Genomic DNA, 64,257 nt, shown 5'->3' on the forward strand with positions numbered 1-64,257 from the left:
GAACAAACAATACGTATAGAACTACACATTTCGTTATAAAAGGTTGAAGGAAAAACATTATATGGGTTTATTGTCCACTGTTAGTTGGAGCAAAGAAAGTGGGAAGCGAATGTTATTTAGAATTTCCCAGGTTTACCAACTATGTTCTTTAAAGATTTATTACAAATTAAGGACAAGGGCATGGGAACAGGTGTACGTGTTTGTAAGGAAACAAAAAAAACACTAAACTAAAATACGGTCACAAATCCAGTTGTGTATCAGTTTGGTAAAATTAAGACCTAGGCCTAAAGTGCTTAGTGTATTTAATTACTACGACACTATAGTTAGTTTAATTTCATATATATAGTTATTAAATAATAAAATAAATCATTCATAGATCGAAGGAGACTTAATAATGCTACTGAAATCACTTTGTTCTACTTTTTCTAGAACATTTAGATCTAATCATACAAATGAGCTCACTTATGAAATTTAAATTAACACACATGCGTAGTAGCGAAACAGTATCTATGGTTACACAGAACAATCAGCTTAAAGAAACACGCACTAAATGGATAAAGGTATACAAGTTTGAAAAGTTTCATAACAGTAGAATTGTTACATTTATCTTACATTGCAATATAAACAACAAAAACGTAGCACAAGCAGAAATCTCAAATGTGAAAACACAAAATTCTAAATTGCCAATCTAGTGTAAAAAATAAAAGCAAATGAAAAAATATGTAGATATGCAAAATGCTCTAACGATTTCTATTGTTGGACGGGTTCTTTGTGTATTATTCTGTGTAAAAATAATAAGCCTGTTCCATTTAATAAGTAATGTATTTCTTTGATTATAAGTATTACTATTTTAATTGATACAGAACGTACACAGTTTTACGAACTGATGTTAGGCTTAACTCCACAAAAACACTAAGCAGTCACTTAACTGCCGAATCCCATTTGACACCAAACATTATCCCCCTTTCAACCATAAGGGCATTATAATGTGACGGTCAATCCCACTATTCGTTAGTAAAAGAGTAACCCAAGAGTTAGCGGTGGATGGTGATGACTAGCTGCCTTCCCTCTAATCTTCCAATGCTAAATTAGGGACGGCTAGCGCAGATTGCCCTCGTGTAGCTTTGCGCGAAATTTAAAAACAAACAAACAGTTAACTACTACTTTTCTCTTACGTATGGTACTTCTTGTAGTCTGGTGCTTTGTTGAAAGAAAAACTCGATAACAACATACAAAACTACTGTAACGAAACAAACAAATGGACTAACAGTGTTACCTCAAGAATCAGATCAACAGTGTAATACATGTGCTAATCATAATTCACACTTAAATCGTGTTTCACGTTGTTCTAATAATTTACTGCACTTTCAAGAAAGTTTTAATCATAAACATATGCGTTTTTCACGTGACAGTGAGACCTTTCCCTAGCGAAACACAATACAAACGGAATAAGTATGTATGGAAAAAGCAGTAACAGGCTTTTGATGTTTCCTAAATGAAATAACCGTTGGGTTCTAAGTAAAAAAACTATTAAAATACATTTTAGACAAAAGCAGTAAGGCATGTAAGATTTTAAAATTAAGTTATGGAGTACAGTTTAAGAAACAAGCAGATAAAAATAATTTTTTTAAATTTATAAATTCAGTTTAGTATGAAGTAAAATACTTTAAAGAAAATAACAACAAACAGATATTGGTGTTGTTGATCCCTCATCTGTACTTCCGTTTCCGTTTTGATGTGAACTTTTAAATCACCTTGTCCATCCATTTAGATATTTTTTTATTAACGGAATTTTCGTGGTTAGATGTTCTTTTTCACCTTAAAGCAACGTTTCGGATTCTAAGGTGGGTCCTTTTTCAGATCTGTTGAAGGAGGAATTAAAGAAAAGTTTTGAGTTCTTTGTAGGGTCCATCTTCAGGATTATTGAAAGTGAAAGAAAGAAAACGTTTCGGGTTATATGCTGGGTGAATCTTCGAATCTACTGAAGATGGAAAGAAAGAAAACGTTTCGGTTTCTATGCAGGGCCATTCTTCAGGTCTATTGAACAGTGGAAGAAAACAAAACACGTTTCGAGTTCTCTGTTGAGTTCTTTTTAGGTCTATTGAATAATAAAAAACAAGCATTTCTGGTTCTATGCTAAGTCCGTTGTCAGAACTATTGAAAAGTTAAAGAAAGAAAACATATGGAGTTCAATGCTAGATCCTTCATATGTTGAAGGGGAAAGTAAGAAAACGTTTCGGGTTTTCTGTTTGGTCCTTTTTCAGGTCTGTTAAAGGGGGAAAAAAAAATAAAAGCAGGAGAAGGCTATAAACAGAATCAGAGGCGTAGCCAGAAATGGCCATTGTGGGTTAGTTTGAGTGCTTGATGCAAGCGCCGCAGGCGCGAAGCCATGCTAGGGGGGTTAGGGGGCATGCCCCCCGGGAAATTTTTTAATAAAAATATAAAAAAAAGCCTGAATTATGCATTCTGAGACCACCTTTTTGGCAAATTTCAGAATGGAACACTGAGATGTTTATCTTATATTTTTAATCATGAATAAATATATAGGCCTATATATATAATATGTAACTTAAAGTTATCAGGCCCAGCAAAGTAGGCCTACAGTCCTGTCGTCAACATATAAAATATAGAGTCATCAGGAGAGTGCAAAATATATGTATAGTGTCTACAATCTGTATTCAACTGTCATGGACAGTGTATGTTAAGATTCTCTGGATTTCATGAATTAACTTCACAAATAAACAGTGGGTGGCACCGTGGCAGGCTGGCAGCACCATGTTACTAACCTAGTGCCATTGGCTCCATCTATAGTGAATCATTCACTACAGATGGCGCCAATGGTACTGTGAACGTGACGTTGACCAACAGAAGTTGCGATAAACAATTAATTATTCACTATGTCAAGCCTGAAAAAGCAAAAGACACTGCATGGGTTCTTTAAACCCATTCACGAGGCTGGACCTGATCAATCTGCTGCAGCCAATCAGGTTGAATCAGAATTGTCAACTGAGTTGTCAGAGTCATCATCGTGGCCTTCTACCAGTGCTGCTACTATCACCTCAGGTCCAGTCTGGGACATTGGAAATTACATTTCTGATGATGTCAGCATTGGTAAACAGATAAGTCGACTTCTCATTATATTAATTTTGTTTTAAAAATCATGCAAACACTCTGATGAGTTTTAGACTGAATATTCATTGCTGCTAGTGATTGTAGGCCTACAGCTACAGGATGTTAGGCAAGCTCTATGAAGTACAGCTCTAAGCCTTTTTCTTCGAGGTTATTGTACTCTCATAACAAACTTTCCTATGTGCAAAATAACTTAATGTCTTTCTGTCTCTTTTAGATAAACGCTGAAACCAAAAAATGCTTCCTTGAGAATGCCTGGAAGCCAGGGAGTGATTATGTTTTCCCCCAGTGTGGTCCAAGAAAGCTGCATTTTCGGCATCGTTGGCTTTCACATTGGAGATGGCTACTCTACAGTCAACATGCAAAGGGTACTTTCTGCAAGTACTGCTGTATTTTTGTTCCTGATGGTGCTGGTGTTGGAAGCCAGAAATTGGGACAACTAGTGAAATTTCCATACACAAACTGGAAGAAGGCTGTTGAAGACTTCAAGGCGAATTAATTGAAACAGCACTACCAAGACAGCAAAGAAAAAGCTAACAATTTTCTACAGGTCGTAAAAACAAGTTTATCTCTGCACTTGCAGCTTGATGCAACTTACAAGCAAGAAATTGAACAGAACTGGCAATATTCAATGCCTATTATTGATACTGTATTGCTGCGTGGGAGACAGGGTTTAGCTTTGAGGGGAAAATATGATTCTGGTCCAATGTTTGTAAGTGAAACTGATGAGGAGCCCATCAATAATGATGGGAATTTTCGGGCAATTTTGCGCTACAGGACAAAGGGTGATGCCAAGCTTTCAGCAAGCCTTAGGAGTACAAAGAGAAATGCTACGTATCTGAGTCCTCAAATTCAAAATGAAATCATCAATGCCTGTAATACTCATGTTCTTGATGCTTTGGTCAACAGGGTTAATGCTGCAAAGTGTTTCTCAATATTAGCTGATGAAACAACAGATATTTCAGGCATTGAACAGTTTTCGCTGTGTGTTAGATATTTGCATGCCAATGACAACTCTATTGCAATGAGAGAAGAGTTTTTGCAATTTATACCTGTTTATGATGTGACAGGCAGAAACTTGGCTGATGTTATCATAACCAATCTGACAAAATATGGTATTGACATAGCTTACCTGCGAGGACAAAGGTACGACGGTGCTGCCTCTATGAGTGGGAAATTCAATGGTGTCCAGAGACACATAACTGATAAATTCCCACTTGCACCCTAAGTACACTGCAGTACCTATTCCCTAAACTTGGCAATTATTGATGCTTGTAAAGAAGTTCCTGTGCGAAATTGCATGGGAGTAATTTCTAGCATTGAAAACTTTCTCAATTCATCCAAACGAAAGCACGTTTTGGCTCTTTCGGTGGAGAATAAAGCACCTGAATCGAAAAAAAAAAAAGTTTGAAAAGTCTCTCCCCACCCGGTGGATTGAGAGGCATGACTCAGTCATTGTCTTTCTAGAATTAATCCATGCAGTTGCAGATGCCCTTGAGACCATATCAGGTTAGCAAGACAGAGATTCTGCCACGCAAGCCAATCAATTGTTGTGTTCTATAACACAGCCAGAATTCATCATCACTCTACTTATCATTGCTAAATTGTTTTCCTCTAGTTTACCTCTGTGCAACTTACTGCAGCAACAGAACATTGATTTAGGTGCTGCGATGCATCACGCAGAAATAGTGGAAGATTTAATCCGTTCACTCTGTGGGGCTCAAACTCTATGTAGTGAGCTTCAAATTAACATCATAATGCCAAGACAGGCTAAAAGACAGATGTACCGTGCTAACCCACAAACCACTAGCCCTGAGGAGTACTTTCGTATTGTTGTATTTGTACCATCTGTTGATCACTTTCTTTCACAAATATGTGACCGTCTGTCCAGTCACAAAACTCTTCTTATAAACTTCATGTGTCTACTACCATCAGGATCTACCACAGAATGGTCAGAACCTACAGCACAACAATGTGACCAAATTAAAGAGTTGGTCAATGTATACAAGGCTGACATTGACAGCACTTCACTAGCTGCAGTAGGTGAACTTAGGGTTTGGTACGAATCACTTGCGAACAGCAGACCAAAACATGTCATAGATGCATATACAATGTGCAATGCAGAAATGTTCCCAGTCATTTCTAGACTGTTGAAAGTATTTGCCACGCTGCCTGTGTCAACGAGCTCAGTGGAGCGTTCGTTTTCAACTCTCAGAAGACTCAAAACGTATTTGAGAAATACCACCACTGAAGATTGATTGAATGGCCTGGCCTCATTATACATTCACCGTGATATTAAAGTTGAACCAAACTGTGTTGTAGATGTCCTGGCAAGAACGAACAGGCGTTTAAGCCTTTAATAGATATTCGATTGTATTTCTCTAGTTCTGACAAAATTTGCTGTATTAAAAGTGTTCAATTTGACCATTTGTTGTGTGTGAAATTATCTGCCATGCAATCGCGGATCTTTATGAAACTTCACAGTTGGCAACTGAGCTTTTCTAAAAAGTTTGGGTCCATGGGGGGTTTTAACCACCAACCCCCCTTGGCTACGCCCCTGAACAAAACTATCTGTTTGAATAGCTTGAAATAAACAGCAAATAGAATTCACACATAACCGTCCTTACGTAACTTAAATTATACTACTAAAAACCAGGGTTCAAATACCTGAAACCATTTTTCATCACGTGATTATAAGTGTCTTACCGGTACAGCAGGTAAAACTTGGAACGCTTCCTAAATCCAAATTTAGTTGAGAATGGAAGAGATTCTTTCTGAGTATTTGAGTGAGATAATACATTTTACACAACAGTTAAATATTAACAAAGTAAACACCATACAAATATACACGAAAGTGTCGAAATGTAGCATTTCTTAAAGTGGTATGCATACGAAGGATTGTTTGTTTGTTTCTAAATTTCGCACAAAGTTACATGAGTGCTATCTGCGCTAGCTGTCCCTATTTAGCAGTGTAAGACTAGAGGGAATGCAGCTTGTCATCACCACCCACCGCCAATTCTAGAGTTACTCTTTTATCGACGAATAATGTAACTGATTGTAATATTATAACGCCCTGACGACTGAAAGGCAAGCATGTTTGGTATAAAGAAGATTCGAATCTTCGACCCTCAGATTACGAGTCGAGCGTTCCCTAACCACCCGGGCAGAATGTGTAGTTAAAGAAACACCATGCAACATGATAATCCTCAGACAATGACTGAACTACATTCCCTAGATTAAAAGTTCTCAAACATTCTCAATACAAGGATCCCAATGTCGACTAAGTCCCCAACACCACACAATGAGCCCACAGATACTGAATGCCTTACTTTCATTATAAACAACATATTTAGAAAATTAATCATTAATTAATATAGTACTGTGTATTAGCTACGCCTTCTTTGGGGTGGGAAGGGGATCTGTGGATTACAATTTAGAAACCGCTGTATTAGATTATATTGATAACAAAAATTGCCACCCCTTGAAACTAGTGGATTCGTCCGTCCTGTTGGATCGCTGAAAGCAAACAGATACACTAGTTTATTTATTTAGTTTTTTGTTTCGTTTCTCCCAGTCCATACCTATTCCTGAACCTGCGGAGCCAACACGTACTAAAACAGTTTAAACAATAGTCGCTGTCGGTAACCTAGCAACTGTACGTCACAAGATCAAACAAACAGCCAGTATTAAGCAAGAAGGTCTATAGAGCCCATGTCTGACTCAGATAATCATTGGGGTATTGTCTAACTTGTGGACTCGTGCATAGTTGCTGTAGTTAGCGCGTAAGTGTATGCGGTGAAACAACTACGACTGAACGTGCCGAGAACGTAGAGAAAGCACTCCTGTTCATTGATTTGTGGAAAGTCCTATCAATTCTGTTCAAAATTAGCAATGATTTAGTAAGTTATATTGTTTATAAATATATAAAATTTTCATAAAAGTTTACTCAGCAAAAGGGAAAGTGTTTAAAACTGGGAATAGCAGTGTATAGCCCCCCTCCATTTTTAAGCATTAGCATTAGATAAAAACTTGACAATTACGTATATAATTTTTAATGTAAGCACATGTGTTCGTTAGCGCTTCTTCTTCCCAGGTGTTTATCTTCTCCGCAAATCAACAAGGTTTTGGGAAGAGCCCCCCTTCACACTAAAGCCCGTGTGTTTGTATCACAAGAGCATACAGTTTGTCGAAAGAGAAGTAGACAAGGTTTATAATTGAATTGGAAGCTCAAACAAATGTCTAGCTGTATTTAGAATTAAGAAAAAACAGTATTGTTTCAGATGAAATATTTCATTTACTCAAAGATGCTTTCTTATCACACATTAGTATTCTAACAGTGATGAACACATGTGGTTAATATGTAATACTGCAGCATAATAAGGGCGTTGGTAAGTTCACTTACACCAGTTTTCTAGTATTAAGACTATAGTGCGTCTACTATACTTTATCTCCAGCAAAAACGATTAATACTTAGAGAAACGTTATGTATGAAACAATAGGTTATACCATTAATATTATTATAATAAATGTATAAAGCGATAGATAATAATATAAATTTAGCACATACAACAATAGATATTACTACTAAAATTGGACGTATAAAACAATGAACTGTATTATTAACAATAGTGTTATAAATCTGTATAATAATGGATTATACTAATAATGCCATTTTTGTTTAGAGTTGACTTACTGATAAAATATATATTATTATAATTTACATACATTTTCTGAACCTGTTTCTAAACTAATCCTACTTGCTCTGAAAGCTGTAAGTTGTAATAAAATATATTAATACAATTATAAATGTATAGAATAATTTATACTTGTGCACCACAGTATATTTGATTAGTGAGAATATTACGAAAGTGGAAATGAAAAGTGTTTTTATTAAGATAACTTAGCAACATACTAGTGGATCAAGGGGGTGAGGCAGTTTCGGCTAATCCTACAAGCGTTGAGTCGATTGTTATACGTTTGTACGATTACACTCTTATTTCTGACAGACGGAGATATGTATGATACGTACTCCTGTAACACTTTCAAGTGTTTCTCGCGTACGTCGGGCAAAAGTTCACCAGTCTCCGCTCAAGACAACGAACTGTAACTAAGTAACGTAGGCGAGGGCAGGATTTAGCAGTTTGTAGACCAGCTGTTTCTTTGTTGTTAAGCGCAAAACTACAAAATGAGCTATCTCGAGTCCATCTAGAGTACTAAAATGCGAGTTTTAGCGTATTAACCTTCAGACTTGTAGCTGATCCACCGGAGATGTCCCCTATGTCTTTTTTATTATTTTTTTATGGGGGATTATAATTTAACACATAGCTTTAAGAAAAAAGCTGTATCAGTGAATTATAAGTACACTTTATTTGTTTCTTATTAAGAGTAAAGTGAGCTATCTGTAATTTTCTACAGCCACGGGGATCGAACCTCAAACTTACAAGTTCACTACTTAATTAAAGGGCGTCTATAAATTACTTAACTTTCCCTATACATTATAAATATATATTTCTTCTCTACGACCTCAGGACTGACTTAATATGTTTTTAATTTTCTGGTATTAAATGTATTATTTTTAATACTCCCTGATGTTTTTGAGCCACACAAAAACCAGGTTTTGATACCCGTGGTGGGCAGAGTACAGCTAATCCATTCTGTAACTTTGTGTTTAACTTCAACGGAACAAACAAATAGTATCTGAATATAATTATTCATACATGCGCATAACATTGGGTTAGTTTCATATCAAAAGTTCTTGCATTACCCAGACAGAGAGATATGTTATATCATATAATAACATCTGTTGCAGATTACAGCTCGACCCCACGACGCACGTAGCTCGTTAAGTAACCTTGCGCTAAAACAAAAAGAACGTCGTGTTTTATTATGATTTAAGATATATCCATAGCTCTTTAATAGGCAACAACATCAAACTTAAAGAAACATTTAAAAAGTTTAAAACTAATAGTGTCATATTAACACTTTTTTTTTTTTGAGAATTGAGTCTGTTCTTGAATTATTCAAGCTACGACGGATCATGCCAGAAATTCCTTTGGATGTAACTCAAGTCTTGCGCTGGGCTACCATAGCAGGTTTCTAAGTTTAGGTGCGTAACTGTACATAGTGTATTTATATCGTGAAAGTACCAACTTCATAAAAATTTCATCGAACTAATAGATGAAAGCAAACAAAGGACAGTGGGAATAAAGAGAGAGATAGAAAGGGAAAAAAATCACACTTTAACTCTACTAGTGCCCTTAAACATTTGATTTCACTTTGTAGCAGTGTTGAATTTAGCTGGGTAAAATTCCCCCCCCCCCCGACGTAAACGTCTGGATTCAACACGTGCAGGAGACACAATTGAAAACATTTTCTGTGATATAAATACATCTTCCTAGCAACACGATCAGAAAAAACGTGCACGTGGGAAAATAAACATCAGAAGCCAACGAGGAAAGTGTCCATCATATTTACTGTGAAACATGATAAAACAGACGAAACGTTCGAGAATCCATTTGGAAAATTTATATAAAGGCTAAGTATATTCGTATGTCTCGTGTTTCTACAAATATATCTGTGATCTTTCAGACGGTGTGGTCGCTCAGTTTTCAATATGAGATGGCGAAAGTTTATATATATATATATATGCGCTAAAATTTGAGGTTCCATCCCTGCAATATACACAAAAACAGTAAGTAGTTTACTGTACTTAACCAACTCAAAATGTGCTTCGGTTTTTGAGATTATCTAATTATGTGCCTATGTTTAAAAAAAAAAACAACAAAAACGTTATATTATTTGTAAACGTCACAAACTTCTAAAGCATTAGAAAATAATAGGCCTAAAATTTATGATAACTATCACGTAACACTGTTGTCCCCACATTCCTTTTAACTTGCTCATTTCATCTGATTCAAAATCAAGATGCTTAAAAATAGAACTTCAGACCTACCGTTTCTTTCCCACAATCCATTGCCCAAAAGGCCTTTTCGCCAATACAAGGACTCGTCAGTTGGGCTGAATGACAACGAGAAAGAAAAATTTCCTCTGTAATGCCACTTATTTAGGTAGTATGCTACCTTGAAGTTACGATTTAGACAGAGAATCATTAGAAACCCCAAGGCTTATTAATTAATTAAACGGCAAACGTTTAAGAGGAAATGTCGCGTGATATTATCACAAATATCAAGCCAATTAATTGTCTGTTATTGTTTGCCGATCAACATTGATTACACCAGTCGACAAGTATATTAATGAGATAACAGGCGTTATTGAGAATATCCGTTATCTTGTAAAACAGTGTTATAAGTGTGATCGTTTTGTTGTGTGTTATCTCACCTCTTTCTTTCGTGACCCTACACGAGTTGTTATCTAAAATTAACTTATTAACAATGTCTGGGGATGTTACAAAGTAAATACAGAGACAGCAAACGAGTAAAAATAGTATTAACATGTCTTATCTGACACATTTGGTTGTGTATGAAGTGTCTTAGTGGTTAGGATGTTAAACAATAGATCGAAGGGCCCAGGGTTCGAGTCGCGATGCCACTGAACACGCTGTACTTTTCTGGCCGTTAGCTACTAGTATTACATATATTTATCATTACTTGTGGCGGCGGGCTTTATTGGCTGGTTGCTCCATTACAAAATAACTGTACGAAAGCTGTGTACAGTCAGGTTTTGAGCGAATGGAAAGAAATCTGGATATTAAAACAAAACAATCTCTTTGTTTTGTGAAAACGGTAGTTTGAGCTAAACGCTCGAATCAAAATTGTTTATAGAATTTATGTAGTTTTCATAAGCTGTTAGTTTCATATTTATCTCAGTGAGAAAAAATCGAACTCGTGTGTGAAATTGGTACAGTTAGATGAAAACAAACATGCGTTCTCTTTCTCTCTAACATAATTGTTTGATTTTTTTCCGGGTAACACTATTTTTTCAGACTTCCAGGATTAGACTAGGTGATTATATAGTGCAGTTTTGAAACAACAATACTCCTTAATATATAAAAAAACAATAATATATATATAAATTACACTGATTTTACTAAATAATCTGTGAGTTCAATTAATCGGAACTGTGGAGATTAAAAAAAATCAATGATAAAATATGGAAATATGAGACTACGTAACTCCTGAACTGTAAAGGTTAATTAACTGATCGTGTCTGTCCTGCCATTTTGCAATACGTATCTCTTTTATACGACAAGGATGGTACGTGACGCGCACGAGACAAGTAAAATAGTATTAACTTGTAATTAAAAATTATAGATCTATAGCATAGGCCTGATGCTAAGGCCTAAAAATGACGTCACGAATATTTGTAATGGTGAGCAGTGACATTTTGAAAAACATAGAACATGTCGGATTTAAGAAACAAACTACTACTTGCGTGTCGATTAGACGTAACAGTTTTAAAAAACGATTTTAGCACAAGTTATTGAACTTCCTTCTGTGTCATCCATATTTTAAACGCATGAAGTTTGAATATCTGTCGAGTTGACAATATTTGATTCAGAGTTCATTGCATTTGCAGTTTGAATAATAAGTTTTATAAAACATTATTTCTAAATTATCATTTGTACAGGGTGCCCGAAAAGTGAACCATATGTGATTTATGATGCTGTCGGATTAATTCGAATGTTGAACTCATTTAGAATTACCAAGGACAGCACGTGGAATACATTCTTTAAAATTCGTTGAAGTGCCTGTTATTCCAGACTTATATAAAATTGATCAAATGACCACCACTGTATTATAATAATATTGTTTGTTTATTTATTGTACAGCACAAAACTTTGTTTGTTTTAGAGCAAAGTCACATTGGGCTATCTACTGTTTCCATTGCGGGGCATTGAACTTTCGGATTTTAGCGTTGTAAGTCCGTAAACTAACCGTTGTCCCACCAGGAAACAGCATAAAACTTCACAATGGGCTATTTGTATTCTGCTCATCGCGGGTATCAAAACCGATTTTTAGCGTTATAAGCCCACTGACTTATCGTTGAACTTTATAAGGGTATTATAATAGTAAAAAAATTATCGAATATTTATTAAGCTCCCCTTAGGTATTTGTGAAATAAATATACACCAAAATTGAATATAACTGAGATACTGTTCTTGCGGAAGCGAAATGATAAGTTAAGCACAACTCTATACAACGGGCTATATGCTGGAGGGCAAATGAAATGTATTTGAATTTATTTGTGTTCTGAATTTCGCGTAAGGCTACACGAGGGCTATCTGCGCTAGCCGTCCTTAATTTAGCAGTAAAAGACTAGAGGAAAGGCAGCTAATAATCACCACCCACCGCCAACTCTTGGGTTACTCTTTTACCAACGAATGATGGGATTGATCGTATCTTTATAACGCCCACAGGGCAGAAAGGACGAGCATGTTTGATGTAACGGGGATTCGAACCCGCGACCCTCAGATTACGAGTAGAGCGCCTAATATTGTCAGAAATTTCTGACACATCAGACATGGTTAAATGCAGCAAAAGCAAATCTTAAAATTTACAGATAATACCAAAGTCAACACTCACCACAGCTTTCAGAGTATCAAAAACCTCAAACTTAACATTTTAACATAATTATGCAAGTTTACTTCCACTAAAATATAGATTGCTCGTTCTGCTACTTTAATAAAAATTCATTCAAAAATGATTTGTTAACCGAAATATATCGTTACACCATACAGGATGTTGATAGGGCTAACTTTTATCCTCATTAAATATCTACGTTAAGTTGTTTTTTGTGATTAAGAACAAAACTACACAATGGGCTATCTGTGCTCTGCCGATGATGGGTATCGAAACCCGGTATATAGCATTGTAAGACCACAGACATACCACTGTGCCACTGGGGGCGTTCTATGTTAAGAGTAAGTCCACCTACACTATATGTCAAAACTTACCACCAATATTCAGGTATCACTGATGTATTTAAAAAAGGGTATTCTCCCCGTTGCGCCAAACATGCTCGCCCTTTCAGCCGTGGGGGCGTTATAACGTGACGGTCAATCCCACTATTCGTTGGTAAAAGAGAAGCCCAAGAGTTGGTGGTGGGTGGTGATGACTAGCTTACACTAATCTTACACTACTAAATTAGGGACGGCTAGCACAGATAGCCCTCAAGTAGCTTTGTGCGAAATTCAAAAAACAAACAAACAAACAAAAGGGTATTCATGTATAAATACGCGTTGGTGAATATATATTGAGAACAAATGTGATTTAATATTGTAGATGTTTGTGACCATACATAACCGAAGGAAGTGCAGTACCTTGGTATGAACTGTTTGTTAGTGAGTGAGACCAAAAAATGAAAATATTTAATGTTACACTAAATTCTACTAGTATTCTATTCAAGAACGTGACCCTAAAAAAGCGAAAATAAATTATTGTTTTGTGTCGTGGAATACCATCAGTAGCATTTGTAAGTTTTTAATCAATTGTTAAGGAGAGAGGAAGAGGTGGATAATGTATCTGATTCACATGAAGATTTTTTTTTGCATTGTCATGTTTTTAATATTTATTTTAAACAATTATTTTTTTATAATTTATGACTGATTATTTATTTATAATAAATTTTAATACCAATCACGAGAACTGGCGAACAAGAAATCTAGTCTTGTTGCCGGATCGTGTTGAACTATGGTGTTAACACGAGAAAAGTAAACTGGTATTTTAAGAACTTGCAAGTGAAACCAAAGTAGAAAATTGTCTTGAACGATTAAAATAATGTTTTGTTTTTAAAAGTTTCTGAACTGTATTATTATTTGTTGAAAATTTTTGTATTAAAATTACCTGTCTTACGATTTTGGAGAGGTCATTGTAAGCGTGAAGTGTCGTTTGGTGGAAAAAATTGAAATAAGTTAAGTATTAGAGTTGTTTGATGAAATTTTATGGAATCAGTTTCTTGGATTTAGAATTAGTTTTGATTAAGATTTAGATAACATATATTCCAGTAAGTTAAGTTTTTGTGAATCTTACAGTCTCTTCAGTGAGTCAATCACGATGTTATCAAAAGAGCAACTTGATAATGTAGCCTAACAACTGTGTAGTTAGGCCTAAGTTCTGTTTCAGAGAAACAACTCTGTAGCTTAAAAGCTACGTAGTTAGGCCTAAGTTCGGTTGCAAATTACTGACTGCGTAGCCTAAAACTTCTCTATTTCTCAGGAAAAAAAATTATGATGACTTTACATCCTAATTCTTTTAAACCTTGCTCTTTCATGTTGAATATTTTTATAACTGCTTGTTAACATGGTTCCTGAGAAGAAACTTAACATAGATGTCCACCCAGATGTACTTTTAAGTATAAAGGTAGTTTATGTTATAGCTAGTTACTAAAATAAATTGTCTCAAGATTAAAATAATATGAATATTTAAATGAAACATATTTAAATAGTGCCATCATAAATCTTCCATTTAAAGTGTTTAGTCCACAAACATTACACACTTAACATTACATTTCAGGCCGAGGTTTTCTTTATATTTAATATTCGGTTTCATACTTTGCAGATAAGAGAGATACTGGCGATAGTAATTAATGACCTGTTTAACATCATTTGCCATTTGGGCAAGGAAAAGTTGTGTTCAAACACTGAAATTTAGGAGTTGTTACAAATATCACTTGAAAAAAATAGTAGTATCTTACGTTTTAACTTTTAATAAAATGCAATAACTTATTATAAACTATGTACCTGAGAACTTGAAGTGAAATGTTCGCTGCAAATGCATGGTTGTTTAGTTAGTCTTTCTACATATAAGAATCATACACTTCATAAAAGGTTTTATTAATAGAAAACTAAAACATTTAGTAGTGGTACTAATATTTAAACTACGGTTCTAGTGAGATAGGTGGTGATTTTAAGCTTTATTGTTTCCAAATAATATGAGTTGTCTCTAAACAGAGCAAAGGTGTCACTGGTATCTCTGTATGATTACAAGTATATCGAAGATTACAACGTTAATAGAACACTGTTTTTTCCCCAATAGTACCAATTCTACAGTTTCTGAACTAACTGGTTAGGCCTACCATATACAGGGTGTTCGGAAAATCACTGTGCAGTTTTGTCTGTTAATAAATATATAAGTGCACAGTGACTTTCGGAGCACCCTGTACTTTTTGTAGCAGTTCTTATAAGGTATAGGCTTGCATTACACTTTTTTGTTAGTTTTATTAATTTATAGCAATACTTAAATCGTAAGACTAGTGATAACTTACTAATAATACATAGAATCCTTACGATTAATGTTGATTGTTAAATATTTAAACAACAAAGTTATCAGAATTTACATAGCCCTGAAAAATATTCGAAGTATCTACTTTTTTATTTTTTCAGTAACTTTTGAAGATCCAATTATACAACAATTATGTTGCATTTTTCTGCCCTTACACCTCCGACAAAATGGCGCTCGGTTGTCACGGCCCGTGAATCACAGTGACTATCCACAGTTTATAATATACAGATCATTGACTGGAAGTTAAATACATGGTGCGCCCAGTGGCGCAGCGGTATGTTTGCGAAGTTTAAACGCTAGGAACCAGGTTTCGGTACCCGTGGTGGGAAGGGCACAGATAGCCCGTTGTGTTGCTTTGTGCTGAGCTTCAAACAGACAAAGAATAACGGTGGAAATATACAAATAAAAAATCATGACAATTAAACCAATATATGAAAGTTAAATTATAAAACTTATAGATTCAGAAAATCGAAACTTTAAATAAAAATTAAAGAATGTGGTTGAATTAAAAATGTAAAAAATGGTGTTACTAACTTTACCTGCACCTTGCTCTCCCGTTGAGACTACCGACAGTTGCTCAGACTAGTCGCATAGTAACTATAGTTACAGTATATCAGAACAATGTTCTAACAAAAAATTACAATAACATAGAAACCACGTTGTCGAGCGCAGCATTAACGGGAGGGGGACACTTGCCTCTTACCTCTGGAGTCCATCAATGAGTCCTCAATTTTTGGTTGAAATACATATATATTAGTTTGTTATAACGTAAAAAAAAAAAACTGAACAAAAGTAAATTAAACAAAAAACGGTGCACTGATTGAAAATATTCCAGGGTGTAAGTTATAATATGGAATTATAAAATGTACCCTGGGTTCTGGAGGTGACTACGGAACTGGGACCCACATTGCGGTGGGGATACACCGTCTATCAGTCTGGCATAAGAAATAAAAGAGTAGTAATATTTCCATATCTATTAAAAATTATCTACTAACTAGGATTACTTTAGAAATCGTGATAATTAGTTATATTAATTTATAAATCATATGTAAACTAGTTATAGGACTTAGAAATCATGTAGGAATTAGAGTTACCTTAGCGTAGAGACTCTATAGAGTTATAGATACGTAAAATCCATGTGTAAGTTTTAGTTATGGTAATCATGTAGTGACAACAGCTGTTTAACTTTTAATCGTCAAGAACATATCGAATGGATAACAATGGTGAACAGTCTACTGGTGGCTCCACTCCGAACGAAAGTACATTCAAGGAATTTCTCGAATGTGGTCGTACTGGCCGAAGAAATGCTGTGCCGGACATCAAAGATGAAAGTACTGCCTTACTTTCGAAAGAGTTTGACAAGCTGTCTTGTGTTGGTAAGCTGCTTTATAAGTTATTTACCAAAGATTTTGGTGTGAACGCTTTTTTATAAGATGGCGAGTAATAATAATTATAATTGTAATAAACGTAAGAGCTAGGCATGTTACATTTTTAACATTACATTCGTTATCCAATACTTATCTGGTCACAGTATAAATAGCCAGTTGTGTAGTATTGTGTTAAAAATATAATAGGCTTAACGGTAATGTTTCATTACGAGTATAATGAAACATTACCAAAACAGTAGCATCACAACTATATTCAGTTAAGTTTGTTTGTATTGAATTTCGCGCAAAGCTACACGAAAGCTATTTGCACTAGCCGTTCCTAATTTAGCAGTGAAAGACCAGAGGGAAGGTAGCTAGTCATCACCATTCACCGCTAACTCTTGGGCTACTCTTTTACCAACAAATAGTGGGATTGACCATCACATTAAACGCCCCCACGGCTGAAAGGGCGAGCATGTTTGGTGTGACGGAGGTTCGAACCCGCGATCCTCAGATTACAAGTAGAGTGCCTTGTCCACCTAGCCATGCTGGGCCTCTTTACATAAGTTGGTTTATTTCTGTTTGCACTATTACTGTGATTCACTTATATTTTCATATAATTCGTTATTAATTCTTATTTACTGGATGGCTTAACGTTTTACTTAATACAATATTTAATTTAATTTTTTTCACGAAAAGTCTGTCTGTGCGTGCTTCCTAATAACTAACGAATCGTTAGGGCCCGCTGGTGAGTGTTATGGAATTTTAGCATTCGGATCTGGCTCTCCCGTGTCACCTCCTGGGATATGGCCTCTCTGTGCATGTAACGGTTACGTCACCTGGTATGTATTTATAAATGCACGGGAAGGATAAACAACTGCGAACAGTTAGCTATGAATATCAAACACATATTTTATAACGTTGTTTACGAATATTTGAAATATAAGGTACGTGGTCAGCACCAACTGTTTTCTCTGGTGACAAACTCATAAAAGTACAATTCGATAAAAGACATATTATTCATTTACTTCAACGCGTGCAGATTTTAAATGTAATCGAGTGAGGTTTAACACGATGTTTTCACCTTTAATAACAATAAAAAACAAACGAGGTCCGACAGAAATTAAACACTAGCTGAATTTATTTTATTATTGATTTGAAAAGATAACTGTTTATAGCGATTTGAAAGCAAATTTCTTAAAACACGATCATTTCTACGTTTACTTGTATTTCGTTTCTAAGCGATTTACAAAGTATCAAAGCCGTTGAACTAATTTAAAGGTGTTTTCTGTTACACAGACGATAGCGACAAGAGTGTCAGAGATAAGGCCGCATCAGATAATCCTTCAAAGTCTTAGTGAGTGTGAATTATTGAAATGAAAGACAGCTGAAGAATGAACTTTTATACGTGTGATAGGCCTAGCGGTAAAGCCGCTATTTTAATATGCTTGTAAATATCTCAGCTCCGAGGGAGTTAGTTCGACCTCGTTCCCATAACAACAAGAATCTCAACTAATACGAGAAGTTCCCAATTTCTCACAGCTTGGCTCAAGAAAGGAAAAGTGTTTTGTTTTCACCTATACAGTTATCAAATAAGTTAATATTCTATCGATAGGTTAGTAACAAATCTTAGAAAAATACCAGTGTACGTGATAATATATACTTACATTGATAAATTTACAATCTATGTTCATCGATCAACTTCACATCGATTTTCTTAAATAGGTTTATTTTAAAATAAATAGATTTCGTCAAGGCACACCGGCTTTAATAATTATATCATCTACGAAGACAGAACCAAAAAAATGTGTATTGTAAATAAAATCAGTTAGTGCTAACTAATTGTAGAACAATTAGTCTGATTTATAATATACATTTTTTATTGTTTATTTCCAAGTCTTTTGTTGCTAAGCTTTCTTTTAAAAACGTGTTCGAAATGAATGAATGAAATCAACAATACTATTGTATCTCTGTTACGTGGAAAAAAAAACTTAACTAAATTTTGCTGTTGTAAAAAAATTTATATTTATGTGTATTATCCATGTTACGACTTTTATTAACGACAGGTGTGGCTGTAGTAGTCTGAATATAAACAACTTAACGGATTACGTTAACCTGAATCAAAGCCTTCAAAGCCTTTGGTAATAAAAATTAAAACGACAGTAAATCATATTAAGTTTATTTATTTATATTAATTATCTTAGATATTATTAAATCACCGAATAACATAACTTGCGAACGTTGTCTGTACTGATAGACAGAATAACTTGGAACGTATATGAGTATCAAATTTTTTTACGGCTACTTGTTAAATATCGTTAAATGTTATGATATTTTAACATCCTTCTGAAAACTGAAATTGTAATTTAAAATTATAGTCGAATTATTTAGGCGCCAAGTAACGTGTTTTAATAAACTTGTGATAAATGCACTAAACAGTGTTTTAAACATAAAGAACGCTGAAACTTGTAATTTTCTGTTATTAGTGTTAACAATTTCTTTAATTGATAATAAATAAATAGAAATATGACAGAACGAATACCTACTTACAAGTTCATGTTACTTGCTTAACGTTACTGTTTTTCATGTGTCTAACAATGTCAGTTTTTTTTCCGTTTCGTTTTATATAAAAATAATAAATACGTGCATTTGAACTTGTGTTTCAAACATTTTTTTCATAGCCAGGTACACTTACGCAGTAGTAAATTCAAAACCGAAACAATTTATTTTCAAACCTTTAGTTTTCTGTAATATGTACGAAAAGCAAAGTATTAACATGAATGACATTAGGCACTAATACCATTAAAATTACAGACCCATCCACCTCAGTGGTGGGCAGAGCCCATATAGCCTTATTCTTAATAACAAATAAAATAAAGCTGCGATTTTTTTCTACTTTGTCTTTAAAGCATGACTCACGTCTTTGTAACTGCATTTTTTTCACTTTCTGTTAATTTTCCAGTGAATGCTATTATAAAATAATTTAGTGTTCCTTTATATTTCCTTATGTTGTTGTTACAGTAAAAATTTAAAACGTTTCCATTTTAATAATATTTTGGATCGTAGACTGCAAAATTATACTTAGTAAAATTAAAATCCAAGGTTCATGATTTTGTTTTTGAATTTCGCGCAATGCTACACGAGGGATATCTGCTCTAGCCATCCCTAACTTAACAGTGAAAGACTAGAATAAAGTAGCTAGTAATTACCACCCAGTGCTAAATCTTGGGCTACACTTTTGCCAATGAATGATGAGATTAGCTGTCACTTTATAACGTTGCTTGGTTAAAGAGCGATCATGTTTGTTGTGACGGGAATTCGAACCCACCACCCTCAGATTGCGAGTCGAGCACTCCCTAACCACTTGACCCTCCTCTTGGATTTTTATTTTAAAATGTCCTGTTTCTTTTCTTTCCCATTCTTCCGTTCCCATCCACCACTAGTATGTGTATTTGTTTTTCCGTATAGCAAACCCACATCGGGCTATCTGCTGTCCACCGAGGGGAATCAAACCCCTGATTTTTTAGCGTTGTAAATCCGAAAACTAACCGTTTTCCCAGCGTGGGACCCCCATTAGAGAACTACCCACAAGACAAACTTCCCTTTATCCAACCAGGTGTATCGAGTCGTTCCTTTGGCAACAACAACAAAACACTTCTGCCTTAGTCAGCCAAGTTGACATTTTGTACTAGGCCTATCACTCCTCCATTATGGTTTCTCTGGTCAGGTAATATATTCAGCGCCTGATAAGTGAAAATGGGGTTTCTCGGGGTAATTTTGTTTACTCCCACGGCAAATTTTCCAGGCGTAGGATTCATTAACCCCCGTCTCCCTGAAGAACCATAAGTCCAATAGAGGCCATTTGTTTGCTAGTTTAGTTTTTTACCCTAAACAAGAGAAGACAATACAATCCAGCAAGCAGTAATAACCTTTTTCCGACACTATATATTTGCCATCAAAATGCCACTACCATTCGCTATATTCCTAATCACAAACCGCCACTAAAGTCCCACTTCTTTACCACGTGTTGGGCGATGAGGAATAACTGTTTCTGAGCTCCCCCGGGAGATGTAAATCGATATATCTGCAAAAATGATGCCCCCCCCCGCCAATCAATAGCATTTCTATCTTTTGTTTGAACAAAATGTTTCCAAAAATCAATTGGAATTTTCACACAATTACTGGGAAAAGGCGTGGCCAAGGGGTTAGCGTGTCGGGCTTCGGGGTGAAGGGTCCAAAACATGATGATGATGGTGCAAGATCCACACTTTTAGCTATGATAAAGTAGCAGTTAGTTCCACCATTCTGTCCATGAATAAGATATATTTGGCGATAAGAAATGTTGTTTAATGAACATCCTACTAGTTAATTGTTCATAATTATTAATTTTTATTTGGCAGTGTTTACGTACGTCACCCCTTTAACCTGTGCCAATGTCAGGACTTTTTGTTTTGAAAGGAGGCATATTTATGATACGAGAAAAAAAAATCAGTAAAGAATGCGAAAATAAAAAAAAAATTAAACTTCTCGAAGGGGTGAGAACAAATGACAGTAGTTTCCGTACCTTCTTGCCCTGGCTACGTCTGTATCTCTCTACTGAACACTCCAGTCTTACCCGTAAACATCGTATTTTGTGGAGAGAATTGAATAGATGTGTTCCAGACATTAATTTTAAGCTACGAATGTTGACATCGCGTGATCGGAGAAGGTATTTCGTGGCATTTTTCTTGAATTTACTATTTCTGGTTAATTATGCTTTACTTGAAAGCGTTTTTAACATGTTTTTTTTTTATTTATCCGTAATTTTTAAAAATTAAGTAGTTTGCGAGATATCCTTTAATATTTGTGTCACACTCACTACCCAGAATATATTTCGTTCATTAGCAGATTAAACTGATATTATAAACACATGCAGCACAAAAAACCTATCGGATATCTTTTTTTTTTTTTTGTTTTAAAAATGTCACAAATAAGTGAAAGAATCATAGCGTTTATTAAATAAACACCAATCATCAACTCATTTTAAACTGAGATACATGGCTGGGTACTCTCGTCAACAACGAACAAAACACTCGTAGTGTTCTTCCCTTTTCATTTCTGTATATTGAGTAAATATAGTAATATGATTGTTTCATCACACTGTTGTTCGGAAATTAACATAATTTGGACAGGGTTGTATTTTGGGTGTATGCCAGTTTTTTGTGCCCCGCAGATAAAACGAAACGTTCTGAAATTACAGAAAGTGTTAGTTAAAAATAATGAATATCGTTACCACAGTCCAGTTTTACAAGTTTGTGTAAATATGATTTCAACTGTATTCATGTGTTACACACACAAAAAAAAACGTAGAAAAATGTACTTACTGCATAATTTACAGTAACAGATTACGTTACAAAATAAGCGAGATATAAATAACTGATAAATCAAAGAACTTTGAAATTACTTGTACATTTAAATTATGTGCTTACAACGTCAGCGCTAGGTGTCCACTACAAATAAAATAAAAAAAGTGTATTAGTTTACTGGGTACAATAACGATTACAATTGAGAACGTTAGTAGACTATGCTTGGCAATTTGCCAGGAAAAATGTTCCCTGTCACGAAATGAATCTCTTTCTAATATTTTAACAAAACACCTACTAGATATATAGCAATAGCTGTTATTACAAGTGTAACATTTTTCTTGTTCTCACAGTAGGTTGTTTTATCACGATTTTATCTGAATATCAGGAGTGTTTGAGATCTTTTTAAGACGGGTAATGCATCTGCCTGTCGAATAACTCGAAATATATTACGAATCCTGGCGGTCGAAAATTACATTTTTTGTAAGATTACAGTAAATTATTCGGCCACTTATTTTTTATACTCCTTAAAGATTTGTAAGTTACTTTTACTGAATACATCATTTGGAAGTTTTCAACAAAATATGACCACTGATACAGTTTTATAAATGTAGGAAAAAAATGTCAACATAAGAAAAACGAGTAATTTGCAAAACTTTATTTTCGAATTCACAAACATGAAATTCACTTGTATATGGCAACACGTGGAATAATAAAACATTAAATCATTAATATCGTACATACAAAACCTAAATAATACATAGAAAATATCCAGTGAACAGAGCTGCTAAATAAAATTACTAGCATTTTTATCTCGACTTCAAGTAATACGTACCCGACAGCTGCAGCCCTAAATATGTAACTTCTTACTATGATTAACCAATCTTAAGCTTCTTTGATTACCAGGTTACACATAGCTACGTAAAATATTTCGTTTATAACGTTACGTCTAAACACACCAGGAAACTAAAGCCACATCTAGTACAAAGAAATAAAAGATAGTTTCAAAAGACGTTGTGTTAATGTTCGCACTAAAATGCATTGTTTCTTTATTATACTTTTGTTCATTTGTCCTTCTGAATAGAAATATGGATTATTGTAACATAACTCCGACTGATAAAAATATAACGAAGATGTTATTTGACTATAAACATATCTGGTGTATAGAAGATACGTATAAAATATTGATTATTTATTGACTAGAAAGAAAAGCGACACCTCTCACAAATCCTGAGTACTAAAGGGAGGTAATCATAGCTTTTTGTTTGTTGTCAAGAAAAACATAACCATTTAAACATATTTTCTAATGTCATTATAAATATCTCTAAGGTTTTATGAGAAACAGTTACTGTACACATAAACTTTTAAAAAGAAAAAGAAGTTAAAATCTAAAATCACACGCCAGCGCCACCTATTAACTAAGAAAGTAATTACTAAAAATCACAAAGAAACTTTTTTAGTTCCTGCAGTTTGTGAGATCAACAGGGCATGAAGTAAAAAACACAAAAGTTAAAATTTATTAGAAATAATTTTTCAATCTGGCCATTGAAATTATAGTATTTCTTCAGTTCTTATATGGCATTATTAAGTTATAGCTGCTGCAAACACACAAAAATGAAATACATTTTTTTTAAAGTAATACTATTAAAGCAATTATAATGGAACCTAATTTTTTTTCATTCCTTAGATTAATATACATCATAAAAGAGGTAAACTGTTATATTTGTGTCCTATTCATTAGGAATATCAAGTTTGGCAATGTCACATATATGTAACATTAACAAATTATAAAATCAACTCACCTGTAAAAACTGTTAAACCACAAATTCCTAACATTTTACATCTAGACTCAGAACCACAACACTTAAACCTGAAAACAATAAGCCCTTAATCACAAATTAAGTGAAAAAAAATAAAAAATACATAACTCAGACTTCAAAATCAAACTTATCACTCATACCTTCCCAACCTGTACATGCCACTAATATTTCACTTTTCAGGGTATCTTGGACACAGACAGCAATTCTACCATGATGAAGTAATACTAATTTCTTATGACTAATGCAAAATTAAAAGATGAAGTAATAATAACAAAGAAAGCTTTATTTGTTCTGACTAGTTCTCTGTCACTAACTTGTTTATTTTCCATATCAGTAACACAATCTCTACTTTAACCATCCCTAATTCTGGTAGCTACTGTATAGCACTCACTGGATGATGGAATTTGATCATCACTCTTATAATGCACCCAAGACCATGGAATAATTATCTGTTTCTTCTCAAATCAACAGGAAACAACCAAAGGACTTTAGGATCCACAGCACAGGAAGATAATCACTAGGTCACGCTTGGCCCAAAAAAAAACAAACCCTGTGAATGAATTAAAAGTTTTGTTCGAATGCAAGGTATACTCGTAACTGGCTTTTGTTACGATTTTGTAAAATTTTATACAAGCAGAAAGGTGAATGGTGTAGATAGAATCACAAGGGACTATCATCAAAAGGATTCCACACACATAGTAACAGCAACATAAAGAGTTTGTTGACACAGTCTGTCTTCTATGATACATCTACTGTAGATATTATTCAAACAAATCAATCCTTTAACAGGACAAAGAGAACTCAGTGAAGGTGAATAAATAAAGGACAAAACGTTCTTTAAGTAACATGTTCTCCACCAGGGAGTTGATTCAGTATGAGCATTACCTTGTTACACTACAGCGCAATCATAACTGTTCACCAGCTAAATACAGCCAGTTCTTCTCGGCTACATAATTACTAAATGTCTTTCACTATTTATTAAAACACTAGATAAAGTTCTGTCAGTTTTACTGTTATAAAAAAAGAATATAGCAAGCTAATCAGTTGTGATTAAAAAATCTTTTCTAAGTATAAATTCTGCATCAAGCCATTCAAAATCAAATAAAATCTTTGAAATATTGAGAATATCACAGACAAGACCTATAAAATAGGTCAAGAAACAAATAACCGAAGACAGAATTACACACGTGGCAAATGAGAAAGTTTAAAAGAAATCAACGTTTACATGTCTCAAGTGAAACAAAATACACAGAAGATGAAAGCCAACATTCAGTTAGATATTTAAACAAATTAAAAGGATTCTACAAACATGAGTTTTGTTGGTTATTGCTATAGGATCTAACTATTCAGTCTTTAAGCTGATGCCTACTTACAGTACACTGGTCAGCTATGGAAAACAATGAAGTCAACAAGTTAAGAAAGAATGTCTAATGACACACAAACATATGATACCTGGTCTCTTAACAAAAGGCCTGGTTTGTACAATTTGGGGCCTTCTGGGAACAAGAGCAGGTGAGTATTAACATGAGTCAACAAGGGTAACACATTCTAGAAACTAATTTTGCTACAATGCTGAACAATAGAAAAGTCAGTGGTCACTGTTATAATTAGTTTCCAGAAGAGTTTCACAATCAACAATATATTCTGATAACTTACAATATACAAATACTAGACAGACTTACAGAGAAGATGAAACAATACAGACCAAAATTCAGAAATTAAGACTTAAGTCTTTAACGTAAAAACAATAATTTGTTCACAGAGGGAAGGTGGGGGAAAAACGTTTGCAATAAGTAATTTACATCCAACAACATCGTAAAAGATCTGTTTCTGTACATCGTTTGTTCTACCAGTGTTATCAACTATAATGATCAATATCACAATAATAAGACTTCCAGCTGTTATCTAAACAAACCTTAAGAAAACGAGTGTTCAAAGATGAACTATAAAGCAGTATAAGCTTCTACAATGTCTGGCTGACTTCCTGTAGGCCGATACTCTGCAGGATTCGGAGGCTGTCCTCGTCCACGAGAGTAGGGATAATGTCTAGAGGGACGATAATCAACACCATGTAATGGGAAAGGCATTAGTTCTGCCCTTCTGTAACTTGCTCCGTTGTACCTCGGTCTGTATTCCCAACGTTCAGTTTCGGGACGTGGATGCAGTGGTGGCATGCCTCGACCCATGTTATTCTGGTTGTTGTTGGGTCGGCTCCTGCCCCGAATGTGGATGATTCTCGTCTCCCCATCAGTTGGCACTCGGAATGGCGTTTCGTTCTAGAAGTGAAAACATCTGGTGTTCAATATACTTGTCATGTAACACAGTTAAGGAAAGACAGAAGTTTATTTTACTGTACTAGTCAGAAAGGTAACAGAAATTTATCTCAATTTGAGTCTTACAACAGACAAGTATGTAAAACTATTCTTTGTAACCTTATCCAACATTTATTATCAGAAATTCTTTTCTTTTCACCAAAGATAACATTTAAAACATAATCTGACATATAGGTCTACTATATTCCTACAGTTTCACTTATAAAAACAAACACAAACCTCTTACAATGGTGATGGAGTTTCTGAGCACTTTTTAACACATTATAGTGATTAAATTCAAATGTTTAAATATTACAGCACCATGCCTAACTTACTTTTTTTTTAAATATTAGAAAGTAGACAACTGTTTATTGTTTGTAGCAATATCTTTCATACACCTTTAACTTAGGTTATCCAAACAAACCATAAGAAAATGAGCATTATTATATTGTTAATATATGGTAAGTAAGGACTTAAAACCATCATAAGTATTATTTACCAAGTAAAACCCCATAATAAAGATTCTATAAACTCAAGAGTCCGGTTTCCAAAAGGTAAGACTCCATACATTATTTACTTGATGCTACAGACTTTCGTAGACCAAGAAATGACCTCTTGTCTATTGCGTTAGGGGTTACTTTGAATGAATACCAGGAATTGGTCATTGAACATACAAGATTAACACAGCAATAATCTTATATTGACTGTCAAACATTCTTTAATTCTGTTAAATATAAGCTGTGTGTTTGTTGTCAGAAATTCACAAAATATAAATCGCATTGCTATCAACAAAAAACTTAGTGACAAAATATATTAAAAATTTCTATTATATATCTAAATTGTAAACATAACGTGATTGTTTGCACAATATGTTTTCATAAAAGAAAACTAACAAACAGTTGATAAAGAAATATAAAATTATTTTCATCTTCAAAAATCGATAAAGGTCAAGTTCAAAAACAGTGAAATTCTTAACCTAAAGATTACTACAAGATGTTGTTAAACAGAGAATAACTTGACATAGTAGTTCTTAAGAACATTACCTGTCTTCGATCCATTAGTTCTCTTTCTCTTTCCAACTCTTTCTTCCTTTTCAGTTTCTTGTTATCCTAAAAATAAAATAAATACAAGTTATAAAATTAAGAACAAATAATATATATTTTTTACAGCTCTGGTAAAATGTAAGTTTTATAAAGTATTAAGAAAATACAGAAGATGTTAATAATTAACTTGAATTTTTTCTGTAGTGGATGGATGATGGAATAAAGCATGGAAACCATCACACAATATATTAGAATTATAGCATCCTCCAGATCATAGGTTTATAACTCTTAAAAGTGATATATCAGAAAAGCTGAAATAAAAGAAAGGTGTAAACCAATAACAAGTTTATAGGACTAGGGCTTTCACCCACCACACAATACATGCAGGTTGGTAGAAGTAGGGCTTTTATCTCCCACGCAGATAGCGGTAACATTTTGTTAGTTGTAGTTAGATAACTGATATAATTAACAGTAAGACAGATACACCTTTGTATAAACAATAATGGAGATAATATATGATACAAGAAACTTACAAAGTGGTTAATCACACAACTTGCAGGAATCCAGACAATGATGGAAATCACAATGACAGTGCCAACTATGTTGTCATTCAAAAATTTCACTGGAAGAAAGAAAGGTAAAAATTTATAGGAAAGAAAAAATGGTCATTTATTTTGTATGAGAGAAATACTGATGAAATAAATTACTGATCAATCGATTTCAAGTTTGTTTTTTTTATTATAAATGTGAAGGCTCCGTTGAAATAGAAAACATTTTAAACCTTACATTCAACAAATCTAATTCTAAATGATACATCATATAATATTTGAAAACATACTTGGATTTTTATCTAGAAAATATATGGCAATAATTCACTCATATTTACAAACTGATGTATTCACACACTGAACTTGAACCCCAATGTACTTACAGATGTATGACGTAGATGACAGAACTATAATTCACTCTGTTGATATTTAACACTAACCCTGACATACTTACATACAGTGTTTATGTTGATATCTTCAACAATATCCCAGAATCGTTCCACAATATCCTGGACTGTTTTCTTACACACTCCCTAACAAAGAGAATCTAGTATAATACATGATGATGTGTGCCTAACATTTATAGAAATAAATACAATTTTCACCTCCGAAAGGTCTTGTTTCAGGCACTATCAACTCAGTTCAGAATTAAAACTACTTGTAATCATTTGTCAGTTCCATAGGGTCAGATTCTTTACAGTAGGTGTCTGACTTGTTAGCAATAAATATCAACAATAAATGTACAGCACACAATCCACTTCTTTCAAAATAATATTTGAAAAAAGTCAAGCATATATATACAAATTCGTTACATTGTTATCACAGATGTATCCAGAGCTTTAAATAGTCTTTTTTTGTTGTTGTCAAAGTCAATACAGATAAGTTCAGTTACTTTAGAATACCCTTTGACAAGGCAAATTATTCTTCAGTAGTTTTGTTATTACAAGTTGTGAAACTCACCTCAGAAATTACCTGCTACAGCTAAAGTCACACCTGGTCTAACTTAACTTTTACTAACTTGCTTCTTTCAGTATTTGCACATATTTATAAAGCATGACAGAAAAATCTAGAAATATCTAGCCCTCTAATAACAACATTACACATAACAAAAAGCTTCAAGTAAAATGATGTCAAAAATATTACAAAGTCTAGTACACTTAAATTACATACACAACGTAACACTTGTACAGAGTTATGTAACAAAACAGGTCATAAATATTGCTTTTAAAACTTGCTATAAAAATTAAATAATCATTCAATATTACATCACTAACTAAAAACTCTTACACCTAACAGTCTTGTCTAACCAACATCAATAATACATTATAAACATTTTACAAAAAAATTACTTTGCATCATTCAAAACTTTAAAACTTTCACTAGTTTTAATTTCAAGCTTCATATCAAAATGCAATGAACTGTAATAAACTTGAAGATGTTTCCAAGTTTATGTAATCGTAATGAATAAACAATCCACAAATCTTATACTGTACTTATCTAAACTTGTTTTCAAGTATCACGGTTCCTCACATATTCATATATTTTATGTAAACAATGTGCCTGATACATGTTACCTCTTCGCAGTAGCCATGAATACACGGCGTTCCATCTCGTAAGATTTCTTCTGGGGGCACAGGTCGACAAGTAGAGTTCAAAGTGGATCTACAGCATCGCTTACAAGCGTCCTTTTCTGTTAACATGATGGATTCATGTCAGTTATTCTTAATGTTGTTTGTAACATTTGTTTTAAAAACATTAGTTTCTCAAGATTGAAATGTTTCTTGGAATGCAGTGGTTAAAACAAATTTTAACATATTGAAACAAAAATGGTTTTACTAATTGGGAAGAATAAATCTGATGCTTTAAAATCAGTGTCTTAGGTGTTTATTAGATGAAAAAAGTTCCTAAGATTAGAATATCTTACTAAGGTTTGTTTAAGTACAAAGCTATACGATGGACTGTATGTGCTCTGCCCATTAAAACCGATTTTTAGTGTTATAAGCCCCTCAGGCTTACTGCTGAGCCATTTAAGGTAAGAAAATTACTCCAAATTAATAAGCATTAGTAGTACAGCAATGAATCAACCTGCATTTTATATTTTCTTTACATATTTAAATTTTCTCACAATATGGTTCCTTAAGAAAGGTTCTCACCAAACTCTATTGCAAAACAGCTTTAAAATGTTTAGTATCTGCAAATATAAAGACCCTCAGGTTTCAGTTAAAGAAACTAAGTGATTTGCATACCTTGGTCACACATGCAAGAATGCTGACCCATTGTCTCACAGAAAGGAACACATTCACCGTTTTTACAACGGCCCCTGCAACACAGCATATAACATTATAACAATTAGAGTCGACATGAAAATGGAAATTACAACAGATAGAATCCACATGAAAACACACATTATAACAACCATGGCCCATACAAAAATTATAACAACTAGTTGAGGTAAGAAAAGATGCTTTAACAACTTGGGTGTTCTTCTATCATATTCCTGCTATATGTTAAAAGTTGGTACCCTTAACTCACACCAAAAACTCAGCTAAAAAACAGAACTCTAAACAAGATTAGACACCAACTAAAAAGCCAAAAACATTTAGAAGAGTAATAGTTATGATTAACAGTAATTAGAATTCTATCTTGCATCTCTTATAAAAAAAACAAAAACCTCTACAATACAGGACTCAAAGATAAATCTTATCTATCTAGACATTCTTTGTCATCTTCCTGGGGACAGCAAGTCTCATGTACAAATCTTACCTGTTTATACATTCTTTATCATCTTCCTGGGGACAGTAAGTCTTGCATACAAATCTTACCTGTCTAGACATTCTTTGTCATTTTCCTGGGAACAGCAAGTCTCACGTACAAATCTTCCTGGGGACAGTAAGTCTCGCATACAAATCTTACCTGTCTAGACATTCTTTATCATCTTCCTGGGGACAGTAAGTGTCAGATACAAATCTTACCTGTCTAGACATTCTTTATCATCCTCCTGTGGTTTAGATTCTGGGCATTCAGCAGACCTACCAGTAAACATCAGTTAAGGGACCAAACGTGATCCATCAGGTAATGGTTTCTTTATATTTAGAAAAATAAAACAGATGTATAATAATATCAAATGACTAAGCTTCGTCAGCAACTCTTTCAAGACCAATAAGCACCATCCTGTACATTAAACTTTATATTCTAGGTAAAATTAATAATTACATCTTTAGAATTCTTAACAATAAAATATTTTTGAAGTGGGATTTCAACAGTTGTTTAATGTAATGTACAAAGAAGTTTTAGTGGAACACCAAAGAGCCATCCCTGTAAACAATGTTAATTTGGTTCAGAATTTTTATGTTTTTATATCCCTTCAGAATATAACTATTTCTTGTTTCTCATGTGATTATCTTCTTCATTTTCAGCAGTTTTATCACTAAAGTCCTTTGTTCCCTCTTTTATGTGACAGCTTTCAAAACAAACAGTTAAAATCAGCACTTACATGCAACAGAACAGAGCAAATTAAAAACCATTTACCTTGAGTTAATATTGTGTGATGATAACCTCTCTTAAACCAGGATAACTTTATAAAATTTAGTAAATTCAGGTTTAAAATTTAGCAGTAAATATCAATAACCATCCACACATATGATTCTTTTAAAAACTTAAATTAAGAACTGAAAACTAGTTTGGTTAGCCTAACTAATACATATCTTTATGTCCTTTCACTTTATGGTTTTGCTGCTGTAAATCAGCTCTCTTTAATCAAAATGAAAACAAATAAAAACAATCCACTTGTACTTTTAGGTGAAGATGGAGTAAAAATGTTAGACTGATAACTCATGCGACTTTATGAGTAGGCATGCAAAAATGTTTTGTCAAATTTGAGTTTTTGTTGAATAACTTTAGAAATGCAACTTATATTTACAACAAATGGAAATCCTAACTGCAGGTTGTAAAGGTATATCAAGATTTAAAGAAGCTCATTAAAGTTAAGACTTATCAAATAATGTTTCCATACTTGGTATGAAGGAGGAAAGAGGAAGAAACTCAACCAATATTGAAAAAAAAGAATTTTCATGTATTTCTTAGTGGATTGCCTTAAAATTTAGCATGTTAAGTAATTGGCCAGCAAATCACATTCACTGAAAATATATAATAGTTTAAATTACCACAGTTTGAGCTATAGAAGGTGAAAAACTGCTGAACTATCACTTATGTTGATAACACAGACTGTGTCCTGTTGGTTGTTTATTTGATTGCACGGCACACTATCAGAAATGTTGATTAATTTTTCATATAGTTTTAACAAGCATATTTACCACTGTGAGAGTGAACAATCACCAATACCCCTCTAGTCTGGAAATGGTTAAAATAATGCTCTGTTTATAGTAATTTCTTAATGTAAGATCAACATAAAGTTATACCCGTGCTTGTGTTTTTATAACAGCCACATTGAGATATGTGCAATGTCCACCAAGGAGAATCAAATCCCTGATTTTAGTGCTGTAAATCCAAAGACATATTTACTGCCATCACACAGGGAAACCATAAATTTATAAGAAATACATTTTTCTCCTAAATATAAGCTGTCAAGAATGGAAATGTAATGTTTTCATACAAAACTAACAGATATATATATATTTGTTACTCCTGTATATCAGTATATAAAAACTTTCATTAGTTCTAGAACATGAAGGATATTTGCAATATGCTTCCTGTTTACATGCATTTCTCTGAGCCTGTCTACAGATGTCCCCTGTGACAATCAAACGGCATCCCCGACAACATGGAGAATTCTTATCACTGGAAAAAACATACAAAACCCACAAACTAATAAGTTGAATCTAATGAGTCAACACACTAACCAACTTCTACACTTTCCACAAACAGATAACCATTTTAGTAACTTCTACACTATCCATGAATAAAGTGTTCAACTGTTTACTAACTTTTAACCTATCAAACCATTACAAAATATTTTAGTAAATCCAAAATACAACTGAAAAAAAAAATTTAATAATCAAAAGCATCATAACAGTTTTTAACAATGAGAGTTGAAAAAAAAAAAACACCACCACCACACACAGCACTGATAACAGAATTAATAAAACACAATACTACAATGATACTAGGAATAATAACAAACAATGATACACAGACCTGCACACAGCACCATTCCTAAGCTTGCAGTCAGTATCACAACAAGGATCATTATCTTCACTGCCAATCAGGCCTGCATCACACTGTTCATTTTCTTCGACCAGTGAGTTACCACAGAATGACGCCTCTGGTTCTGAATGAAAAATTTGGTGTAATATATCAGGTAACTGGTAAAGGCTGTCAGTCATTTCTTATTTCATATAACATAGCTTATAGAATGTATTAACTCTTTGCAACTGGCTTGGTATAATATATACACAGTTTGTTTACATATCTGCACACACACAGTTTTTGCACTATAACTTTTAATACAGCAAATGTTTCTTCAAAACATTTCACAGGCTTTTAGTAAAGATTACAAGCATTTTCTATACCCAAAATAAGATTTTCAATGAAATACTTTTTACAAAAGATTTGTTTATGAAAATAGTCTGTTTTGTTACTAGTCCGAGCATAAAGTGATTTAATGTTTTAATTAAAAACTATTCTTCATGACAAAAATCTCAAATATTATTTCTCTAATATCTAAAATATCTTAAATACATTTCAAACATTTGTTTTCAGTAAGACTTTATATTTTGTTATTTTCTACAACTATGTTGGGTCTGTCAATTGAACAATCTTGTAAACATCATAAAAAATTAGGAAATATAAATTATGCTTTTCTCATGCTAGAATGACTACTTTTATAACATGAAAATACAAATGTTTAGTCTAAATAACTTTAGATTAAGTATCAAAACACTACATATGAACATGTATATTTATCATGTTTTTATTACACTGACCTTCCAGTCATGCCTAGCTAACATTACATAACTTGAATTGACACAGTGCACATGCACTCAAGTCATGTTTTCAGTGATATAAAAAAATCCACCAAGTTAAAATCAGCACTTACATGCAACAGAACAGAGCAAATTAAAAACCATTTACCTTGAGTTAATAGAAAAGGTATTTTCTACTACTTATACTTGTGTTAAGTAATAACACAAAGCAAATAGTTTTGGAGTTACCACAGTAACTGAGTGTGTTACAATCAGTAACATATTACTGTAACATATAATATAATATGATCCATATTAAAAGACACAATATAGTCTTCCCTGTCTTGACTTTGTTTTACTGGACTAATATTTTGTAATATTCAGTCACATTTCAATTATTATACATTACACACACACACACACACACACAGAAATAATTTATTATTGTTCCTAAAATGCAGAAAAATAAATAAAGAATTAAAGCAAACAATTATCTCTTCTCACTCAGCCTTTGTACTCGGTTGCTGCTGGACCCAGGTTGTAAGCCTATTAAAATTTTGCACATGGAGGATAATTTTTTTTAGGTTTTATATATACACAGTTGAATAGCCAAACAAACATAAATAACTACACTGATACCATAGAGTTTAACTATAATTTATTAATCCTAGTAACTAAGATGTATTTAATTTTAAAAAAAAATAAAACATTGAACAGACTGAAAACACAACCTATCTCATTGAAATCTTGGATCAAAAGAATGTGGTAGCCTTTTCACAGATTAAAATGACTGAGAAAACCATTCTAGGTACATTCTGAACTGTTGATTGGTTATTCACATATCATATATTGAAGTAAGTGTATTTTAGGGACTGTTTCTAAAAATATAGAGATGAACAGGGCCACCATGTTTCATTCAGTATATGATCCATGTCTCAGAAAATTAAAAAGATACAAGGTTCTTACTTCATATTCTAGCTTGTTAATATTAGTAATTTAAGTTCCTGATTTGTATGAAACTATAGACTTAGTATTTTGATATCACAAACACCTAATTTTAAACAATGCTGCATTCAACATACCAACGTGACTCACTAAAATCCATATTTAAATATGTTCTTTTTTATTTACTTTTAAATTGAGAAATTAACTCATATATAATATAAATTGAATTATAATCTACAATTTGATTCCAAACTTACTGACATAAAAGTTTGAATGCAAATCAGTAAACACATGAGAAAGCCTTTGAGCCCTGATCTGCTGTGAAAGGGTTAAACAAAGGGGAGAAAACTAAAAGTTTTGTGCATACCAGAGAAACACTTCTGGGCTTTGGCTTCTAAAACAGCAAAGATGGACCTTCGGCTACAGGGAGAAAACATCTACAAGAGATAGACAAAAATGACAGTGAAAAACTATGGCAACTAAAACCGTCACAATTGTACTTAAGACCTGTTAAACCTTGAGATTCTAATAATAATAATAACCACAAGTCACATGTACTATGCTTAGTTCTAACAACTAACAATCAACACATTTATTGTTTTCATTAATGGACATTCTTTTCTTATTTCATCAATAAGTTTGAAGCTAAGCATGTCTTACTTTACAAGAAATACAGTGGTAGATAGAAGGAACCTATGGAGATTGTAAAAAAAAAAACAACCTACAACGACAAAGAAGTTTATGGAGTTAAAAAACTAAAACTTGGAGGTTTGATTCCCCCAGTGAACAAAGCACAAATATTTATATGCAAAAACGGCTCGTTTGGGTTGAGAAAATATTTTACATACAAGAGCGAACGACGTTTCGACCTTCTTCGGTCATCGTCAGGTTCACAAAGAAAGAGGTAACTGACCAAAAGCTGACCACATGTTTGAAAGGGGTTGTGTAATTGAGTGTCGGAATGTAGAGGGCGGTATTAGATGTTTGAATATATATTCAAGGACAACAACAGTACCAAAACCACCCACTTCTCTGTCTACAACCAACAACAGTAACAAACTCCACTATTACTTTGCTAGATTCATGAACTACAACAATAGTAATAATACCTACAATATTCTCTCAGATGTTCATAATGACAGTTATATTGGTGTGTGAAGGAGGAAAAGTAGAACATTTTGAAACTATATAAAACAATATAAACTTAAGTAATATATTTATAGAACTATCAGATTTCCTCAGGGCAACATAACTCAGTGACTTCATGCTTTGGATTTACAGTCAGGTGGCTGAATTCGAAGTTGGCCCAAGTTATGCAACTGTGGCCTTGAACAAGGCACTTCACCCCACTTGTTCATCTTCTCAACTCTAAGCAGGGGGTTAACCTATGACAGATAGGGTCACCATCCTCAACTGTTTGTATTACTTGAAACCACAGTACAAAAGTATAGGCCTTAAGTGCCTTGCAGAGGCATAGCTCAGATTTACATTTATTTAACTAAAAATAAATTTTCTCTAATTTATTTGAGTTGTACAACCAAATATTCTAAATACTAGGCAAAAGTAATTAATCAAATGACAAAGCACATCCACTAGAAACAGCAGAAGATTCACTTATTACATACAGTGCAAAATTATTTAATGCAACTTCTACGACTTTCTTAACTATAGTAGGCAATGTGTAGTTGAGATGTTGTAAAATGCTTGACATTCCTGATTGGATGGTTAAGATTGATGCATTTAGCAGTAACCTTAGCTTTATTGTGATACTTCTTAACACTATCCTTCAAATTATCAGGTTCTTATGGTTAAGACTGATGTGTTTAACAGCAACTTTGTCTTTACTGTGATACTTCTTACCACTAACCTTCAAATCAGGTTATGCAATAATCTGGGTTATAAACCACAACTGATTACCTTGTTATTGCGGTCATAACCACTGACAGAATACGTGTACATTAGAAAAGATCCACCGTGTCGAGAGTTAGGGGAACACTCTGGAATATCAGGATCGTGTTCACTTCCCCAGTTGTGGCCTATTTGTGTTAATAAGTACACATCACAACAAACACGTTAGTAATTATATATTAAGTATTATAATTCAGAATACATATTATTTCATAAGAAAATAATATAAATTTTGAGAGGAAAAAAAAAAAGTCAAGCGAAATCATTTATCGAAATACATTTCACAGCTCTTAAAAATATGGGAAATACAACATTAAAAAATTTATATAATGTTTAGGTTTGATAAACAATTCTTAGAAAAAACAAAAACTTGTAATACGTATTTTATTTATATATATATAATAGAATGACTAAATTTGTAGTGGAACCTGCAGATCTGTGTATAGACCTGTGTGAAAATAGCAAAATCAAGAGTATTTTGTTTTATATATCATATGATTATGGTTTTATTCCACTGACGTCTATGATATATTTTACTTCAAAACTGTTTTGATGGAGTACAATTTTACCTTCCATCTCATCAGATTGTGCTCCATCTCTGAAAGGTCCCGAGACAATAAAAAACTAAAGGATGAAAGTGTGAACTTACCAAATTCTGTTCCATCCATGCATGAAAACATGTGAGGGAATGAAAAAAATACATTAGTCATTTGTATCATTATGTTCTAGTTAAGATAATATTTTAATGTCTAATATCAGTTTTTATTTACCATATTCAAATACTGAACTCTAAAACAAGGAAAGAAAGTAACATGAATCTCAGCTCAATGGCTAAAAACTTTGACAAATACAATTATTTCTGTAAGCAAACAAATACTGTTGCAGTACTAATTATAACCAATGTAAGATTCAAATTCAGTGTAATGTAACTTCATGCTGAGATATTTAACAAAGAGACAAATATTTAAAAGTTAAAGTAGGCAATGTAAACAAATGCAATTAACAAAATATGTGGCTCTCTAAACGATATATGCTAATAAGGGGCATTTATTTTATATTTAACACAATGCAAATCTGTCAGCATTAAAAAGCTAAAAGAAAAACCTGAAAACAAAATCATTTAGGGTGGAAAACAACAACACAAAAATCAACATTATTCTTTATATAATGTCAGTTTTAAATAATTTGGAACACAAAGGCAACAGCATGCTTTACAGAGAACATTTTGGCCAAACCAACAGGACATACTGCAGACAACGAAGCAAAGCTGACCTCTCAAATTACAGACAACAATGAGACAAAGCTGGACAAAACAAATTATGGATATTATTGTGGCAAAAACAACAGTAGAGATTATATACAATATTATAGCAGAACTAATAGCATGAGCTACATACAACAATGTGGCAAAGCTAAAAGCACAAGCTAGAAACATTATTATGGTAAAGTTCAAAGCATAGGTTACAGACAGTACAGTGGCAAAGCCAACAGCAGAGATTACAAATAGCATATTAAGAAAGTTGCAATACAGATACAGGTCCACAATCCCTTTTCCAAAATCCTTGAGGCCAGATATGTTTCTGAATTCAGAATGTTTCGGATTTTAGAACAAATATATCACCCCAATAAGGTCTAGGGCAGCACCCCATAATCATATATAGTGGTAGTTCTGACACCATATTCTTCAGTAAAATGCTGCACAGACACACCACGATCACGCTTCTGTAATACCTCCACTTTGTGTTATTGATAATGTCAGATGCTTCTTTTTCCTTTTCTCACTGTTACCCATAGGGTATCTGCAACTCTTTTTAACATTTTCACAGTGAAATTAAACAAAGTCACAAAATACAAAGCAAGAAAAAAATATCAGCACACAGCAGACACACGTGTGACCAGTAGGAGTGCTGAGACACAACTGATACACCTGTCAAACCTGGGCCACACTGCCACATCACACCTGAGTGACATGGATCAAGTGGTGTGTGGAGTTGGGTCAGCTGTTATACTGATGCTCCACACTCCACAAAAACAACTTCGGTTTTTGGAGCTTTTCAAATTTTGGAACTTCAGATACTAGATTGTGGACCTGTATTAAAAAACATTTTGACAAATCAACAACATAGATATAAAACATTTTGAAAACAACAATAGAACAGATTATAGACAATGCTGTGGCAGAGCCAAAAGCACAGATACCAGACAACATTCTGACAAGACTATCATATTAGATATTGTTTTTTATTCCATTAAAATCCTCATACCATGAGCTGTTACGAGATCGGCTTCTCTGGTGATTACACGTTTACCATAATGATTTCTGGAAGTGCTCAATCCCGAATTTAAATAAAGCGTGTGTCCATTTTTTACGTATCCTACAGCAGAGAATTTAGATATGTCTTTCACTTAGTTTTTAAAACAATAACATAACCTATGAATTGAAATGTTTGAAATATGCCTTACAATGTAAGGATTACTAAAGCAAACACTATTTTTCATACTTAAATATTAAACATTACACATTTCTCAACAAGCACTCTTTATACAATAAAAATAATGTATAATAATGAAGCCTTTCAAACACAAAGATGAATAATCCTTCAAAGCTACAACGTTTTAAGATACTTCAAAGCCCCTTTTATTTTTTTCGTGAAGTGGCTTTTAAGACAAAATGTAATACTTTTATACCTTTGTCGCATTAACCAAAAGTTTCAATAGAACATAGTATTTTAAGAACACGATCTAATTTACAAAAAATTATGACAGATCATTAAATGTATAAGAGTATTTTATCTCAATCCAGAGGTGATTAAAACATTGTAATATTTCGTCAAGAGAAAAATATTAATTTTGTAGGCTAACAGAAAATATTTGATCTTTTGAATTTTTACTACTATTTTAAAATAAATATTAAATAGGACAACTCTAAATTAGGCAGTGTTTAAATTTTATATGTTTCAAAACATTTTTTAAATCTTGTCCAGCAACTAAGACTCAATTTCAGATAATTTACTGCTAACAACTTCCTCCTTTTATGGTTAAATATTCTTCTTTAAAAATGCTTATTACCTATATATTTTTTTAAGGATATATATATATATATATATATATATATATTTTAAGGATACCTAATCATGTCATATTGCATATGAACTGTTAGACATCAGTTCAAAAGTTGAAAAATATTATTTTGGAGAAGTTTGTCAAATGAAAGATCAAAATATTCCCAAGTGCTTCTTTAGGTGTTTTTTTAAATTTTGCACAAAGTGCAAGACTAGAGGGAAATGAGCTAGTCATTACCACCCACCATCAACTCTTGGGCTACTCTTTTATCAACGAATAGTGGGTTGGCTGTACCATTATAATGACCCCACAGTTGAAAGGGGCAAGCATGCTTGGTGTGGTGGGGATTCATGTTTAAAATCTATTTTACTACAGTAAATTGTAACAAAAAATTATTTATCCAATTAAATAAATCAAAAAATTAATTTTTAACACAACAGAAGATAAAGAAGTCTGAAGTCAATGGCATTTTTATATATACACAAATTTCACCAAATACGAACATGAAGTAATTCGAACATTTAATGCAAGTCTGAATTGTGGCAAAAAAAAATTACATAACAGATACATTCATAATTGTATTGATCTAATAAACTGAATATCAAAATTAGAAATACAATATTTATAACTAAGGGTTCCTATAGCAACAGTGTATTATTTGGATAATAAGTTTCCATTGTGACAGTGCTGTTTAGCTAGATTCAAAGTGATGGTATACTTAGCTAGTAGGTTTCATTGATGGTGTATTATGTGGCTAGTAGATTCCATAGTAATGGTGTATCATTTAGCTAGTAGTTTCTGATAATGACAGTACTCGAACCAAGTAATTTAAATTTTAAAGTTGACCTCTGAATTAACTCTATTAGACTCAGGTGAGTCTCTGGCATGATTTGTTTTATTCAATTGTGAAAATAAAACCAACAGATGAAATAATTTGAAAACTCAAACTTTCTATGGATCTGCAGATAAAATATTTTTTATATACAAGATATTTGTACAAATTTTCAGTTTTAAAGATTCATGTTTTTTTTAAAAAAGTTATTTAAATGCCTACCTTTTTTGCAGATTTAAATCAATTTTTGTCTTACAAAATTTTCAAAAATCTTTTCAAAAAAGATACTACCTTGCAAAACTGTCAATTTTATCTTTGTTTGGATTTAAATAACAGTTTCATGTTTCCTATTACTGGTATACAATAACTATTTTACTATATCAAAATTATAAGCCACCTTTCTTTTGAAAATGTTAATCAAAAAGTTTTATTTAATATATATAAAAGAATGACAAAAAAAAAATGGTTTAACATAGGTGTAGTACTGAAGAGATAGATTTCATTATGAATTAGTACAAATGAAAGTTGAGAACTCGTAAAATGGACTCCACACTTGAATGGAAGAAATACTAAGATGACAAGGAACAGATTTTAAACCAATTTTCTTACATTTCTTTTTGGTAATTTTCTTAGTCCATTCAAGCAGTTACTTAGGCTGTTATGGCACAGTGTAAACATAGCCTTATCAGCAAAACAAAAGGTGACATGATCAAGTGAAAATTATTTAACTAAGCCTACCTCATTCCAAATCAAATACAAAATTATAAATCATGATTAAAAAAAAATTCAGGACTGTGGTAGAATATATTCACAATCGTCTTTTCTCCTAGCAACACGTCACCAAGCTATGATCTTATTTCTTTCCAAGCTCTAGGTGAATCTGCTTAACTAGAAGGCAACATTACACATTTAGACCAGTAGCCTTTAACCTCCTAAAGCTGAAATAGGCTACTTAGATCACACCAGCACAATCAAAATTGAAAAGCAGTAGATGGCTAAAAATCAATAAAACTACACTTTTATTTAAGTTATAAGGCTTAAATTAGCATTATTTAACTCAAATCTCTCATGATTTTCCTTCTAGTGGGCTAAGAGTATTGTATTATGCTCATAAAAAATTCAGGAAATTTGTGGGGATTAATGATTTCATTTAACACATATTGAAATAAGTCAAAATGTTTTTGTTGATGATTAGTATTAATAATATATTTGTTTTATTCAATAAATTTCAGTTTTGAAGCATTATAATTTTTGCACATTGGGTAATTAATATATTAAGTTGGGTGACAAACCATTAGACAATTTGAATGGACTCCAAGTGTTTGAGATACATAATCAAACCACAGTTGCAGATGGATTTTAAAACGTCATTGTGATAGAGTTAGCAATGAGTACAGTGCTTAAATAAATATAACTTGCGTCTCCTACAGATTTTGTGAAATTATAATCTTTCAAATACATGACAATATTGTTAAGTAGCAGGTCAGAGAGATTATTAAATTTCACATACAGTTATTTCTAACTCTATACAGTTGACTTAAGAAAGGTCAACCAGTTAGGAGTTAAAACTTACAAGGCAAGAAGCCTCAATGATCCAGTTATAATGAAAGTGTTGATTGTGTTGGGTACTGCACTGTGGCTCAAGCCTTGGACTTTCCAACTCCAGCAAACTAATGACCAGTTCATGTGTAGACTGTTTTAATGTATCATAAAGTATACTACAAGTACTTGTCAACAGTGAATGTCTGATTAAATTCTTATGTAAAAATTGGGTCACAAGTTCAGAATATTGTATTACATGCAAGCATGCAGTTCAAGTATTTAAAAGAGACAATAAAGATTAATAGAAAGCAAGATTAAAAACAAAATCATTCCATCTCAGACATTAGATGTGCATTAATGTTTTCAGATCTATAGGAGAACAAACAAAACAAAATGTTACACTTCCATTCCTCAAGAAAGAACTTAAAATGAACAGAAACTACAAGAAATAGAAAAACAGAACCTTATGAAAATCCAACCCAAGGAGAAAAATTAATAAAATGCAAGTCATATCAGAGTAAGTGTTACATTCTTGAGTACAGTGAGACTTGTAGGGTTGAAATGTTAATGTGTGGTCAAATACATTTTCTTAATGTTAATATTTTAATGATAAATTCAAATATATTAAGTCTAAAAAGAGTAGTATGTATTAATTCTGTTATTAATATTTAATTCATTAACACTAATGCATCTTAACATGATGTTTATAACACAGAAAAAATTAATTTTAAAGCACAAAAGATTAAGCCAATTTCATTATAAACATAGTTAAAAATCTGTAATTCAGTTAACTTATTTTAACCTTCAGTATTGTAAACTTAATTTTGTCTTGTGTGTCAGTTGAAGTTATTTTACACAGACCATTTAAATTCATCCTTTATATCAATAACAAATAATTGACACATTTTCATTTGCTCTAACTTCTAGCTTTTTTAATGCATTTAATCACAATATATCTATTGGCTTTTAACTGTAACAATTATAAATGACAGACATTGGTTCATGTCAGAGGTTAAGATTATTTGCTACTGACACCTTTAAAAATGTGATGAAGCATCTGTGATAGAAATATTAATTTTTTCTGTTATCACTTTAAACGATAAAACTTAGTCTTAAACCAACTATCTAAAACATATTCATTACCAGATGCTGTTGTCTCAACACAAAGAGACAATTAAGAAACTTTAACCACTGAAATTTTTACACTTCTGATCCTACATACACAAAAGAATCTCGAAAAACAAACAAATACCAAATTTCAACAAGTTTCACAGGAATTACACTCATCACAAGTGAAAGAAAAAAGAATGACTTAACAATAGTAAAGGATGTACCTGGGCTACAAATCCCACCAACAGAATTACGTCGCGGAGACCCGACGTAAGCTAACCCTAGTATTCCTCCATCAAACTTTTGATCAGTGAAGAGATGAGCAAGACAAAAGGTGCGATGATTTGAGCTGCGGGAGAACACCTGAGAAGTGGACAAGCAAGGATGGTAAGTAGTTTAGTAGAACAAGTTCAAGCGCGGTAACAGACAAATCAGCAAAGCTGAAAGCGGCTCTGTGCTGAAAGACAAAACAGTCTTTGTACTTCAATATCAGGAACAGGTTGAAAGGAACTGTTGGTGCTATGGTTCCTTACTTTTCTAGCAGGAATTATTAGTTCACACTGCTGAAGCTGTTTTATTGTACAAGTTGTCATGCTCTGTGTGGCTGTGAAGAAAATTTAAAGTTTCTGGGACAATCAAGAAGTCAGCACATTATTTGTTTTAAAATATGTTTACATACACAACTGTAACCTTGTACAATCTGTGTTTTTAGGTAGTTCTATATAGTTTGGTATGAATCGGAAAAGGAAAACTAAAAATGCAACACACACACACACACACACACTCTATAAAGGACATACAATAATTGAGAAGTGTATTCATTAGTAAAGTAAAATGGATGATCTATGAGCTAATTAAATCCTGAAAGTTATTACCCAATTGTAAAGTTCCCAAAGAAAAAAATTTTCCAGCATATTTCAGATAACAGTATGGATGATAAATGTTGGCAAAAAATTATTTTATTCATCAAAAGATGATTAGAGAGATGTGTATACAAGAAAATGTATTACTTATACAAAAAATTGTATTATTTATACAAGAAAATGTATTATGCAGCAACTATGTGTGATACTGACATTTATCATAGTCATACAAGGGTTGTAACAGTAAGTGATTAAATGCAGAGTTTAAAAACTCGAAACAAGCCTTTAGCTGTGGCCAATACATCATGAGGCACTGAAATCATGTTTACTGTTGTTCACACATAATGATGGAACTACTTAATACCTCACCAGAAATAATGGACAAACATTTGTGTGTCAAAATTTGTCTGCTTCTTTCATTCCAAAAATATATTTCTAACCGTTTCAGGCAATATACAACTTTTTCTACTTGTCAAAAACAATGAGGAAGAAAGAAAGAAAGATAGCTGATAATTTTTTTCACTCAAAATAAAAATTACTGGGACCAAAATATTAAAAAAATCTTGCTTTTTCTAAAAGCTTATAAATTGACTTTCCTATTTCATTTGAAAATACAGTTCTTACAGTAAGTCAGTTACTGCTACAGACTGACTGAGTGAAGTATGATAATGCCGTAGACAATGGCTAATTGAAGTCTTACTGCCATAAGTAACATTTGAGTGAAGAATTCTATTGCTGTAAACAGCGTCTGGTTATGTCTCTCAATACCTAAACATTGTGCGTTTTCTTAAAATAGTAACAGCCATTAATTACAAGGGTATGACAAAAACCATTCTTTGAGGATATTAACATATGTAGTTTCATAACTTGATTACATTTCATGAATTTGAAAAACCTTTTCAATAATTATTTTGTAAATATACAATGATTTCTACATCAGTTTTATTGTTAATCACCAAGAATAAAAACCAATTGTGTAAAAGAACCACTTCTTTTATAATTTAATAAATTATGCAACAAGAGAATGTATGCATATAAATTACTCCAAAACAGGCTTTATAAAACCATGTGAAACAAGGTGCACAATAAACAGAGCATATCTAGAGTATAAACAAAGCAAAAATTAGCACTAAAAGCAAACACCACAAAATACACCTGGACTACAGATGCCACCAGGCTGGTGTGGACTGACAGCAGCTATGTAACCTAACCCAAGGATGGTTCCATCATTAGGAAAACCCTGGTGGGTAAACAGGTGACTGAGACAAAATCTAGGTGAGCTATGGCGAGCAAAATTCTGGAAGGAAAATCAGTAGTCAAAATACAAAACAGAGAGAAGTGAAACATTTTGCACAAAATATATATATATATATTTAGAAAGAAAAAAAAACACACACACACTAGAATAATACCATAAAAGTTTATACTCTTGCAATACACAGTTCTCCAACTATGATTAAATTTAAATGTAACTGTCCAAACACATTATTTTTACAGGTTATCAAACAGTACCATTCATTTACAAAATTATTCCTCAAAATAATTATTGTTTGCAAAAACAATTAATATAAATAAACAAGCTCTAGTTGTGCTACATTTTGATGGTAGTAATTAAGGGCTACCAAATTTAACAATAAAAGTTCGAAAAAAAAAGAAGAGTTGGTTAATAGTCTCTAGAGTTTAACTCAAGAATATTTCCTGAAATTAAACAAATTAAAAAAGAAATGTAACTTGTAATATCTAACACTTTCTCAGTCATTACACACAATATCCAACCTTCGTATGAACTTGAATTGGTAAATTTTAGAAATGACCAAGTCTTTCAATTGTAGGAGCCACTTAGTGCCTTCTATCATGGTACCTTACCTCAAGGAGGTCGCGTACATTCCATTCGTAGTCAGCCATATTGTAGTGCACTTCACCACGAACAACAGGTGTTGATTCTGTGTGTACCATGACTTCTTGAATGACAAAACCCATTCCTCTAAATCCACCTTGTTTGTCATTTGAATTCCACTCTGTCTCCAAGTAAACTTTGTTCACTCGATCAATCAAGGAAATCTAGTATCAAAACCAAAGCCTTTTACATCATCTGCTGTCAAGTTAAAATAAAAAATACAATAGAGCAATGTGGAGGGTGGAACACTGTTCAACTGGTGGTGTGAAACAGTTTTGTGGATATGAAAAAACTTCACAATAATATTATATTCTGTTTGCAGCAGCTCATTTCTGGGCAGATGAAAAACATTAATTGAATTTGTAAGTATTGAAAGCCTCTAGTGACTGGCACTATGGCCCTAGATCCCCTGTGACCAATGACACTCATATCATGTCCCTAGTTCCACAGTGATCTATTACACACTACCACTATGATCCTAGTTTTCTTGTCTATGATTTATACCAAGTATCATTCATTGTTAACAGTTGTTTAAAATACTGTACAAAGACCCGAGTAACAAGCTAGTCATTAGCTGTGTCCATATACGTAATCAAGATCACATCCCAGCACAGTTTTCAATTAATTATAATTAAATAACCCTTATCAAAAGTTACTTTGTAACCAGTGGAAAACCCTAAATTTGTTTTCTCTTCCTCATCAAGAAGAATCTTTAGTAGATGTTTTTTTGTAGTAACTTGGACATTTTACCTTCGAAAAGTTAATACAATAACATGAGGAACAGTATTGAGCAGATCTAAACTGTAAGACCATAATAAACTGGGACTTTAGCGGATTACAAAACCGGGTTACTTGTAAGGAAACAGCTCACCAAGGAAATGTCGAACAATTCACACAGTATTCCCTAGCTGAAAACTTTGAAACAAAACATACATTTTAGAGAAATATGAGTATTATTCAAGGTAAGTTAATTTTCACTTTGATAAGTGAAAAAAAAGGGAGATGGGTTTAGAAAATCCTTATTGAAACAATGGTTTTCACAGCTAGAAACTGAGCTAAAACTAATGTTATCAGGTAACCCACACTTGGTTAGATGTAACATACAAATTCTCACCAGGTAATTTATTGTGCCTTTCAAGTCACTTCCACCCATGTTTTGATAAAACAAGTGGTCAGCCACAAGTAAGAGAGAGCACCTGGTGTGAACAGGTTCCCAACGATACTGACTAGAGGTCTGTCTTTTCACAAGTTTTATGTCTTGTTTATTCTCTTTGACTGTTAAATTACCTTCTTCCCTTACATAGCCACAAAACCTGAAAAAAATGAACAAAACAATATAGCCAAATAGATGGCATATACCAATCTACCTATTAATTAAAAGTTTTATTTATTTGATTTCATGCAAAGCTACAACAAGAGCTATGTCTTCTAGCTGTCTATATTTTCTAAGAGCTAGATATGAGGGAAAGCAGCTAGTTAACACCATTCACTGTAAACTCTAGAAGTATTCTTGTCAAAACCTAACAGTGAGATTTCAGTGTCTCTTTCACAACTCTCTACTGAATTTAAAGTCCAACATTTAGCTCCGCAATCTGGCATGCTAACCTATGACCTTAATCTGCTCAAATAAAATGTGAAAATCCTTAAAAGTATTATAAAAGTACTAACTTCACTCATCTAATGTTACTTACCTCTGTAGAATATCTTTAACCTATTTTAACAATGCCATTTTAAACCCCCTTCTGTGAATATTATTGAATTACATTCAAAATTTAATTAAACCACTTTAATATGAAAGTATTTTAATGAAATTTCTAGTATCAAGTATAACTTAAAGTTTTATTCCTATATTTTCAAAACAACAATTAAAACTACATGTTTTTGGTGTTACGTGATCTGTTCATGGTTACAAGTTTAAACTTTACAAGCTGTTACACATGAGACTTTGAAAATAGAACAAAGGTAGTTGGCAATGAAGGTCAAAGTAAAGATTCATCCATCTTTTACTATAACCTGGAAAATTTCCAAGAATTTCTTGTTTTGGGTTTTAACATCCTAATATTTTTAACCTTAAAATCAGCCACACCCACTTGCAAAGTCAAAGCTGTGTTGCCAGGTGACAGTTGAATGGCATGCTTACAACCAATAAAAAGAGGTTTTGCACTAAACAGTTATAGGTTAAAGAAACTTCTTCCAGCATAAATATTTGTAGTATTAGACAGAAAAGAAGCTTAGACCATTGCTCTCTTGAGGTGTATGTAATGCTTGGCAAGCGTTTCTCGCCTTATATGTATTAGTGTGCTTAACAGTTAAAACTGCATTTAGGTTTTACACTTATATTTTAATAAGTTATGTATTATGTGTTTATAAATGCACATTCAAAAATTTTATTACTGTATACATTTAACTTGATGTAGTTTGACTTGTGGAAATTTCCAAGATGGTATCATTTGTGTGTTTAAGAGTTAGTGAAAGCACTTTGTCACATTGACAGGAACAGATTGGCATAACTGTGCCAAAAATAAAAGAGAACAAGGTTGGAAAGAAAAATTAAAAATAAATTATAAGTGAAAAGATAAAGATGTAAAATTATGCATATGAAAAAAGATAAAATATTCCAGAAAAATTTAAAAAGATATGTACATATTTTCATTTTTCTTAAATTTATAACTAATTACACTAAAAAACAAGTGATATTCATTTAAGATGTTCTAGAGATCACATAAATGAAGTGTGAAAACTTTAAGATAATAAATAGTATTTTTATACTCAACGAAAATCACACTACATGTGAACTATTCAGAACTAGTGCAAATAATGCATTAAATGATGAATTTTTTATTATAAATAGTAGAAAAAACAAAATTAAATGTCTTATTTTTCTAAAACTACATAATCTTATGATTGTTCGAGACAAATTAAAAACTATTTCAATAATAATTTTATTTTTTAATGAACATTCCTAAGACTTGCATACCTACAACTAGGTCATGGTTATAGGGTTAGTGTAAAACAAGGAAAATTATTATATACTGAACCAGACAATATGATTAATGCTCACTACAAACTCTCTGAGTTTGTGACTCCAAATTGAACTTTATAACTTCTATATTTGTGCATGTTCACAAATTTTGCAAGGTTTAAGGAAACATTAAGTCTTTTGTAGACAAAAAATAATTTTTTTATGAAGTATTTTCATAAAAATTTCTCTAAATATACGGAGTCAAAATGTCAACTGCTCCAAGTTATTTTAATTTTAAGTTTAAACACACTTTTCTTTATCTGAAAATTGTCCAATTTCATTTGCATAATCTGCAATACCTCCTAAATAAAATTCAAATGTTTTATTTCAGTAATTTTCTCAACCTTAACTCCACGCAAGGTTGGTCAATTTGACTGACCACATGATTACCATAAAAAATGAAACAAATCTAAATTATCTTATCCTTCTGGAATTACTTTAAATTGTAGCATTAAACTATATTTGTTTATTATAAATCTGCTTAAACTTACATGTTATTTCTTTACTACCCTTTGAACCATGCCTAACTAATAATCCTGCCACACAAGTTGTAACTTACTTGAATGCATAGCTAACATTACCCTATGAAATATGATGCATTGGACACTCATGTACATACCTTATAAAAAAAATTATCATCTTTATGTTACCTTAACTAACCTAAAAAAATTGTTTTTTTACATTATAGTTACTTTTATAATAATAAATAAAGAATACATATGAAAAGCAAGAAATATCATACTTCCTCAAGCCTTGTTTTTTTCTTTTTGCTGTTGAGTGTCAATAAAAGTTAAACTTACTGTTATACTACTGCACTAAATAACTTTGTATTTAATTACATAATGCAACAAAAAATATAGAATAATAACAACCAAAAAGCAGATAATGTCCTGCAACTACCACAGTTTTCCTGACTTTCTAACTATATGACAGGATCTGTTAAAACTTTAAGCTTGTCATTGTGTTTCCTGTGTGAATAAAGTTTGACCCGGAAGCAAAATAGACAATTCTCTGTACACAAAACAACATAATATAATACATCATTTGATATATCAAAACTCTGGCTTTCTGTTGGTTATATATAATAGTGTACTAAACATCAGACAGAACGTGACAAGTTGGCATGGCAAAAGGGGTCTGACTTTTTGGTTTATTGCTCTGTAATTAAATAAGATTGAAAGCACTAAAAATTATGCTTTGTCTGAGTGATAACAATATTATAATGAGTAATTTATGTTAAATTTCATACTTCTCAAATGGGTGATATTGAAGGAGATATGTAGATAGCAAATGTCACAATTCTCACAATAGGGGATATTAAGGATTTTTGTTTAACATTGCCTTATAAAATTAAGAGCTTAAAAACGTATATAATATTCATATTTGGATTATTAGTTATATTTTGATGCCAATTTTATTCATATACCATAATAATAAAGCACTTTAATAAAATGTTGAATGTAATTCAGTAAAATGTCATATAATGTGCAAAAATGGATGCTCGTATGGATTAAGAATAAAACAACAAACAACAGGCATGAAAGTGTATGAAAAAATCAAATTCAATTTAAAATATGTACCGTAAATGTCCTTCTTGACCGTCTCGGGTCTCTTTGATGTCTGATGTTCGATAAGCAATCATTGTTGTATTATCGTGGTCTGGCAGATGTCGCCATGCTGGTTCTACCACATAAGTTTCATCTGGTGTTTGTATTGAAGCTGTCATCATTCCTTCCTCAATATGTACAGAAACATCAGAGTTCTTCTCCCCTGATTAATTAAAAAAAAAAAAAAAAACACGTTGGAACCATAAACCTGAAAATTGTCTAAACAAAGTTTAACTCTATGAGTTACTCATAAACAGATAATTCTTCTTCTAATAATAATAAATTTCTTTTTCTATTATTCATGGCAAATATTTAGTAAACATTATAATTCTTTTGCACATAAAAAAAATTTGAGTTTTTAGTCAAACAACTTCATTAATACTTTGCCTGTGAATTTAGAGCCTTCACTGAGTTAGTTCAAGTGAAACATGATTTTTATTTCAAGAAATAAAATATCTTTTTCACCCTAAAGTTTTCATTCCTTTACACAACTCTGAGTCTTAGAAATTATTTTACTAAAACGTTATATCAATCTGCTATTTTCTTTACTGTAACAATGTATATTGCCTCTATCAATGGTGACTATAATGGGTCAAAAGAACCAAATAAAATAAACTTAAATTACCTATTTTGTTTTCTAAAGTGACTAAATATTATAACAGACAATCACCCATTATTTACTCTTACAGCTAATGTGAATAAAGTTTTCATTTTACTGTTTGTTTACAATAGCTATTAGACCCTCTAAGAATATAATGAAAGATATTTACCACAGTTCATCAAGTTATAAGCATGTCAAACAATACATGATAGGTTAATGAATATCACGAGAAGTGAGAATATCAATTTCTTGCATATATCTCAGTAAATCAAGAGTCAACATTTTACCAGATAGATATTTACAGTATAAATGTTTAATTTATGGAAAACTTAGAATATCACACACAGATAGAAAGAAAACCTAAAATGAGCCATTTTGGGCAGTGAAGTTTCATGTAAGATAGGAAATACCAACAAGTTATTTAAATATTTTGCTTTGAAATTAAAACTTATATGATATTAAATTTGATTTCTAAACTATATTTTAACCCTTTTGCTACAGGCTCAATATAACATACACAAGTTTGTTTACACATTTGCACACGTTACATAGTTGGACTATAACTTATGATACAACATATGTATCTTCAAAAAATTTGGCAGACTTAGTAGAGGTTACATGTATTTTGTACACAAAAAATCTGATTTTTAATTAAATATTACTAAAGATTTATTTATGAAAATAGAGTCTGTTCTGTTACTAGTCTGAGTGCAAAATGATTTCATGTTATGATTAAAAAACTATTCATCACAAAAATTTCAAATATTACTTGCATAACCTCTAAAACCTCCTGAATACACTTCAAATGTTTGTTTTCAGTAGAACTTTGTGTTTTATGGTATTTTCTATACTTTATACTCTAAGCTACACTTTAGTGTGGAGAATACTTCAAGGTATTACATGGATATAAACCCAGCTCATGGAATGGACTAAAAAATCCTTATCTCTACCACAGGACCAACAATTGTCCCCCATTTAAGCAAAAAAATCAGCTGCAAAACTACTAACCCTTAGATTTATTTTGTACTAAAAAAATTAACATCATATTAACTAAGCAAATAAGGAAAATATAATAAAATTACCAAAAACGTGCCCTTCAAAAAAGTTTTCTTTCTGTATAGAAACAGGTTTTTTAAGTCCAACACTGTTGATGGTGTAAGCTTTAAAAAAGGGGGAGAGAAGTCCATTGCTAGGATTGAGAATCAATCTGAAATCCCTGTGTAGAAAACAAAAAAATGCAGTTATAAAAATGGCAATCATCTCATGGGAAACTACAATAATCTCCGACTTTCTGAGGTCTCTCTAACGTCTGGTGTTTGATAAGCAACCATCATGATACTGCAGGTGTTGGCACTGCTAAAAATCTAAAAAATAAAATGAATATTTTTCCAGCTATGTCCTAGAGATTTAACAATACTGACTTCAGAAACTTTCCCTACAAAATGGATCTTTTCTACTTCAATGTTAAAATGTATAAATTAATTAAATGAGCTGATGCATTGTTATAGAAAACTTCTATAGCTTTTAAATATATAAATAATTTTACACAGTTTTTTTTTTTTCAGAATGAAAATAACATCTCAAAACACTAAAACAAAATCCCAGATCTGTAATAGGTCACAAACTCTCTTTAATCTTCCCGGTCCTCTTGGTCATTATTCTCTGGAATTGTAAGTTACTGCTCATGTCACTTTATTTACCCAACAGTGATTAAAAAAACAGTTTATAAAAAGTGAATTTCTATTTACAAAAATCTCTATTCTAATAGAACACCATGTACAGCTTTGATCTCCTTGTCTTAAACATTTTTACCAGATTCTTCTGAGAACAGAAAAGTTATTTTACAATGATAGGTTGAGAATAGCAAGTGATATTTTGAAGTTTACATGATGGTAAGGAGACAGGATAAACAGCTTTTATCAATTTGTGCTATATTCTGAAGACAACAAGATGAAAGTGCAGAAGTTTCAGATTTGGGTAAGATAAACTATGGTCCTGTTAGTTTCATTTTCCTAACAAGGTGATGATCTTATGAAAAGAGTTGTTGTTACTAACAGTGAAGGTTAGCACCTTAAACACAGTTTAAGAGGGAATTTAATGATTCCCTAAAGCTATAGTGGGTAAAACTTACTTTTTTCTTTTTTGTAAAGGGACAGTCTTGGAGAATTTAAGTCTCTTACTGTCCATGTAGTATGTTAGTTGCATAAGTTCAATAATAAAGGTTCAGAATTTTTAACTTTCAAAACAGATTTTATAGAACAAGTACAGCTATCGTTTAACCTAAACTCATTTTTAGAAAGAAAATTTTTACATTTTGGGAACTTTCTTTAAACTCAAGTGAAAAAATTCCATTTTTCAATTACAACTTTTTTCATAATTTTAATATCTATATCTTTACTTCAAACAATCATAATAATGCACCTACTCAGATGAACACTGTACATCACTATAAATAAGAGTATATTGAAAATATGCACAACAATAAGTGTTAGAACCTGAGAATTTATTATAACTACTACTAATTAATTTAATTGAAAAATGGTCTTTCTTACAAAAATCACAAATTCTGAAATATCAGTTTTTTTTCACTTATCATATACCCACCTGCCCAACACATGGAATGAAAGTTCCCTTATGCTGTTATACTTGTGCTGACTAGGTGAAATGCCTCGTTTTGTGATACTGTGTCGCAGTTCTCTACTACTTATAGTTTCATAGTACTTCAGTGGTATAAGACCTATAACACAGAAACCAATACATGTTTAGTATAGATGGACATAAGATCTATTTCACCAAAGTGATTTTCCTCCCCTTCTTCTAAACAGAGCCATAACCCAAGTAAAACTGTTTACAGTCACATTAATTTTCAATGTGTATAATAATTCCTGTCCAGCTAAAAGGAAAAAAACGTAGACCTCAAATTAAAACTAGTAAATTTACTCCAATTAATAAAGAATGACATTAAAATAATACAAAGAAACTTCTGGAATGTCGTATTCTAGTAAACACCACATCTATTCAAAAAACAGATACAAAACTAAAGTCCATACTATGTAAAAAATACACTGACAGACATAACACCAACATAATTTATAATACACAAAGCAACATCTGCCATGACTTCTATACTGGAGAAACAACCAGATAAATAAAAACCAGATTCAAAGAACACAAAAAGTCACCTTCACACATTTTTGAACAGTGAAAATTAAGTAAACACAGCATAACCATAGAAAACACCCAGATACTAAGTAGGGAAACAAATATAAACAAATGCAAAATCAAAGAAGTCCTATTTATACAGCAACTAAAGCCAAAATTAAACCAATATAAAGGAACACCTTCATACCTATACTAATTAATAATCTAACATCCAACTGCAATGCCCCCTACAATCACATACCCGTTTACACTCTTATCCCTAAGACGTGCCCAGCAATGGTCAGTTTCGAACTATTTGCTAACCTGAAGATGACCTAAGAAAATCAAAACGTTGTTCTCTACTTTATTTTAATAACCATACCAGCCATCTTCAGAATACTTTACAAGAAAGGTGACTAGGTTCCTATTTAATTTCTCCTATTCATCTAAACATTCAGAGTATTCAAAGCAATAACTTTTATGATAGAACTATGTAAAGAAATCTCACACATGACATCATGAAATATCTTGTTTCATTCACTGGAACCATAATGGACAAACATTTCCTTCTAGAAACCAACAAAAATCCACATCAATACAAGACTCAGCAAAGCCTTATATACTGTCAATAGCATAAACATTGCCTTTGACAAATGATATGAATCTGAAATGCATCATTTCTTTTTTTTTTTTTTTTGATGGACATCAGTGAGAAGATTTAGTTTCATATGACAATCAAAAACAAATTTATCATATTTCTCCTAAGAGTAATGAAACCACTTGACATTCCATATATTTTTCTGCAATATGTATTATTAACTGATTGCAAGCATGAGTAAACTTGAATGTCACAATAACATGTCATTCCCACATAAATTTTTAACTGCATGTGCACCAATGAAAAGATGAAACCACAGTATATTGGGTAAAGCTGTCACATTTAAATAGTCTCATAACCCTTCCAAGATCTGTGGATATAATAAAAACTCTTTACCACAAATGGATAGTAAAATTTTATAAATAGTAGTTAAGGATAAACCTTATCACCTGAAATTACAATTTTCTAGAATCATAAACATCTATGGTTCTTTTTTCATTTTGAAGACAAATAAAATTTAAAAAATTGTACATTTTCTATTCACCATAAAATAAAGTATAATACCTCCAAAAGGAAGTAATAATCGAGTCAAATACAGGAAGTGTTACATACAACTTAGCTTTTGTTTCAGATGAATTCAGGTGTTTTACAAAAATCAAAATTGTAGTTTGTTTTTTTAACAATTCATCTGCAAGTGTAAAATACTGGGTTTTGACCCATTTTGTGAAAACTTCATGAAGGAATAGATACACAAGTGTACAAGTAATAGGCAATGACCCATTTTGAAGCCATTATATAAAAAAAAAACAGATAATGAGGGATAAACGTACAAGGTAATGATCCACCTTGAAACTTTGTAAAGAAATAGAACCACGGGGTAAAACTACTAAGTACCAACACATTTTTGAAAATACTTTGTACCCTTGTTGTTGTTTGTTTTTTTAATAAGGCAATGACCCATTTTGAAACTAATAAATAAAGAAATAGATAATTTTGTTTTGTTTTTTTAATTTTGCACAAAGCTACACGAAAGTCAAAAATGTAAACTTAGGGTCATTCTAACAAATGCATGATGATATCATAAAGATATGATTATAAGTTGATTGAACACTGATCGAACAAAGGAACTACAAGTAGTTATGTTTGATATGCGCAGTATTGTTTGTTTGTGAATTTCAGACAAAGCTACACAAGGGCCATCTCCCTAATTTACCAGTGTAAGACTAGAGGGAAGACAACTAGTCATCATCACTCACCGCAAACTCTTGGGCTACTCTTTTACCAATGAGTAATGGGATTGACCATTACATTCTAATGCCCCCCATGGCTAAAAGGGCAAGCATATTTGTTGCAATGGGAATTCAAACCTGCAACCTTCAGATTATGAGTCAAATGCCTTAACCCACTTTGCCATGCCTGGCTGAAATAGACAATAAGGGGTAAAAGTAGTAGGTAATGATCCACCCTGAAACGTTGTAAAGGAATAAATATACAGGATAAATTTTGAATGTGAATCAACAAAAACAAAGGGATGGCCTTTGACCAGTGACCTTCATGATGGGGTTAAATTTTAAAAATAGAGAGCATAAAATATTACTATTTATCACTGCATTAACAGTCATCAGGTGATAAAGTGATGACAGAGCACATTAAAACATCAAGATGGTACAGTCATATCAAATAATGTCACAGTTTCAACACTTTACCATATCATCATCAGGTGGAAAGCTTTAACAATATGGCATACTATATAAACCGGGATTATGTATTAACAGTTTTAATACTATAATTAGAATAGTCTCTGTACTTCTACTTTCACAGTTTTTCCTTTACATAAACAGAAGTTTTAAATTTTGTGAATTACCTTTAGCACCATGGAAATGTTCAAATACATGAGATGAACAGTAACTTTTTTTTTGCCTGTTATGCAATTTCTGTCCAGTTAAAAACATTTAACAGCCTCAACATCATATTTCACACCTTTTTCTCTTTTACAAATCAAAATTTTGGATTTGAATTGCATTCAACAGAGGCAAATTTTACAAGGTTGTTAAAGAAAGGTTTGTGAAATATTATGAATTGATATCCTCCAACTATTAAATAAATCTGTCCTTTTATTTCCTAAATACCCTAATCAAACTTCCCTGATACAAACATTTAAAACATGTAGTTTACTGTTGGGTTCTTCACCAGTAAGTTTTATTTATTAGATCTTTCTGCATTTGGAGCCTCAGTAGAGTTTTTATTGCTCCTTTAATAAAAAAAAATAACTTAATAAACAAAACACTTTAAGACTAATAATAGCATTACTAAAGAATTAGATCAACAGATACTTTCCTTAACAAATGAAAAGTAGTTTTTACAAAAATGAAACAACATTCCAAATTAACATGTAGTTTACTGTTGGGTTCTTCACCAGTAAGTTTTATTTATTCGTAAATCTTTCTGCATTTGGAGCCTCAGTAAAGTTTTTATTGCTCCTTTAATAAAAAAAAAATAACTTAATAAACAAAACACTTTAAGACTAATAATAGCATTACTAAAGAATTAGATCAACAGATACTTTCCTTAACAAATGAAAAGTAGTTTTTACAAAAATGAAACAACATTCCAAATTTTAAATCACTGATAAGCCTTACGGTTACTTAATAATAATAAAGATGGTCATTTTATACAACAGCTGTATATACAACACTGGTTCTCTGGGATAAGAATATTTGTTATCAATGCTGTAAGTTTCTATCCCCACCCCCTTTAAAATATGGATTGAAATTAGTTGTATTTTGTATTAAATATCATGGTTCACTGCAGTGTTCTCATAATTCCAAAAGGCCCCAGTATACATATCAAGCTCTTCCCTTATCCCCAATTGCTTCTATAGCTACTTCAATGTAGGGAGAGAGGGTCCATACTAGAAAGCAAATCCTATTACAATACTTGCCTTTAGTATTTGGGTAAGTATGCCAACCAAGTTCTGTCCCATTAGTTTCCAAATGGGCATAGTATAATAGTTTCAAATATGGTGTCCTAGGGTCCTTCAAATTTCTAGGTGGTCTAGTCTGTATTCACAAGTGTTTGGACATTCTGATAACCAACCAAAGAATAGTCTTCACTAAATGACTGCTTTTAATGAATTGCAAATACATGGCAAATGGTTAGTAGAAATCCTCTGCTGAAGTGACATTACATCACTTTCTTAATGCCAGAATTACTGACTGGGTTTAAAATGGCACCTTAAACACACAATGTTTAAATTATTCATGCATTAAACTGTTTATAGGTCCATGGATGTTAGTTACATAGTCACTATTAAACAATGAGCCACTTAAAAATGTAAATAAAACCACCATTAACATTGCAATTAATTGCTTGAAATACTCTGGAACCCACCCCTCTGTGTAATTTACCAAGCCTGAAATTGAGTTAATTCACTCAATTTTTTTTTTTTTTTGCCAGTTCTTTAGATTGAGTGTTACACCATGTAACAATGCAAAACTCATAAATCTGATATAATATGTAGTCCACCACTAATAAACAATAGTAGAGAAACAATATATTAATCTATGGCTTACAAGATCTGTAAATTAATTATTTTTTTTCTTTTAATGTGGAGGGATGGTATATAAACACTTCCAAGCTGTTTATGTAAATATAAAAACATACTATTGATATTTGTGGTAAAAATAAATCCCATGGACACCTCTTGAAAGATGAAAACAATTACCATAAGCTTTGACCTTACAAAGCTTACAAGAACTTTCTTAAGCTCTAATATTCTAGCCTCATTGCCAAAGATTTGACTTGAATTAAGTACTGCTCATTGCAAATTAATAAACTCATTGCTTTTGTAATCTAATAATAATATAACACAAGGCCTACCTGTCAAGTTATGAAATTATTTTAATTCATCAAACCAGTTATAACTACTAGGGCAAGTTTTATTAAGAATACATTAAAACTATGCTGCTACGCTAGGAATATTGAATGGTCATGGATGACCAGAGTGACACTTATGATTTTACACAAAACTTATAGAATAAATCTTAAATAACTAAAAATATGGTTTCATAAAGTATTTGATTAAATTGGTATAAAGGAAAATTAATTGTTGTTACATAATAATGCACTAATGAAAAAAAGTAAAATTCATTATTCACTTTCATTCCTCATGAACATAAATTGTGAAAATTGTAAAATCCGTGAAATTTCGTTCAATGTCAGTGTAAGTCTAAACATTACTAAACATGAACTAACGTAAGCTTTGTAAATAAACAACGTAAGGCTGAGACATACGTTACTGAGGAATTTTAAAATTACACACACACGCGTACATAATTCCGCAATTTTACATTCATTCATTCAAGAACAGTGAAAATGAAAATAAAATTTCTCTTCACTTACCCGCAGCGAAATTAAACCCTAAAATGAAGAAGAGACACAAGGCGATACCACTACCAACCGTAACAGTACGCATAGGCCTAACAGTAACATTACATAAAAGTAAAATGTTAGGCTTAACAATAATATTCAGTTTCCTGCAATACTTCGTCCAGTTTTGTACGTGATAGTTGACCCAAATCAAACAAGAATAAATGCTCATAATTAAAAACAGATTTTGGGCAAAGAAACTATCTACTTTCTTGGCACATATAAATAAATTATATTTATAACTAACAACAATTAAACATTCAGAAGGTTTCGTAAATACTATACCTCCCAATAAAACCACAAATATATAACATGTATCATCAACTAACTATTGCTAAGATATTGCCATCTAGATGCGAGTTTCTTTTTGTTTTTTGTTAGTCAGATCAAGTTTCATGAATATCTATTTATTTGACAGTCTTTGTATATGCTTAAATTATATGTTTTCTACCTAATTTAAAAATTTGAAACCAAAGAATATCAAATCATGATTAGAGTCAGTATTATGCACTATTTGTATTGCAATTGTAAAAACTCTAAATTCGATGTTCCCCATCACACAAAACACGCTCACCCTTTCAGCGGTGGGGGAGTTATAATGTACAGTCAATTTCGCCCCTCGCTAGTACAACGGCATGTCTACGAATTTACAATGCTAACTTAGGGTTTAATTCCCCTTGGTGGGTTTAGCAGATAGCCCGATGTGGCTTTGCTATAAGAAAATACACACACAGAGTCAATTTCACTATTCGTTGGTAAAAGAGTAGCCCAAGAGTTGGCAGTAGATGGTGATGACCAACTGTCTTCCCTCTAATCTTAGACTTCTAAATTAGAGACAGCTAGCGCAGATTGCCCTTGTGTAGCTTTGCGCAAAATTCAAAACAAACCAAATCAAAATACATTCGATGTACAGAATGTCACTCGTAATCACAAAATGTAATTTATGTTTTATTTATTTTGACTATCGGCCTGGCATAGCCAAGCGCGTAAGGCGTGCGATTCGTAATTCGCGGGTTCGCGCCAAACATGCTCGCCCTCCCAGCCGTGGGGGCGTTATAATGTTACGGTCAATCCCACTATTCGTTGGTAAAAGAGTAGCCCAAGAGTTGGCGGTGGGTGGTGATGACTAGCTGCCTTCCCTCTAGTCTTACGCTGCTAAATTAGGGACGGCTAGCACAGATAGCCCTCGAGTAGTTTTGTGCGAAATTCCAAAACAAACAAACAAATTTTGACTATTATTTTAATTGTCAAAAATATTTTAAATAATTAAAGTAAAATTTATTTTGGCCGGTAGTTTGCAATATTTATAATCTGTATTCTCGCTTAAGAGCTTTTAATTTACGAATGTTTCGATAATTACGATTATTGAAAATCTGTAATGGATTTTTGTTTGTTTTGGCCAAAATTACAAAACGTTTGTTTTTTGAATTTCGCGCTAACTGTCCCGAATTTAGCAGAGTTAGACGAGAGGGAAGGCAGCTAGCCATCACCATCCACCACCAACTCTTGGGCCACTCTTTTACCAACGAATAGTGGGATTGACCGTAACATTATAACATCTCCACGGCTGAAAGGGCGAGCATATTTGGTGCGACGGGAATTTGAACCCGCGGCCCTACGAGTCGAACGCCTTAACCCACCGGGCCACGCCGGGCTGTACTAAAAAACAGGTTATGTGCTTTCTGTTCATTAGGGATAATAAAATTGGATTTTAATGTTATAAGTTCACAAACTTTAAATTGAACCCTGGGAAGCACCTATATGGTACAGAAAAGTACGATATGTTCACGTATGCGAACACCGTGGCCATCGCAGAGCCTTGAGGTTTGAATATGATGTTCTGGATGATTGTGGCTTATTTATGCACGCCTAATATCGTCATTCATATTGAAGTAATATAATTTTCTAATACGTTTTGGAAATAAATTACTCCAATAATTCTTCATCTAAAATTGCAGAGTGAGAAAATGCTCCCTTGTCCATACTGTGGACGCCTATTGATACGATTTAAAATATGAATGGTCTTACTGTGATATCATATTACACGGATATTACTAACAAGACTTCTACTTAAGAAGGTATCAGACATAGATATACATTCACAAATACAGTATATTCAGTTAATAATTTATATTGATAGATTAAATGCATTTCTTAACATTTAATGTGTTATTTCCTGTGCAATGAATAAAAAGACTGCCATTTTCTCATCTGAGATCGTAAACTGCATTTTTTTTTCATTTTATTAATGTTAATATATATAAGGGCCAGGTATAACCAGGTGGTTAAGGTTCGAATTCCCGTCACACCAAACATGCTCGCCCTTTCAGCCGTTTAGGCGTTATAATGTGACTGTCAATCCTAGTAAGACTAGATGGCAGCTAGTCATCACCACCCACCGTCAACTCTTGAGCTACTCTTTTACCAACGAATAGTGGGATTGACCGTCACGTTATAACGTCCCATGGCTGAAAGGGCGAGTATGTTTGGTACGACCGGGATTCGAACCCGCGACCCTCGGATTACGAGTCGAACACCTTAATACGCTTGACCATGTCGGGCCCTTCAACTTTTTAACTACCATACTAATTATCCATGTTATATGTACGGAGAGTTAATTGTACTTTGTTTGAATAATCTGTGTGGACACGCACACACGAGTCATGGCACCATAAGAGACGTATTCAGCATTTGTATGTTTGATTTACGGAGAAATTCCAACTATTTGATATTTCACATAAACTGTATATTATTGTTTACAATGCCTTTCTGAAGAGTAAAGTTATTAAGTGATATATGGTAAAATAAAACAAAGTGTTTAAAAGAAGGATGGAGCTTGAACGAAGAACAGAACCCTTCGGAAAAAAAAACAACATCGCTATGACGCAAGGCTGAAGTCCTGTTACTGATAACAAAACGACAAGGGTTTGACATTGGTGAATCCTTACAAAATTGTAATCACATCTCAAAGCAAATGGCTATTTTCATTTAAAAAAAAAAAAGTGAAATAGACTGGAATCACAGCTACATAATTGTAACACATCCTTGTCAAATTATGTTAATTTGCTTTAAAATTCTAGGAAACCGACAATTACTCATTGTGAAGAGTCTGTTTATATTTTTTGTCAAAATATGTGACCCAAGATACTGATCTCATTATTTTCTTCTTAATTACTTGCATGATGTGTATCGCAATGTCGGGAAATAGTACATAATTATAGCCACCAGGTAGCGCCGTACATAAGTATGCATAACAAATAAATTTTAGTATTTTTCCCCCTTTTGATTCTCAATTTTAATGTTCCAAACTCAAACTTTTAAAAATCAACTATGAAAATTGGTTAGAATTTGTTTTAACTGTATTAAGTGAACATTTAATAAGACGTAATACAGAGAAAGACACAACAGCAGTTAAAAAATAGAAGTTTTTTACTGGAAGTTCAAATATGTTAAGTACTAATAAGAAGTTGAAGCATTCTTTTTGTTACGTACTGCTTTAAGTAATAAAATTATCGATTTTTTTAACATACCCTCCACTACCGGTTGAATGCAAATACTGCGGGCCCGGCCTGACCAGGTGGGTTAAGACGTTCGACTCGTCATCTGATGATCGCGGGTTCGAATCCCCATCACACCAAATATGCTCGCCCTTTCAGCCGTGGGGCCGTTATAATTGTACGGTCAATTCTACTATTCATTGATAAAAGAATAGCCCAAATGTTGGCGGTGGGTGTTGATGACTAGCGGCCTTCATTCTAGTCTTACACTGCCAAATTAGGGATGGCTAGCATAGATAGCTCTCGAGTATCTTTGCACGAAATTCAAAACAAACAAACCAAATATTGCGATGCAATGAGTAATTTTAGACTTTCGTTTACCACAAAGTGACCAAACAATAAGGATGAAAACACCAACTTTCTGTGAAAACTCCAGCAATGATTGGTGCGATTACCTTTCACACCGAAGATAATTTTGCTTAGTTTTTCTTTTTGTGAGAGAAATCTTGTAATTAACAAAATGAAAGACTTACAAGAAATGTAATGAAAAAAACCGAAGTGGCCCACCTGTTTTTGTTGCTGTTATTCTATAACAGTAAAGCCTCATTTGAAAAGTATTCAAATATCGTTATCATAAGACATTTTATTTTGAAACAAAACGATTTTTCATTAAAGAAAGCAACAGCAAATATTTCAGACACACGTACATAGATACATAGTGTTTTATTTTATTTAAAATTGAACCAAAAGTTGCAATTCTAATATATTGCTTTGAAACATTTTTTAATGGAAAAACAACGAAAAAAACGCTTTTAGCAACATAGCATTTTATTACGTCGTGAACTAAAACACTGACTTGCCAGTGAGTTTATGACAGCTTAATCTTGAATGGTGTAGATTACTTAAGAATCCTTATAGCATATTCTTAATTCTGAAAGAACACTTATTTTATGGTTTTTAGCCATTGTCAGCATAACCTAAAATAATTGTAGTTTATATATGACATGACAAAATACATATTTGTAAAATACATATATAGAAAAATACAGATAATAAATTGTAGCCATATCAACAAAATATTGCACACTATGTTTGGTAATTTAGTTAATTACTAATATTTTAAAACCAATATTTTTCAAAATATACAGCGCGTAATAAAAAGCTACAATATTACCTTACAATACATATGCAAAAACAGCTCGTTTGGGTTGAGAAAATATTTTACATAGAAGAGCGAACAACGTTTCGACCTTCTTCGGTCATCGTCTGATGTTTCCCTCATAGAATTCTTCACATGAAGACAAACTTCATGTTCAACAACCACAACTATATATAAACAAATGGCCTAAGCATGGGCAACCAAGTATCACCAGTTCTAGCCAATATTTTTATAACACAAGTTGAAATACAAGCAATTAACACAGCATTACATCCACCACTATACTGGTAAAGATATGTAGATGACACGGTTGCGGGATTCAA

General features: G+C 32.6%; 2 protein-coding genes across 4 annotated transcripts; one reads left to right on the top strand and one right to left on the bottom strand.

The window, feature by feature from the left end:
- Positions 1–6,671: 6,671 nt before the first annotated feature.
- LOC143240854 (cAMP-dependent protein kinase inhibitor gamma-like) lies at positions 6,672–27,962 on the top strand. 3 transcript variants are annotated; one of them, XM_076484036.1, is made up of 3 exons: positions 6,672–7,028; positions 16,569–16,744; positions 18,035–19,389. In XM_076484036.1, exons 2-3 carry the CDS (start codon positions 16,579–16,581, stop codon positions 18,091–18,093), a joined length of 225 nt encoding a protein of 74 aa, XP_076340151.1. In that variant the 5' UTR covers positions 6,672–7,028; positions 16,569–16,578; the 3' UTR covers positions 18,094–19,389. The 3 variants fall into 3 exon arrangements, with proteins under 3 accessions (XP_076340151.1, XP_076340152.1, XP_076340153.1); XM_076484037.1 differs by lacking the exon at positions 18,035–19,389 and adding an exon at positions 24,369–24,445 and having other exon boundaries at positions 6,691–7,028; XM_076484038.1 differs by lacking the exon at positions 18,035–19,389 and adding an exon at positions 27,457–27,962 and having other exon boundaries at positions 6,692–7,028.
- Positions 22,721–59,619, bottom strand: Tace (ADAM 17-like protease Tace). Its single transcript, XM_076484039.1, has 20 exons — positions 59,252–59,619; positions 53,716–53,848; positions 52,194–52,327; positions 50,484–50,673; positions 46,996–47,194; positions 45,851–46,045; positions 45,140–45,281; positions 38,839–38,949; positions 37,224–37,229; positions 36,584–36,702; positions 35,034–35,103; positions 32,955–33,087; positions 32,496–32,597; positions 30,773–30,835; positions 30,047–30,120; positions 29,375–29,490; positions 28,255–28,333; positions 27,786–27,874; positions 27,253–27,318; positions 22,721–26,173 (listed from the first exon to the last, which is right to left on the bottom strand). The coding sequence occupies exons 1-20, from the start codon at positions 59,448–59,450 to the stop codon at positions 25,841–25,843; spliced, it is 2,553 nt and encodes an 850-aa protein (XP_076340154.1). The 5' UTR covers positions 59,451–59,619; the 3' UTR covers positions 22,721–25,840.
- Positions 59,620–64,257: the final 4,638 nt, after the last annotated feature.

The sequence above is a fragment of the Tachypleus tridentatus genome, chromosome 13, assembly GCF_004210375.1.
Source record: "Tachypleus tridentatus isolate NWPU-2018 chromosome 13, ASM421037v1, whole genome shotgun sequence".
Lineage (NCBI taxonomy): Eukaryota > Metazoa > Arthropoda > Merostomata > Xiphosura > Limulidae > Tachypleus > Tachypleus tridentatus.

What these genes read in the sequence shown, in the direction of transcription:
- LOC143240854 (XM_076484036.1), top strand. Translation starts at nt 16,579, where the DNA reads ATGGATAACAATGGTGAACAGTCTACTGGTGGCTCCACTCCGAACGAA. An exon ending in TGACAAGCTGTCTTGTGTTG is followed by an intron (nt 16,745 to 18,034) that starts GTAAGCTGCTTT and finishes TCTGTTACACAG; the next exon opens with ACGATAGCGACAAGAGTGTC.
- Tace (XM_076484039.1), bottom strand. Translation starts at nt 59,450, where the DNA reads ATGAGCATTTATTCTTGTTTGATTTGGGTCAACTATCACGTACAAAAC. An exon ending in GTTATGACCGCAATAACAAG is followed by an intron (nt 35,104 to 36,583) that starts GTAATCAGTTGT and finishes TATCTCTTGTAG; the next exon opens with ATGTTTTCTCCCTGTAGCCG. An exon ending in AACTAATGGATCGAAGACAG is followed by an intron (nt 26,174 to 27,252) that starts GTAATGTTCTTA and finishes TTTCACTTCTAG; the next exon opens with AACGAAACGCCATTCCGAGT.